The 70,830-nt window shown below is 39.3% G+C and overlaps 6 protein-coding genes across 9 annotated transcripts in view; 3 read left to right on the forward strand and 3 right to left on the reverse strand.

Moving 5' to 3' along the window:
• Positions 1-4,852: 4,852 nt before the first annotated feature.
• On the reverse strand, positions 4,853-11,952 carry LOC146657792 (uncharacterized). Its single transcript, XM_085426116.1, has 2 exons — positions 11,711-11,952; positions 4,853-9,445 (listed from the first exon to the last, which is right to left on the reverse strand). Exons 1-2 carry the CDS (start codon positions 11,880-11,882, stop codon positions 6,969-6,971), a joined length of 2,649 nt encoding a protein of 882 aa, XP_085282242.1. The 5' UTR covers positions 11,883-11,952; the 3' UTR covers positions 4,853-6,968.
• Positions 11,953-15,075: 3,123 nt separating this feature from the next.
• LOC146657793 (uncharacterized) lies at positions 15,076-17,158 on the reverse strand. Its single transcript, XM_085426117.1, has 2 exons — positions 16,780-17,158; positions 15,076-16,037 (listed from the first exon to the last, which is right to left on the reverse strand). The coding sequence occupies exons 1-2, from the start codon at positions 16,967-16,969 to the stop codon at positions 15,103-15,105; spliced, it is 1,125 nt and encodes a 374-aa protein (XP_085282243.1). The 5' UTR covers positions 16,970-17,158; the 3' UTR covers positions 15,076-15,102.
• A 420-nt stretch (positions 17,159-17,578) lies between these two features.
• cenatac (centrosomal AT-AC splicing factor) lies at positions 17,579-23,414 on the forward strand. The gene is made up of 11 exons (XM_085426118.1): positions 17,579-17,848; positions 19,182-19,348; positions 19,996-20,094; positions 20,188-20,254; positions 20,572-20,634; positions 20,935-21,002; positions 21,112-21,226; positions 21,339-21,369; positions 21,868-21,969; positions 22,200-22,332; positions 23,050-23,414. The coding sequence occupies exons 1-11, from the start codon at positions 17,732-17,734 to the stop codon at positions 23,156-23,158; spliced, it is 1,071 nt and encodes a 356-aa protein (XP_085282244.1). The 5' UTR covers positions 17,579-17,731; the 3' UTR covers positions 23,159-23,414.
• A 1,748-nt stretch (positions 23,415-25,162) lies between these two features.
• On the forward strand, positions 25,163-56,240 carry atosb (atos homolog b). Of its 4 annotated transcripts, none has more exons than XM_085426124.1 (11): positions 25,163-25,510; positions 30,371-30,487; positions 45,589-45,767; positions 46,015-46,245; positions 46,713-48,021; positions 49,228-49,286; positions 49,987-50,086; positions 51,767-51,925; positions 52,676-52,744; positions 54,431-54,636; positions 54,895-56,240. In XM_085426124.1, exons 5-11 carry the CDS (start codon positions 46,867-46,869, stop codon positions 55,046-55,048), a joined length of 1,902 nt encoding a protein of 633 aa, XP_085282250.1. In that variant the 5' UTR covers positions 25,163-25,510; positions 30,371-30,487; positions 45,589-45,767; positions 46,015-46,245; positions 46,713-46,866; the 3' UTR covers positions 55,049-56,240. The 4 variants fall into 4 exon arrangements, with proteins under 4 accessions (XP_085282250.1, XP_085282246.1, XP_085282247.1 ...); XM_085426121.1 differs by lacking the exons at positions 25,163-25,510; positions 30,371-30,487 and adding exons at positions 38,379-38,981; positions 42,965-43,107; XM_085426120.1 differs by lacking the exon at positions 30,371-30,487.
• A 2,236-nt stretch (positions 56,241-58,476) lies between these two features.
• On the reverse strand, positions 58,477-67,257 carry naaladl1 (N-acetylated alpha-linked acidic dipeptidase like 1). The gene is made up of 19 exons (XM_085427042.1): positions 66,848-67,257; positions 66,524-66,696; positions 65,985-66,106; positions 64,399-64,518; positions 63,783-63,975; positions 63,553-63,646; positions 63,354-63,458; positions 63,000-63,085; positions 62,794-62,913; positions 62,631-62,716; positions 62,444-62,507; positions 62,121-62,188; positions 61,653-61,741; positions 60,989-61,082; positions 60,587-60,668; positions 60,144-60,317; positions 59,839-59,926; positions 59,643-59,735; positions 58,477-59,008 (listed from the first exon to the last, which is right to left on the reverse strand). Exons 1-19 carry the CDS (start codon positions 67,255-67,257, stop codon positions 58,810-58,812), a joined length of 2,460 nt encoding a protein of 819 aa, XP_085283168.1. The 3' UTR covers positions 58,477-58,809.
• Positions 67,258-70,031: 2,774 nt separating this feature from the next.
• The window catches only part of erap1b (endoplasmic reticulum aminopeptidase 1b), a 10,526-nt gene continuing 9,727 nt past the window's right edge, over positions 70,032-70,830 (forward strand). Inside the window, exons 1-2 of the mRNA XM_085426125.1 lie at positions 70,032-70,394; positions 70,705-70,830. The exon at positions 70,705-70,830 is cut by the window's right edge and continues 385 nt beyond it. Coding sequence (XP_085282251.1) covers positions 70,358-70,394; positions 70,705-70,830 — 163 coding nt within the window. The 5' untranslated portion in view covers positions 70,032-70,357. The remainder of the gene's footprint in view (positions 70,395-70,704) is intronic.

A 70,830-nucleotide genomic window follows, 5' to 3' on the forward strand; every position in this document is an offset into this window, starting at 1 on the left:
ATTGTCTGTTATGTTTTCTTTATGGTGTTCTGCTGGCACCAGTTTGAGAGAAAAGCTCAGCTTCCAGCTGCGACCACTTGTCTGATGCAATTTTCCCCACTGTCAGCAAGTGAGCATGGACAGTGACTAACACAGAGCTGTTAATGAAATCAAGAGTTGAGTTTTCTGTAAGTATGTAAAGAAGGATACCTGTATTATAGCCCAAAATAACAACCAAATGTAATTATTTGATCACGTGAAGCAAAATATCTGACTATTGTTCAAAGACGTCCTTGTGATTGAAGCATTTCCTCTAAGCTCCACATCTGGGGCTCCACATCTGGGGCTCCACATTTGGCGCACAGACCCTTATTTTGAAGTCTTGCTTTGGACTGGTGGAAGACTGAATGATTAAAAGAAAGTTCTCTATAGCCTCTTCAATTCTAAAACAATGACAAGGATCACAGGCTGCCTTTAAGACAGCTGCATCAGATAATTTATCGGCAAGCAATAAAACAGATTAAAAAGTCAATAGACGCACTGAAAAGAAGTAAAATTCTGGATGGCATTTGAAAAACAAGGCTTTGAAAATGTAAAAATAAAAATATCAGATTAGAAGGCTTGGGCTAAAATGAAAGTGGACTAGACTAAAAAAAAAGAAAACCCAGAAATGGCATCTTTGTGGATATTGCCAAATTAACATACTTAATAAATTATGCCTTGAACTTTAAAGATGTCATTAAATGCTAAACACAATAACCCCTTTCAACTGCCCAGCAAAACAAAACAATTAATTGTCCTCTGGTGACAGCTATACTATCCATTACACCACTGAGTGTTTTTGCATTCTTAAAAATATTAAAGCACCAAAATGGTAATGTAACAATTACGCTTGCATGCTTGCCAGAAATTTTCAAAAGTACAACATTAAAAGATTAAAATTACAGTTGTACTCTTTTCTTGGAAAATAGCAACCACTTCATGTTCTTTCAGCTTGGGTGGCTGTTCTTGCTTAGGTTAAAGTCTCTCATGAAGCTGTTGATAGCACCTAGACGACAAATGTGTGGTCCTGTGAAGTGCACATGTTGTGTTGCACATAGATGTCTTGTAATTGTCACAACACATAAGGTTGTTTATTGTGTTCATGTATTAGAGGAACATTAACAAGTATACTTCTTGACATCTTTGTCAGACTGCTCTTATCCTTATGACTGCACTTTGTTCCTGAATTGAATTTAACATGACTCCCTGAATTTGTGAGACTAAGCTGTGTTCTTTTGATTACAATAAGAGGACCCCTTCATCACCCTCAACTTTCATCAGAATATCCTCTTTTGCACGATTTACTTTTAATAGATGACATAGTCGGTTAAAAAAAATAATCAGAAAACAGTGGGTGACAGATACTTTGTCTGATGTAACAGTGCTGCAAACACTTGCAGACAATCTATGAGCGCTGCACCGGGAGCAAGTTACATAATAATCTCTTATCATGAATGTGCATCAGAAAAAGTCAAAAATCAAATTTAAGATCACAATAAATCATGGTTTTGTAACTGGTAATAAAATCCAGTTTGATGCTGTGCAGCACACTACGCAGCAGATTAGAACCAAAGGCAACATCAGCATGAAACAACTGTCTCTGAGCTCTGCAGTTAAGAGGCAATTATGAGATGAAGAACAAGCTAAAGCAAACCAAGAAAAAATTATCCCTGAGTTGAAATCTTTCTGTAAGTGTGATTCTTAGCTAAATATATCATGTGGAAGAAACCTTAAAAGCCACTGCTTCTCAAGCATGTAACAAACAAATGTGAGATTTCAGGATTACATTGAAATAATTAACTCATGCATGCAGAAAGCAGACATGTTGAAATAATATAGAGCCAAATCCCCCCCCCCCACACACACACACACCAAAAAAGAAAATAAAAAGCAGCTTAGGAGGAAAAATGTGTTACCAAATCTTTTCTGTTAAAACTATCATTCATACAGTATATTGGCCCAACAACAATGAAGTGGTTAAATTCATGTGGAGCACCCATGAAAACATATCAGTCCCAATGGCAGTAGCAGCAAAGAGCAGAAATTAGCAGCCAGCCAGATGTCAACAAAGAAACCACAAGCAAATTTGCACAGAACATTAAACAGTCCGCATCAGCTGCAGCCTCAGCCTCGGCTTTTAAGACGCCTGTCGCCATGCCACGAGCACAAAAACTGACCGAAGAGAGCCGATGTGACATCACAAACTCACATTTTGCATATTAACATACAATTCTTACCTTGAAGGAGCAGGAGGCCTGCAGCTGGGCGTGAATGTATTTTATGATTAAAACGTTCGGTTTGTTGATAGTTTAACCTTTCTAATGCAATGCAATACATACTGCTAAGAGCATAACATTTGCAAAGGTGCCGTGTAGTAGTATTGGAGTATAATAATCTGCAGAGGAATTTGGAGACCAAATGACACGCCGTGCAAAGGTGAAGAGGTGCGTTCAGTGTCTGGGAGTAATGAAGAGGATTTCCGTTGATGTTTTAGGCTAATGGAGTTGACAGGATCAGCTGCAATGCTACTTCTGATAAAGAGGTTTTAAGGCATAATGTTTACAATTAAAAGTTCAAGCATGGGTTTATTTTGTCATTTAGGATAATAACGTATGATAATGGCTTACTAATTAGAGTATGCTTTTTAAAAAAAAGTTCATTGCAAGAATTCTGAGAAAGATTAAGATGTTTGACGCAGAGAAGCATGAAAATGCAAACAGATTATACTAGCCGACACACACAACAAGAAGGCAGTAAAACAAGTATCTAACGGTGTGTGTGGCCTGCTCCTTGGTATGACAGGCAGATTGGGGGAGTGAAACTGTGGCCCCTTCTAGTGCTGCTGGTCTATATCCTGTGGTCAAACTGTTTGAAAGTGAAGATATCGTTGGGATTCTGGGGGTTTCTATTTGTTAACACAACTGTGCTCTAAATGGAGGATTAAAATTATGAGTAAGGTGATTTATCTTGGGGCAATTAAAAAATAGTGCAGTTTGATTGTTTGTTGTTTTTTGTCTTTTTTCTGTTTGTGCCCTCGGCCGGCCGCACCACAGTAGCGCTCCATCAATCACGTAATGAATTGTTACACGTAACAAGTCATGTTTGAAATTGATATTGTTGTGGTCGGTGTGTGTGTGTGTGTGTGTGTGCGTGTGTGTGTGTGTTTGGGGGTTCGGTGCAGCCAGCTGTACAAACAGAGTCTGGATGACTCATGAACCCACCTGTGAGTTACTAATAGTCCGAAATGACAGTGGACCCACTGTGATTCTGTAACTCGGAGTCACTGATAAAGCACTGCAACAAAGCCTGATAAATATACAGTACAAAGAGGCAGGTGGGTGGTCTCTTCTACAGACAGATAGGTAGTCTTGGCCTGCTCTCCATTGTAAGAATCTGTTGTCAATTTCTTATCACTCTGTATATGCAACTATATAAATGCACATCTGACAGCAACTTCGGCACTAAAATAATATTTTTGCACTGACTAAACTTTTGATTATTGTGTAACTATAACAGTGCAGAGAGAAATGTGAGGAGATAAAGCATATAAGGGAAGGAAAAGAAGCAAATCCACAGCTAGACTGTTTTGCGATAAAAAATCTGAAGATGTTTTCCGGATAGTCTGCTTAATTCTTAGCTAAATAGATAAACAATGACCAAAAAAGGGCTTTTAGTTTTACTACAAGAGTTTTAACTTCATACTGTAAAAATATTTTCCCAGGACCTTCGTGTTTTGCCTTTGTTTGTTAATATATTTATTTATTTCAGATTCTGCTCTTTAATTCTGCTGTGATCTTCTTTGAAGTCGTGCCCATACGCTCTGAGAGCTGTTCTGTCATCAGCTGCAGGTGTTTATAGCAGTTAGCTGTGTTCTAGTTGTTTCAAGATATTGTGGGGAAAAAATAGAAAATACTGTACAGGGATTGTTGATAGCAGCATGAAAGCAGCAGTTCAATTTGCAGATTTTTAAAAATCGATTATTAAATCACATTTTCTCATGATGCAGCCAAAAATATAATGGACCACATGATGGCAGAATGGGACTGAGTAAACAAGTAATCAATTTTTTTGTGTCCACTCACTGTTACGTGACCATGTGATGTATCTCAAATTACCACATTTTTGTTAGCCTCCAAATTACATTTTAACTCTTTCACCCAACAAATATGTACTTTTGTGAAGAACAATAAAAATAGTAGTTTACTTTGTAACATTTTTAAAACTTATTTTAACATTTTTTTAATTATTTGGAAACCATAAAACTAAAAATAAAAACATAATAGGTCTTTAATATCTTTAGATAGACCTGACATTATACATGTGAACACACATTTGCCAGCCACTATATTAGGTACATTATTTCAACTACTACTTAACACAAACATCTAAGCCAATCACTTAATGGATTTAGATATAACAACATACTCAAGACGACCTGCTAAATTTCAAAATGTGCATCATAATAGCAAAAAATATTTATTGATTTGATTTAAATGATTTTGAATGAGACTTGGTTGTTGGTCTGAGTATTTCAGTTACTGCAGATCTACTGGGAATTTCAAACACAACCATCTCTAGGCTGTGCAGGGAATGGTTTGAAAAAGGGAATATTCACTGATCAACAGTTCTCTGTGTGAAAAAGGTCCTACCAAAGGATACCTTAGAAAAGTGTTCAACAAGCGTACGCAAATATTAAATATTAACCTACATATACACCTGACCTTTGTAACTTTACTTCAGGCTTCAAAAGCAACTTAAGCAGTCTTGTTAAAAACTACTAATATGCTCTAAATAATGAATCATCATCAGAACACATGTTTAATAAGAGCAGAATTTATTGCACTGTAACTTTTTTCTCCTTCACTTACACAAAAACGAATCTCTTAATTCTTCTTGTCTCAATACATCACAAATAATTTAACGAAAATCAACGTGGATCCTACAGATTCAGAAAGAGCACACATTACTTATTGACAATTACAAAAGGCATGGTGGTTTATTGTAAACCCATTAATAAGACATTCACTGACTGTTTTACAAGTCTATGCTCTGATGACAAAAATGGGAAAAAACACTGAAAAAAAAAGCAAATAAAATCATTACCAACAAGACAAAAAAAACAAAAACAAACAAACATTGTGTTCCTTTTGCTTGCTGTTCTAGTACAACACTTATTAACACATTGAGGCAATGAAGGCATTCTTGTGGCAAGAAGCACTTCTGTGTACTGTATTTAAACAACTGTAAAGCTCGTCAAAAGTCACAACCACTGGCTTTTGACTCGTCTGACTTTGTTGTCCATGATCTGTCTGATGGAATTCCCAGATTTCTTTAACAAGAATATTTACAGATGTAAAAAACAATCCAAAAACCAAAGCATTTGCTTAAGCAAGAGCAAACGGTACAGAATTATAAATATGTAAAAGTTCACTATCATACAAAACCTTTAAAAAAAAATGCAACAGCTTTTTATAGGAAATACCAAGAGGCGTCAGCTTTCCCTGCAGAGTTGGATCTGATATAATATTTACATTGCATTTAGTAATTAATAGTCATGATTATCAAATAATTTAACATTTGCTATAAAAATAAAACTGACTGACTATGGCTTTTGTCCTGAAATATATCGTTTCCCGTTTTTAAATCAGTCACAGGATGTAATGTACCGAATTTCCCAGAGGAACCCACCCGAGGGATTAATAAAGTTTTATCTTATCTCTTATCTCTCTTATCTAATGTGCTTTTACTCCCAGAAGGTGGTGGTAATGCAGTTTGCAGCCACCATTGCACATAAATGGAAACTACCAACAACCCGAAAAGATGGAAAAGTCCAGCCATCAAAACTCTCTGTGAGTAATAAACGACAATGATGTCCAGCGCAAAATGGTCCAGGTAAAGCCAGCATTTGACATCTACAGGAAGTGGTGTTTGAAAAGGGCTGGGGAAATCATCAAAGACCCCAGTCACCCATCACATGGACTCTTCACCCTCCTGCCCTCTGGGAGGCACCACAGGAGCCTCCAGACTAAGACCACCAGGTACCGGAACAGCTTCTTCCCCACAGCTGTCAGACTCCTGAACTCTGCCTCCTGACAGCTGACCCACGTTAACACATGGACTGAACATACACACACCCACAACCACCTACACACACACACACACACACACACACACACACACACACACACACACACACAATGGACAACTGTATATTCACATTCATAACAGCTTCTGTTCATTCATAACATACTTCATACCGTGTACATATTACATACCACAATAGACCCATTTCTGTAATATACTTACATATCTATACCATTGCTAATATATATTGTAATATATCTATATCATGGCTAAAGCACTTCTGGATGGATGCAAACTGCATTTCGTTGCCCTGTACCTGTGACATGTGCAATGACAAAGTTGAATTCTATTCTATTCTATTCATTTTAGGGGTTAACTGTTCTGATACAGAATTTTCTTTTTGAGTTGCCATAATAAGACTGGCCTTGTTAAGGCCGTATTTAGAATGACATAGTGCAAAAGTGCAACCTTCTCTGAGAAATGCAGACAAAAATAACACAGAATGGAAAGAAAAAAAAGCTCTCACGTCGACTTGTAACAGAAAAGTGTAAGCCAAGAAGGAAAGGGAAAACATACAATCTTTTTGTCACAAATAACAAACTGTCATCAGTGTGAGAGTGTAAAGCTTTCTGTAGTATTTCCAGTATTTGCTTGTAAGCCTTGAAAAGCATAGCTCTTTGCAGATCTTTTACTCAAAGTGACCTTCCTGAATTGATTTTTAACTTCTCACTAGTACCAGAAAAATACACAATAAAGAACCCTGTTTGACCTCAACACCTGGAATGTCCAAAAAATTCAAAACTATGAAGTAAATCACAAGAAAACGAAAAGCAAAAACAAGTTAATTCATTTGGTACGACCAGTTATTTGGCGGGTTTTTCTGATTCGCTTGCATGTGCACGCTCTTTATGCTTATGAAGTTTTAACCAGGTGGAGAACTGTTCCCCACAACTAGTGCATTTGTAGGGCTTCTCGCCAGTGTGCATCCTCATGTGTCCTTTCAGGTCGGTTTTGTGACTGAACGCCTTATCACACACGGTGCATTTATACGGTCTTTCACCTGTATGTGTTCTGGTGTGCCTTTTCAAAGTCGTGTTGGTAGCAAATTTTTTCTTGCAGTAGGTACACTTGAAGGGCCTTTCCCCCGTGTGCACTCGCAAATGATTCTTGAAAGCAGAAGAATCCGCAAACTCTTTACCGCACTCGTTGCAAGTGTAAGGCTTCTCACCGGTGTGGATTCGCATGTGCTTCTTCATGTTCACACAGGCGCTGAAGCTTTTCCCGCAGGTGCTACATTTGTAAGGCTTTTCCCCAGTGTGAACCCTGGCGTGCAGGTCGAGATTATAACGTCGGTTGAACCCGTTTCCACAGACGTCGCACTTGAAGGGTTTCTCGGCTGAATGAATCACTAAATGTTTATTTAAATCCCAACTTTCCCGGAACATCTTGCCACAAGTCTCACATTTGAACGTCTTCTCAACTGTGTGGCTCTTCATATGAAATTTGTAGTTTTTGAAGTTGGACATCACTTTGCCACACCGGTCACACTTGTAAGGATTTTCCTCATCTTTGGCATTACCACCATCATTCTGGCTTGATGCTTTTAAGCGTTTTTCACTTTCCCTATGTCTCTTCTTTTGTGTTGGATCAGTACTTCCACTTGATTTTTTGCTCCCATTGTTGTTTCTCTTACTGTGTCTTGCCTCTGTAGTTTGGGTGGATTCCCCACTCTGATCCTTATGTCTTTTCCGTTGTGTTGGGTCGGTGCTTCCTCCTGATGTTGCGCTCCCATCATTTTGTCTTTTCAGCAGTGCTGCTTCCTTACTACTTGAAGACTTTGCGTCTCTATGTCTATGCTTCTTTTGTTTTGTTAAATCCCTGCTTCTGGTTGATAATGTTCTCTGATGTGTAAGTTTCCTACTTGAGGTTGACGTAGTACTTGTAGTCTCATCACCAGGCATCTTATTTGGCGATGTTTCTGTACTTTCGGCCAATGTGGCTTCGTCACTGTTAGAATTCTTACTTTGTGCCATTTCAGTGTTTGAAGGAGAAGCTAGTTTTCCTTCACTCTGCTTCTTTTGTGCTAGGTCAGGACTTGAAATTGAGGATGTGTTCCCCTCAGTGGGTTCTGCCTGAACTGGACTTTCATTTGATGCTACCTGTTCATGGTCACTAGTCTTATTTTGAATTGGCTCAGTACTTTCCATTGATATGTCGTGACATGTAAAGTCTGGTGAAGGCTCAGTGACATCATTTGCGTCCCAGTCTTTATGCTTCTCATTTGGCATTAACTGAGGAGTTGTATTTGATGACATTTTTCCAACTTTGAGTTTCCTACTTGCAGCTAAATCAGTACTTCTGCTTGTTTTTTTCTTGCTGTGTTTCTTTCTAGATGCATACTCATCACTTGTAGCTGATGTTTTCTTACCACTGCTTTTTTCATATAGGCTGACAGATGAGCTTGATTCCCCATCGTGACTTGACTTATTTGCCGCTGGCTCACCATTCCCTTTTAACGGGGGGCTCGCTTGATCGTGTTTCTCATGTGGCGTTACATCGGGGCATCTAGTTTCTGTTGGGCTCTTTGTTAGTGTTTGTTCAGTGCTTTTTGTAGATGTTGTGTAGTCACCACTTTGTTTTGTGTTAGTCGTTAGGCCAGCAGTTGCAGTTGACGTTTCATTCCCATCTATATGTTTCTTGTTCGGTGTTGGCTCAGTACTCATAGCTGATGTGGTCTCACTATTACATCTTACAGTAGGTGTTAACTCAGAATTACTGGTTGATGATGTGTTTTCAATGTTACAACTTCTATCTGATGCTGGCTCATTGCTCTCATTGGTACACACCTGTCCTTCCTCTGTACCACTGTTTGCTGTGCTGCCCACATCATTGTTTTCCTTATCTAACGGCTGCGCTGCTGTAATAGCTGATGATGTGTCCGTATCGCCTCTTGTTGGTGTTTCACTTCCATAGTTACAAGTTATGTCAGCTTGACTCTCCCCTTCATCTGAGTTGTGACAGAAGAAGTGGTTGTCATCATCTGGAGGTGGTACTGGAGAACTCTCTCTGTCACGTTCCTCTTCATTAGGGACACTGGGTTTGGGATCATTACTTGCAGCAGGATTCGTTTGGTCAGGACCTGAAGGCTGAGACTGATCACTGTGGACACTTTGATCAGTTGAAGCTGGAGTCACCTTAGGAGCAGCAGGCGCCTGCTGCTGTTTGAGCTGCTGTCGTTCCTGACTGATGCACATTTCCTCATGCTCATCTTTAATCCGTGTAATATCAGGCTGAACAGTGGAGTCACTCTGCTGCTGACTCAAAGAAGTATTTGCAAGATCTAGAGGGAGGAAGGAAAGAATGGGACAGTGTTTAAAATACTATTTTTTGGCTTATAGCCATTAGCTAAAAATGACACTTTCTGTATGTACATTGTTTATTAGTGATAGAATTTAAAAGCCATGCATCACCTTGAATGTGACAGCATTCATCTCTGTGGTAACTTATAAGGATTAAACTGCTGATAAAAACTGTAACATGCTTTTAAACCGTCCCTTAGTCGTGCTGCAATAGGCTTAGACTGCTGGAGAACTTCCCATGATGCACTGAGCATTTCTGTTTCACTCACCTATCTTCACTCTGAGTGTTTATGTATCACAATTGCATTCAGTCATTAGTAATTATTTAATTTTGGCTGGACATCTAAATGTTGAGGTTTGCATTCTAATACTGTAGGCTCTTTCCCTACAATGTAAAGCGAATTGAGGTGACTTGGTTGTGAATTGGTGCTGCATAAATAAAATCGAATTCAATTTTAAATTGAATTGTATGAATGTATTGGTTTCTGAAAAAGGAGCAAAAAAAGTTTCATTCTGTAAAAAGCATTTCCAAATAGCATTTCCAGTAGTGCTATAGTCACAAAGACAGAGACCTGTAGGTGGGTGTTTAGAGCTAAAATCTATCTACGGAACTGATAACAAAACAAAACAAAACAATAATTGTAGTATTCGACTGACCTCAACCTCAATAATGAACCGACTTTCATTTTCAGGATCTAAATTTAAAATTATAGGACTGCCTCTTTAAAATCTACAAAGCACCCAAGTGGGAAACCAGACTCACCACCAAGCACACTAAAAACTATTCTCTGTGAGTTTAAAGGTATAGGCCAAAAATGTAGACGGCAACCCCGATGCAACCTCACCTAAAGGCATTATTTGGCACATCAAAAGTTATTTATCTCCTCATCTGATCCTGTGGACTTGTGCAAATCATTCATCTGTGAACTAAGAAGCAGAACAGGACAAGCCCCGTGCAGTCCAGGGAGAGACCGTGCAAATTACAGCTCTAATAATTAATGAGGATGTGTCCTCATCATCATTAACGACAACTGAGACACATACTAGTAAGACACTGGATACATTTTGTTCTAGCTGTTAAAATGAAACCTGCTGGGAAGTTTGAATGCAAAAATGTATTGATGTGATATGTCACCAACATTTTGATCAAAAATAGTATCTCGGTATTGTATCTAATAACTCCGCTTAGTTGTTCATTTCCATTGCTTGCTGAGACACAGATGTGTTAATGATTGCCTTGTCCATAACTCATTACCCGCTCGACCTTACACGTGACATGAGACGACTTCCCCAAGACATGCATCATCTATATAAAGCTGGGCATACACTGTGCGATTTTTGGCACGAGTCGTGCGACCGTTTTGGCGATCGGTCCGATTTTGACCTTCATCGTGCGTCGTGCATCGTGTAGTATACGTGGGTTAACGAGAAGCGATTAACACCTCACGACCAGCTCCCGATCATCAATCGCTTGGTCGTGAGGGTGTCACCGCAGCTTCTCACACTGCGCACGCGCAAACACAAATGTCAGCGAAGAAGACGGCGCGGCACGGCAGTGCAGCGTGAGATCCGGACACAAGCGATGGAGGCACAACTTGTAGAACTATGGCAAGCTCATCCGAGCCTTTTCGATGAGGCCTCACAAAATTATCACAACAACCGTGAAAATAGTTGGGTTTACACTGCTGCAATGCTAATGTTTTTCATTAGCAATTTAGCAAAGTTGATGGTGGTGGTGTGCGTGTCTGTGTGAGTGAAAGACAGAAAGGGAGAGCGAGCGAGCGACAGAATTTCTGTTATAACCTTCATTTTATGGACGCACAGTGTGAGCACTCAGGTCGCATCAGAGCATCGGGCCGTATAGTGTGAGACCCTGCATCGTGACCTACGAACATCTAACCCCTGCGAGTCAATCGTACAGTTTGAGCAGGAGCTGAATGGCGCGACTGAAAAAACCACACAGTGTAAGCCCAGCATTACAAGGATCTTTGGTTCAGCTGAGGATTTGAGGACTTTGTGTCAGCTTTTGTTACATTACCGAGGTACAACATCCAGCTATTAAAAATAAAATAAATTGTGTAATTCAGTGGAAACCAAATGGTACATTATACCTGTCAAACTGGTCTGATCACACAGTGATCCTGGCACAATTAAGAAATGAATATCTAAGGACTGATTCATTTTAACCAGTCATCGTTTCAAACATAACAGGACTCTTTACTGAGGAGCAAGGTAATCTGACCGACCTTTATCCTGCAACTTTATCTCCGGTGTGAACACCGTATCCAGCAGCCTGCGTTGACGTGCGATTTCTGACTCGTACTCTTCTACTCTCTTTTCAAACGCTCCCAGTATTTCTTGGGCAGCTGCTGTTAGTCGATCACAGACAAACTTACGCATGCTTTGAACGGGATACATTGTTACATCTAAAATGTAGACGCTTTGACTTCGAAGCTGCCTAAACTTGCGCACTTTTCTTTTAACTTCCGCAAGTGATACTGGGCGATACACACATCCTGTACCCGCTCACTACCACCACCTACTGTCCGGCGTGCAAAAGGCATGCATACATGCATATGTCACACTTACATGTTTCAAATAGTCAAAGAATTTTTAATATTAAGAAAAATCATTTATAAAAAATAACTCGAGTAAATACAAAATGCAGTTTTTCAATGATGATTTCATTTTGTAAGGGAAAAAAGCTCTACAAACTTGCTCTCTACAAACTCTACAAACCTGGCCCTATGTGGAAAAACAAATTGCCCACACTGCTGACCACAAAAAACACACAGAGTGATCTCATATTTCCTCCCAAAAACCCCTGAACACTGTTTTATGTACTTGTGAAATTCTTTCTATGGAACTGTAAAGAGCACTATGATCAATATTTACATATATAAAGCGATACAGTGGTTGCTTTAATTAAATAGTTTGAAAGAAAGATAAGAATTAAATGCATGAGTTTCTCTTTCCAGTATTACATGATATGATATGCTATTATATTATATGATATACTACAGTATTGTTTGGACTGGCCACGTTGATGGCTGTGGAATTAAAACACGATGCTTTGATGTTTTTTAAGTGCATAAAGGGAGGCATAGGTTAAGTTGTTATAGGTGCACAGATGCTAAAAACAGGTCATTTTGTGGGCCATAAGAACCTTGAAGGACCTAAGATATATCTGCAGGTCAAGTTTGGTTGATCACATCCTGAGCTTGTAGGACAAATTGGCAGACAGAGAAAGAAATACTAATACAAAGATGTTGTATATTATAGCTCCTCAAACCAATTCATGTTGCTGTGAGGAACAATTTGATGTTATGGAAAGATAACAGTGCTGTGAGTGAAATAAAAATGCAAAACACACACAGGGATATAGTCAAACTGAGCATTTAGTGTAACATTACATAGATATACAATAATTTCAGGGCAACAAATACTGCAAAGAACAAAATAAACACAAAATGCCAAAGACTTTCAGACTGCATAGATGGCTCTTAGGATTCTTTTTGGTATCTAAATATCTGTAAATGGAGATGAATACAGTAAAACAAGTTATATAGCCTAAAATACTGACTGGGCAATGCTACCTTTATTGTCTATTGTTACTTCAATAAATCAATCCCCTTAACTAATTTTAAACAGCCACTATTAACTTCCTTCATTAGTTAAACAACACGCAAGTTTGATAAAGACATAAACATGTTTTACATTTAGATCCAGCATCATGTATCTTAACTGTTTTTCTCTACAGTACACGTTACAAGAGGTTAGCTAAAATCAGCCCTTGCTATGTGCTATATATATATGTAATAGTGTATACTGGCGTGCAAATTTACTAAGTGAAAAGAAGAGAAGAGAAAAGCTAAAAAAAATAAATAAGCAAACAATACTGTAACTTCTGTAAGTATTTCAGTTTTGTTTTTTCTACCATTTGTTAACAGGGAAACTGTAACGCTGACAAGTAAAAGGCTTTCTTCACTGTGTTACCATAAAGTAGAAACATTCACATGTAACCTAATGAATGCTAGGCTGGCCTCAGGTATGTAGAGCAGCCTCAGAATAAAAACAATAAAGGCAGATATAAATATGTTGTAATTAACAAATTCATGTTGAGGGTTTCAGTGCTTTCAAAAGTTCCACAAAGCATCTCATTCACAATTACAGCAGAAATACACTGAGAGACAGCCTGCTGTGCATTTCCTTTTAAATGATATAATGGATCAATAATCAGGAGCAATAAGCTAAACAGTGACTTTTTGTAATGAGAAACACCAAACATAGTCTGGCTCTAACTGCTAAACTTGTAACTGGGAACATTTCAATCCAATCACCTTGTGTCACACTGAACTGTGCACATTTTTGCTCCTCGCTAAACAAAATAAAATATCTCCAAACATCAGCTGGAGTTGTATGAAATTGTGATGGGTATTTCGCAACACTGTTACTAGATACTTTTACTTTTGGACTTTAACAAACAAACAACACCAACACAAAAAAGCAATGAAGTTACAAAACAAATATTCATGAGCTCTCGAAAAGAAGACGTACAGTTGCATACGAACATTCAGGCACACAGAGGAAAATGGCGTATACTGTTACAATTAGAGATATTTTATTTAATACAGACACTGTGGCGTGTGCATGTCTTCTTCTAAAGGCAGGAACTCTAGGCCTTCGAAGCCAGCCGAAGCAGCAAGTGGTATTAGTTTGCCAGCTGAAATTTGACCAGCTGACAAATACTGTGAACAGACTTGTAAAAAGAATTTATACGATGCAAGAGATGGATATAAAGACATGAAGGCACTTCAAGCATGAAAATCTACTATTCCAAACCCTTATGTGTTTGAAAAGGAGCTGCAGGAAGGTTTTGCTGACACGTGAGTGAATGAGCATCATGCATCACTGAGACCTAATATGCCAACATGGTCCTGACGTACACCCTCATAACAAAAGTCAACATCTACAGAAGTCATGTGGTGACTGGGTCAAGAAATCAAAACTGGGTTTTTGCAGCTACAGTCACCAAAGACGTGTTTGGAGACAAGGAGGAGCAGCTTTTCATATATCAGACCCCCACAACCAATCTGCAAGGCAGAGCGGGGGGAAAACAAATCATAAATCACTTTTACATTCCCCTCTAAAAATCCGCTGTGGCTACGCCTTGTGTCAATGTAGTTTTCTATAAGTGGGACTTTTCCATCTGTGCTCAACGAATGAGTGTGCCATGACCCATTTGTGCCCACAGCTGATGGTTCTGCCTTATTTGTGTATCCCCTAAACAGGTTAATGCTTTTTAAAAAGTCCTAACACTTATTATCAAATGTAAGCATTGAAGTAGAAGACTGAGGTGTAATTAAATATTAGTGGTTTGTTTTAGTCTTGAAGTGAAAAACTGAAACTCTATATTGTATCTATATTTGCATATACAAACACTTACCGTAGTCGAACGAATGCAGCCTTAGATACCGTATCAAGCTTGATGCATAAAAGAATCATTTCACATAATTGCTGCACACAAAATTATAAAATTATTGCCTTTGCAGATTTTTCGTGTGCTGTTTCTTTTACATATAGTCTGGCAAACGTCTGGCTTCACACATGGACTTACAAGATAGCTGCATTTGAAATGTCACATATTTTGCAAGAATACGGTTGCTCGCCCGTGTGTTTTTTTCATGTGAACCAACAGAGTAGAACGACTCCTGAGACATTTCCCGCATGTTTTGCAAGAAAAGGGCTTCTCGCCTGTGTGGATTCTGACATGAGCATCCAGTATTGACTTCTGATTAAATCTTTTACCACAGATGTTACAAGAAAATGGCTTCTCGCCCGTGTGAGTTCTTTTATGGACGTTCAGTATTGACGTCTGGTTAAATCTCTTTCCGCAAATGTTGCAAGAATACGGCCTCTCGCCTGTGTGGATTCGTTTATGAACGTTCAGTATGGATGTCTGATTGAATCTTTTACCACAGATGTTGCAAGAATATGGCCTCACGCCCGTGTGGATTCGCAGGTGTCTGATTAATTTGGAATTAAATGGAAATGTTTTTCCACAAGTGTCACATTTGAAAGACTTTTTGCTTGCGTGTGTTTTACAGTAATTCATCAACATTGCAGGATTATGTATATGATTGCCTTTGTGACTTATCTTCTGTGGTTTTGTCTCTGCATTTCCAATTGACATACAATCCTCAGGCTCGTCTTCTTTGTCAGGGCTTTTAGATAAATAGGAACTGTGAGAAAAGAGCTGGTGGTTGGTATTTAGCTCTGCTTCCTCTGAGGTTTTAATAGATATTTTGACTAAGGAATGTTTTTCTGTTGCACTTACTAATTCACTCGGAATCAATCTCAAAGTCTGATCTTCAGCGTTGTCACCTTTCTCATAAGTAAGAGGCACAATGCAAGTATCAGTCTCCTGCTTCAGTACAAGATGCTCTCTGTCCTGACTAGCGCAGAGTTCCTCTTTAACCTCTTGATCCAACCTGGGGTTCCTCTCCTGGAAAATGGGCTGCTGGTCAGAGGCAAGAACCTCCTCCTCTTTACAGGCAAGCTGATGTGGGAGCTCTGGAGGGATAAGTGAAACAACCAACCAAACAAACAAAAAGTTACACACTGACAGAAACTACACAGATTTTGCTACCCACCTAAAAGTTCATAAATATTCCATATACTGGTGTGTGCAATCCAATGTCAGTAACAGAAAAAAAGTAAAATAAAGAAAACTACCCAATAAAACACGTTTGAGGTGGAAGGGATTTGAAACAAATAAATAGCATTGTAGTTGCCGCTCAATTTCATGTTGCCAAATCTGATATTTTAAACAATGTTGTAGAATAAATTTCAGATTTTCTTCCGTTTTGATTGATCAAAAAACGAAAACATTTAAGAATATGCAAAATTAATTTATCCTTTTTAATTTTGCATATTTATTTCCTATCTTATTCATAGCCTTTCCTTTTTTTGTTTTCTTTAGGTCACGAGTAGTTGTCCAAGCATTTCACTACATATCGTACTGTGTATGACTGTGTACGTGACAAATAAAATTTGAATTTGAATTTGAATAGAAAAAATGCTTAGCAAACACCGACTCCCAGTTTTTCTCTCACACTGACAAAGATTATAGACTGAGGTCGGTTCGACACGTGCTGTGGTAATAGAGGCACGTTCATATTCCCATCCTCACAACCCTGTTGGGATAAAGAAAACAAACTAATAGGACTTTAAACGAACAGGATCTAATATAAGTCTAAAGCCTCCATTATTTAACTGCAAATTATATCAAACGTGTAATTAAGGTGTTGCGGACCTATCCTGGGTAACTTCACCGCAGGTTTGCAGACGATGTCCAGCAGCCTGCGCTGACGGCTGATCTCTTCTTCGTACTCGAGGATAGTTTTTTCAAAAGCGCTGAATATTTCTTCAGCAGCAGCAGCTAGTCGCTCGTTGAAAAACTGTCTAAAATGCTGAACTGAAGGCATTATTGCCTTGTTACACATATATTGTTCCCACGCACAAGTCGATGTTTACGCCACCAGCCCAGTTTCTGTTTACTTCCGCTCGGTGTCACACTAGAAGATCCGGCTTTGGAAGCGAGTTCACCCTTTCATTCCTCTCCCTCCTAGTAGTTGATCTATTCCAGTCGCTTTCACGGGGACTTTTAGTTATTTTTTTCTGCGCTGCTGTAATTATACTACGTATCTTTAAGACACTTGGCATGAGGTAGTTTCGTTAAAATGTAACGGTGGACATGCCTGAGCATCCACTCAAAGCAAATGTCTCATCAGTAGTTCTCTTTCTGAGCATGAATACTGCTGCCGTCTTTGATCTTCTCACTCTCCACGTTACTTCCACTGGCTCGTACAGTGTTCCGACACTGAAAGTCAGGCAGCTCTTTTTTCCGCCTTTACTTGTTGCCTTTTCATTTAGCAAGAAGGCTGTGCCTCTACTATCTATGATCTTACTCCGCTTTTGGTATATAGTCTACTTTAAATATGATCAATATTCATAGTACTAAAAGTCTTTTCAAAGACTTTTGAAAGTCTTAACACAAAGCCCGTTCCTCTGCTTCAAGGGGGAAGTATTTCTGGACGGAACTACGTCCTGCAGCAAAGGCTAACTTACGCTAAGCTATGAGGGGTAGCTGCTGTGGTGAAGGGGGATACGAGATAAACAAAGACAAAACTGTTACGTTTGGTTTTAGGTCGGATCTGGTTTCATCTCGGTTTCGGTATATGTTTGGTAACTTCCACAGAATCTAAATGGGTGCACACTACTGTGCCATTTGTAGACAAACAACATTCAACGGGAAGGGACACATTTTCGGAAAAACTCATCAAAGTAGACTCAGAGTGGTTCTCCTTAAATTCACAGAAAAGGTATGCAGATTGTAGATTTTTTTTTTAACTGATATTTGATATTGAGAGTAGTCTGTGTTTTGTGCAGCATGATCTGACCCTGGTAGAAGTGATGGAGGCAAACTGTTGTTAAAATCCTAGATTGAACTCTTTTCCTTCTGAGTAACATTAAAAAGTATGATTCCCAAGTTGTGTAGCGAAATATTGTGAGTCCATTATCTTCTTTATTATATGTATATGATTTTAAGTCTACAGAACGGCCACCATGAGGTGCGTCAGTATTCATAATAATCATAACTCTGATACCACCAGCACGTCACGCGTAATGTGCCCTGCTTCTGATTAAGTAGCTTGAGATCATCCTTTCATATCTAATGCACGATACAACTTAAATAACTTTAAAGCATCATAATAATTATTATTAATATTAATATTATATTTTTCTGATTGTGTATTATATATTTTAACAATTTGTTTTTACTCGATATACAACATCTGTATATATCATTATGATATTACCGTTATATTTCTTTGAAATCGGACAGTAATATAGTCTGATTTATTATCATGTATATTACATATCGTTAGCTTCATAGCATAATTGCCTAAGTCATTGACTTAGTCAAATGACTTAGGCAATTATGCTATGAAGCTAACGATATATTTTTCTTTATCAGTAAGGATTCAGACTCGTTCCCTAAAACAATTTATTTGAACAAATATTTAAACAGTTCATTTATATATGTCCTCAAATACTGTAATGTACATACTTGCATAGTATGTCTTTGCATGTCAATAAATTTGGTCTATTTTTTTGTATGTACACAGTATTTGGAGATTTGCACATGTTAGTAGCAGTTTGGGGATTTTCTTGTTATTTATTCCTGTCCTTTTTTACCAGTGAAATAAATACATCCTCATTATAAAGTTGTTTTCAAGTCTTTGAGAGTTTTATCACATTATCTTGTATTTAGCCAATGCAGCCTTGATCTGAAACAACACAAAATTGACAATAAACACTGACATACTGCCATTAGTAAATGTCATCTTATTTAGAGATGGGAGTCAACAAGGCCAATCTGAGAACTACTGTTAGCTTTTCCTGAATCAGCTCTTTTAGTTCTTTTGTTTTGTAAGCATATATATAAATATATAACCCTATATAATTCAACAGCACCACAAACTACACTCTCCAAACTGATTATATATATTTTTTAAATTTGTATTTTTTAATTTGAATAATAATAAAAAGTAATATTTAAATGCAACAGTAGAATTGTGTGAAACTGTTTTAGCTCCAATCAGAGTCTAACTTTGTCAGTTTTCTATGTCTGCTTCATCCACTGTCTCCCAGGTGAAGGAAGCTCGCCGAACACTTAAGAAACCCCAAGTAGAAAAGTTTGATTGCACCCAGCACAAGCAGACATTCTGGTGCTACTGCTGTGGGTGTGAAATTGAGAAAAACGTTACAGATGGCAACATGACTGTCCTTTATGGAGGCCTGTTAGAACACATGGCCACGTGAGTCTTACTTATAAGGTTTTATTCACTGTATTTTGTTTTGTCTGGAACCATTTTGATTGCCTTTGATTGCTCAGATTTCTTCAATTTCCTTTGCTGTTTTAAAGCAATCCATGTCTGGAAAAGTGTTTTAACACATTTTCAAAAAACTGTTTTTTGTTTTTTTTTCATATAAACTGCATTTAAATGCGTATTACTTAACTGGCTGTGTATACACATGCTGTTGTAAAGAAGAAGGATAGGGTTAATTGCTTACGTGTGATGAAACAGGAAAGATCCTTAAGTGACTGATAAGACACAATCAGGAAGAAAACGCTGACGCCTGAATTACTGTTTCCATTTCTTCCTGTTTATGTGCCAACTTGCAAGTTGAGTTTTTAAAATATCTTTAAGATGTTTTGTAGACAAAGACTACTTTGACTACGATGACCTGGATGACTGAGAACCTTCACAGACTTTAAGATGTTTCCCAAACCTACACATGCAACAAAAATATGTAATATGTCCAGAGGTCACCAAGACCCATTTGACCACAAAACATACATTTCTCAAACATTTGCTGAATGAATATAGTACACCTACTTTATTTTTTCATATGAATTTATATGAGAGTGTATTTAAAGTTTTTCAACTATATTTTATTTCAGCCCAGAACACAGGAAGAATACACACAAGTTCTGGTGGGACAATAAAGCTGACCCGAAGTTTAGAGACAAAGTCATCGTCACAGAAGAGGAAACGGAAAGGTAGACCTACTGAGCCATAAGTATTCAGACATTATTAAAGTTTGTTTGTAAAATTAAATGTATCTGCATTGACTGTTCTGTATTTTTCTTTAGGTTTAAAGTTGAGGTGGCAAAGGCATTGGAATCATTTGTGGAGAATGAGGATGAATACATTAAACAGGTATTGCAACCTTGTTTTTAAATGAACTACATATAGCATTCTGTTTTTGGAGTAGTGAAGCACAGTATTGATAAATGCTAATATAGTTACATATATAGAGGTGTTTTAAATGTTCAGTTCAATTTATTGCTGAATTATCCAGCATCTCAACATCTGAAAGTCAGCTCTGAAATGCAGATGTAGTTACTTAGAGACTGTTTTCATCCTTAGAGTCATTTTTCAGTATAATTAGTGTCTTAAGGAAGGGTACATTATCCAGGTTTGAAACCTTTTGTTGGTAATTATTTTTTGTTTTCTCTCTTTTTTTGTGACTGCAGCATGCTGAGCATATACGAGCCCAGGAAAGGCATCGCCAGGAGGTCTTACAGTCACTTTTAGAGGTTTGTTTTCCAACGATGCTGTGGCAGTATCCATCACTGTGGCATTAACTGGTGTTTGTTTGCACGTAAGATTGCAAATTCCACCATTCTTCAGCTAAATAATTGTAGGCTCCTGTTTAACTCTTGAAGAATAGTGTGGCTGGTTAACCTTTTGGTGTAAGAAGAAGGGCACGAGGTTTATATTAACATTTTGGGTAATGTTGTGTGTAAGGATTGTGATGATAAAAGCTGAAATGAAACATGATTAGATGTCAGACTTCCTCTGTGAACCACTGTTGGCTTTTCCTGAATCAATATCAGCGTGATGCAGAGCCTGAGTTGTTAAACGGACACAACGGCACAGACTCATCTGTAGAGAACTCTGTCAGGTAAACCATTGTCACATCTGCAACACTGTAGCTATTCTACACTCTCATCAGTCTCACTTCAAATGACTTGTGTTTTTGTTTGGGGATCACCTTGTCCTTTGGGCAACAGCTCACAGTTTATGTGTCAAGGATCAGACCAGCAGGCGGGGAGCAGCTTTGTGGACTCGATGGGTGAAATGCCGTGGACTCCAGCAGGACACGGCCTGACATTCATAGGTTATCAGGTAGACTGGCAGCTTTTATTCAAAAAGTATTCACTCATCTATACATATATATATGCAATGTTATCATACAAATGCAATGACCTCACATGAACGCTTTTTTTCTCTCATACAGGATTCATCGAACAGTGGAAACGTTCATACAGGTACTGTGATGTATGACTTGAGGTGGCGGTGAAAAAAAAATATATATGTGGTTGTGCAAAACAACTGCTTTTGAGAGTTACGCAGAACTTTTACTGTTCCTGCTATTTATAACATTAATACATATAAATTCAGTATATATACTCACTGGGAACATTATTAGATTCTCCTTGCTAGTACCTTAATTCCTGGTAGCATAGATTCAACAAGGTGCTGGAAAGATTACTCAGACATTTTGGTCAATATTGAGATGATATCTTGTGATCTTGTCCCCAAACTTGTACATCAGACATCTGCTTAGTCATATTGCATGATGAATTAAAAATAAGTGCTTAATGATGTTGACCTAACTGCATTGTGTATCAGTGGACAAACTTTGGTTTCTGTTAAGCTAATACATTGTTTACTGGTTTCCTGTTGTGTTTTTCAACCTTTCTGAAGCTTCTGCATGAAACTATTTTGTCTGCTTGATGAAGCATTTTAACCTGTGTGTGCTGTAGGTGCTGTCCCTCCTTGGCTCCAAGATGATCCTGTAGAAGGGACCTCCAGAACTGCTGCAGAGCCAGAGATTGGCCCATCACTCCACGAGTTCCTCAAACATAGTAAGGACGATGATTGCTATCATCAAATGACATGTAGCAGTGTCAAGCATTTGTTGCATCACTGTCATTTATAAGTAGCATTTTCGTAAACACTAGAGCTACAATCATGAAGCTGCTGTTGCTGGAGTTAGTGTGAGGAATTAAAAATAACATATCCACATAGACTTGTATAAAACCAGTTAAAAAAATCTGCCTGTATTGGGAGTATAATGACATCTCGCTTTTGCCAGAGGAGCAAGAGAAGCTGAGGAAGCTTCCTCCGAACAGAGTGGGGGCCAACTTCGATCACAGCTCACATACAGACGCCAACTGGCTACCTTCCTTTGGTAGAGTGTGGAACAGCGGTCGACGCTGGCAGTCCAGGTTAGTTGACAAAGCTCTTCATTGCACCTGGTTTCCATATATGGTGTTTTGGGACATGTTTGGGCAGAGGAATGACTACAGAGACAGGAGAAAATATCATTCAGATATTTTCAGTGTTTTATGTTTGTCTGCACTGTTAGCCAATAGGCCACATGATCCTCAATGTGTCTAAAATCTATGGTGTTTATATTTGTGTTAAATTTGCTTTCATGGGGATGAAATCATGCTATCACTTTTTAAATGTTAAAGATCTCATCAACACAAGGGAAATATAGCCCACCTGTTTAGATTCATACAGAAGATCAAAATATTGTTTAATATCCACCAGATTCTTGTCTGCAAGATGCTGATGCATTAAACGTTTTAAAGTATGACAGTCACACGTCAAAATGACCAGTGATGTAGGAAAAGCTAACCTTCAGTGGACTTCATTTTATCATTGTTGTACTGTAGAAGATGACTTGAATACTAACGCCATTTACTGCAAGTCAGACAATACTAAGTTTTGTTTCTGCATTTTTTATTTAGTGTGTAATTTTGTATTTTATCACCTGGAAACTCAGGAAAGCTGCAAAAAAAGCCTGAAACAGTTTAGCACTTTACTGCTGAGCCAAATTTGTCCATATAGGTTTTTTTTCTGTTGTTTGAGATTCAACTCAAGTAAATTAGCTTCTCTTGTCAATGCATGTGAATATGTTTTTGTTTTTCCCACAACAGGCACCAGTTCAGGCAAGAGGAAGGGCAGAAGCACAGACAGAAGAGGAGGAGGGAACATGACACAGAAGGGTCAAAGAAGATAAAAACAACTGATCAGCTGAACACTTAATATTTAGCATGGCGTGTGAGAATAGAGAAGTGATAGTGATGTATATAGTGTGTGACTTGTTACTTATGGTTATAATGAGTGTTTAAGGAGCTGGACTGGAAATGTTTAGGTTGATAAGACACCTGTACATGCATGGCAGTACATGTAATTGTATTCAAACATCTTTTCAAAAACCCAAATTTCAAGTATTGCTATAAAGACATTCATTTTGTATTATAAGTATTGGCTATTCTTTATTAAAGAAAAGTAAGCTCTGTTTTTTGTTTTATTCTTTAATAAAAAAAAAATTAACTGCATGTTGCACTTATAGTATAAGTGAGGACATTCACTTATTTAATCAACTGTAAAGACTTTTATCAAGTCCTGGATTCTGATCAGCAGTTTGCTTATGCTTAGATCTGAGGGCAATACGACTGTTACAGCAAGTAAACAGAAGGGGGCGCAAGGAGCTAAACTAAAAAGCACCTTTGTGTGCCAAGATGAAGCTAACACAGGCATGGTGCAGTTTGTCATTTTTAATGATAAGGTTCTTTTCTGTCTTTATGTGACAGGAAAATGTATGTGATTGAATACTACTGTGCTTGTTGAAGCAATGCAACCGTGAAAAATAATACACATAATAATAACAGCTGTTTTTACCAAATAATAAGGTTTCATTTCCTTTTTCAGAGAATGAATTACTGGAAAATGTTTGCAGACACCGCATGCAAATTTTGTCGCTTTTGGATAAATGTCTTTAAAAAAAATCTGTCATGACCCCACCTTTGTGGTCCCACGGCCAAAACTAAAAATAATCATGCACCAAAGATATTCTGTTAATGGGAAATTTCAAAAAGAAGTTGAACAAATGATTGATACAGCAGCACTTCCTCTTGCAGTGCATTATAAATACACCAATGTTAAATATCACCTTTATTAACGCAGAACAGAGAGCACTGTGACGGTATCATAACATTAGTTGTTATGTGGTTACCACCATAATACCCATCAAGTGTACGCTGGATCTGAGAGTAATATATGAACAATAACACATCTCTATTGTGTGCCTGTGCATAAAGTTCAGATAACTTTTAAAGAACATAGGAACGCTGATATGATACTCGGAAAAGGACATTTTCTCTTTGCCATGCACAAAGGGGAGTAATCCACTTTTCCTCAACACGTGTGATTATGTGGTACACGCTTTTTAAACTCGTGCATTAATTATTTTTTGACAGATTAGAATTGTGTGGTAATTAAAATAAGAATAAATGACTCATTGACTGATTTAGTAATTTTGAGTTTATTCAGTAACAGACACTGGGTTTATTACTAAGAGATAAAGTACTGAGAAGTAACAGCCAAGAGCATCAAACTCAGTATCCCATAGTCCAGGCGCAGAGCTTAAACGCAGTCTTTTTTATCTTTTTAGGCTGCATCGTCGTCACAGAACAGTATAATCAGGCCCCAGTGTACTCTGGGTAGATGGGCGTGGAGTTCAGTGCAGCTGCAAGGGGATACATGTTGCTGAGCTATTCTTAGCTCTGTGACAACATGCTGATTTAGAGCAAATGGAAGGAAAAGAAGGGGGTTACCTACAGTACTGTGAATTTAACCAGTGCATAAATACAAAAATAACTAAATGAATTACCACGCATCCGTGACAGTAATTATTAAAGTCTTATTTTTTAACTTTAATTTCGTGTCATGTATTATTTTAAACACTAATGGATAAAACAACTGTCGGAGCTCCAGCACAAAAAGCTATCCTTGGCACTGAAGACTAGGAGGGAAGAAAATGCACGTGTACTGGGCGGCTCTTGGGGTAATCCTTAGGCCAATCAGAGAACAGTATGTTTGAATAAATCTGCATAGTTTAAAAAACTACAAGTGATGATTGGTTAAGGGAAATCCAAGCGGCGAATCGCTTAAATGACAGGCGCTCAGCTGGTGAATAAGCCCCGCCTTTGGTATTTTTACACGCAAACCCCGGAAATCCTGTTACTTAAAGGGACAGAGGAGGAATTTAAGGCAAAGGCTGAAACAACGAAAACAGCTGGGAGTGCACGAAAAAGACTGGCACAGAGAGGAAGGGAGTTAGCTTTGTTAGCTAACAAACTATTTGGACTATAGAGTGAGAGGACGAGTTCAAGACTGTCCGAATATTTTACCTATTTGATATACGGTTAATGTTGCTAACGTCTTTTAGCTTCGAAGTCGATTTTCGGCCCATAACATCAGCTACCTAGAAACCGACAACGCAGCAGTCAACACGGCAGACAGACAGTAGAAAGGCCAAACTCCCAGACTGCACGGACGTCACTTCAGACTGCCTGGCTGTGTTTGATAATCTGAGTCTATATTTTTCGTGAGGTGAGTAGACTTCGAAATCTTGAAATGTGGCTGGTTGCCTTCCCTTTAATCTTCTGCATTGTGTGTACTTTAAAGGTAGGGGTGTGTTGAAATGGGTTAAGTTATATCCTTTGCATTGTGATCATGCATAGAGATTCCTTATCATAATTGGGAGTCTAGCAGAAGAATGAGCGAAATCCAGCCTGATCCAGCTGATGACCTGACAGTAGCTTGCATGATGTAGGGGGCGTTCCCCTGCTTTGTCTGCCTTCCTCACACTTTCTTTATGTGTGCACAGTCTGCATTGGTTGGGGACAAAGTGCTAGAATTTCCCAGTGAAATCCCAATGCATAAATCAAAATTAATAGTGTGCGTGGCATTAAAATGATTATGAGATAAAACGGTTTTTATTTTTTTTAATTATTGTAACTGCGCACTGTGCTCCTGGGATTGTGCATATATGGGCCAGGCAAGAAGGATCAACCAGCAGCGGTATATCTGTGAGATTGTGACTGTAGCTCAGCGGGTGGAGTGATGATGAACATTGTACAGCTAATAGAAGAGGGCATATAACTGATTGCAGTCGGTGTATTGTTCCCTTGGATTGCACTTGGGAGTTGCATTGCATCATGCATTGAAGAGTATTGATGATGGCACAGAACCTTTGTCACATGCATATGCAAATAAATAAATAAATATATAAATGTAACAAATCAATGAGTCCTATATTGCACTGTTAATATGCTAGCTGCAGTGCACCATCTCTCATTGTCCTGACAAGCAGAGCATGAAGGCAATGACATACACATTAGGCATGTGTGTGCAGTCTCACACTGCATCATCTATAAAGAACACGTGCATATGGGAAAACAGCAGCTGTCTTACATGTATGGAAACTACAGATTTTTGCACACACTGCAGCACCAAATACAGCTGCGGCTCATTATTCTTCTTCTCTTGCTTGTCCATGCATTGCTCTGACAGCCACCCCCCACTATTCTGTCTGGGAGAAAGCAGTGGGCTTTTGTCCTCAGCTGAGTGTGACGTCATGTAGATCTTTGCTGTATCCAGCCCCGAAGGCAAGATGCATGTTGTTCAGCAGGCCTGGGTCTGGGCTTGTCCCATGCTCAAACACCTTTTACTTAAGTTCCCTCATGCTTAGGTACACAAGGACAATTAAAAAAAAAAAAAAAAAAACAAAACACAAAATGAATTCAGTCTATTCAGGTGAGATAGAGAAACTTGGATAATCCTCTCACATTCAAAGAAAAGGAAGAGAGGGAGTGATCAAATACAAGAATGGATAAGTGTATCAACCTCCATGCATGAAAAGAAAATAGCCAGAGGAAAGCCCCCGTTGTGTTGTTGGGGTTTTTTTCTGCTTCAAAAAATTTAGCAACCAACACATTCAGCCAAATTAAATGAAATCAAATTGCATGCTTCTGTGCATACTAAGCAGGCAAGAACGTTGAGTTAAGCAAGAGTAGGATCATGAGTAACAGTCTGTTTTTCAATGGTAGTTTGGAGGGCCACCAGTATCTATTTAGGCTAAGGGAATGAATGATTCTGTCGGAAGAGAATAAAATAAAGTCCACAAAAACAACATTACATACTTTTGCATACACTCTATCTTTGAGCAAATCAAAAATAACTTTTGTATCATTTGTCTTATGGTGGTTTTCGTCTTTGATCACGATTGTTCTTTAGCATTTCTACCTGGCAGCAATTTGATTGTCTGTGTAAAAAGTGGGGGTGGCTATTAAATGCGTTGAGCAGATGAAGGCTTGTTGATGAAGGCTTGTTGTCAGCTCTCCAGTGTATCTCAGCAGGATTTGATGCCAGAGATTACAGATGATTGTGTGGGTTAGATCGAGTACTCAGCACTGCTCTGGGGCTATATTGATCTCTAGTGTGTATGTGTGACTGAGTGTGCCCAAGCACGACTGTGCTCTATCCTTATGGGAGCTAAATTATGTTTATTGAATAACAATAAACAAAAAAATACTAGGCATAAATTATTAGCTTTAAGAAAAGAGGAATGCAACAAATAAATTTAGATAATAAGTATGCACAAGAATTTGATGTGACTTTTGGTACTAAACCACAGAAAGCAGTGACCAGCTGACAGGAATAGTGTTTCTCATTTTAAAATGCAGGGAGACTACCACTGTTGGGTCTTCTGAATAGAGTTTTCTTTTCTTCAGTGTCACTTTGGGATTCTACTTGATAATTAAAAAAAATCTATATGCAATGGACAAGATCAAACACAAGGATGAAATCTCTGTGATCTCAGGTCGTCAGGTAGCACTGCACTGGTGGCGCATATGACTCTGGAAATGACTGCATAGGCTTGGGAATACTTCTGACAACCACTATCGGTATAACTAAACATGATTCATCCCCATATGGAAAAGATATATATAAATCTTATAACGTTTGTATCTGTCTTGTGTGAAACTTGTATGAAAAGCATACAACACTGAAAACGGATATAAGATCCCTTGAAAAATTATATTAATGAAACTTGTATGTTTTGGGTACTTACTAAAACAATATATGAAAGTAATGAGAAAGCGGCCACTTTCATGAGTAAATCATACAAGTTTTTACTATTTCTTTTCCATATGTGTCAGTACATCTGAAGTCAAAATTCTACAACGCAAAAGAAAACAATAATAATAATACATTTTATTTAAAAGCGTCTTTTAAGACACCCAAGAACACTTAACAATAGAATAAAACACAGGACAATGTCAAGACAAAGAACAATAAAAAAATGTGAAAAAAGAAAATAAATAAGATCGTCTCTGGGACTGACTTCATTTATAAAGAACGGACCAAAGTTTAAAACTATCCTGTGATTTTAATAACCAAAGTATTCTTTTTTTTTTTTTTTTTTTTTTAATCTGTCATTATTTTTCCCAAGGCTAAATAGGAGAGGCCACAGTTCAAAAGCCAGATTCTGTAACAGCGTATGAATCAATTAGTGCATATAGCCTGGGTAAGTTGCACATCTATGACGGTACCATTAATGCCATCCATATATCTCTTTCAGGGAAGGCCTTCAGTATTGCATAAAGATGATGTACAACCTCACTCAGAATGAGGAAACATTTTTGTTTTTAAATGTACAGCAGCTGGGCTCCTCATTTCCCAAACACTTACAAAGTGTTGTAAAAAGAAGAATTAATGCAACAGAGTAGAGAAACATGCCTTTGCCCCAGCTTTGGAAATATCCTTACCTGACTTTGTCCAGAGAGCATGTGTAAAAAGGGCTTGGTACACACATTAATCAAACTTAGCTTCAATCTTACCATTAAAGGTCACACAGTCCTCCTAACAGTCTACCAGTAAGAGGAAGTGGTTAGTTCTCTTGCAATCATACAGTGTCCCTGTGTTTCTATTACTGTAGTTTTCAGAAGAATCAATGTGGAGGTTATTGAAGAAAATGCCAAAGAATTCTGTGATCCTTGGAACAAGTTGGCAATGTTACAGTGGTGGTCACGGATAGTCAGAACTGTGACAGCTTTGCAATTATGAAGACTCAGGAATTATAAACAGGTCAAGTGTATATTAAATGTTGCTCAAGTTGCTCAAACAGCCTAAAAGTGTTCACATGTTCCAGTTTGCCTTCTTGTCAATCTAAGATTTTACTTTTGATTGCTCTTGTAAAGGGAAGATACTGCGTATTATGCTGGAGTGGCTTGAATGACACATCTAAGGTTTCATCTAGCGTGGAAGCAGTTTGCAGTGACACGGTAGAGCAAAGTGAATTACATTCCACAACTTCAAGTAACTACAGGTGAAATAACTGCTGGTGATCAGTATTTTAAAAAATAAATAAATGATCTCAAATACATGTATTTTTGTTATACCAAGCTGCTTTGGTGTCTGCTCTAAGTTAAGTATGTAACATCTTTTATAAATGACAGACATGTCTCCAATTCTGTGTATACGTGTGTTATATGGGCATTCTAAATAACTATGCAAATAGACAAACCAAAAATTATTGTTGCAGTATGTACAGCTCTAGAAGAAACATAATGATGCATTTTAAAACTACCTTAAATAGTTACCAATTAACTTCACAAAAAGTGTGTTAAGCAATAATAGGAATTGAAGATACTCAGTAGGTTTTTCGACACATGTTGGAGAATTACACAGTTGCGTTTTTTGGCTTAGGGTAAACTCAAACGAACTCCATGATGTTGAGATCAGTGCTTAGGCCTTACCCATCTGTTACAGAACACTTTGTTTTTCTTGCCACTGAACATAGTTTTTATGACACTGAGTGCAGATTGAATTTGGATAAAGTCACAAGCTTCCATGATGGTATTGCATCATCTAAAGTACTTGAAGCATTTGTAAATTACTCTAAGCTGTTCGTCCCACATTGCTGCTTGCTTGCTTTACATCTTAGAGGCTCAACCAAGACAAGTTCAAACTTTTGTTCCTTCTGAGAAAATATCTCCTAACCTAGACCTTTTCAAGACCATTGACAACACAGTTGTGTTGCCAAGTTTGATAAATGACCTAGGAATGACCGTGGTATTGATAGATTGTTAAGCTCTGCAAATATTGGTGTGGCAGGCCACTCCTGTTGATGTATTTGCCTCCCTCCTTGCAATGGAGGTTGCTTAAGTGTCATCAGGCTTTCATAACTAATCTAGTAAACTGTTGCCTTTTTGCTGTTAAACCTCCCAAGTTTCTCCATAGCACTTCTTTGTTCTTTACAAAGGCATTCTGTTTCTGCCTATATCTAGTTTAAAACTAATGTTAACTTAAAGGGAAGCAAGGAAAACTGCTCCTTGTTACCACAAAGCTTATGTTGTAGTAGAGAGTTTTACCCTCTTCTTCACCCTCTTCTATTCTTGGTCCAAGGTGGTGGAATGAGCTATTGGAAACAGATTAATCATCTAAAGCAGTCTGGCTGAGCTGGTCCTGTGCGGTATCGTTTTGAGCTGGTGGCTCCATCCCCAGTATCCCCTGAAACAGGAGGTGAGGCAATACAAAAGAACTGATTGAATCAGGATGGGATACTATCCTGTCATCTGCAGCCACTGCTGAGCCTCATGAGGGTCTGAAGGAGAACAATGGATTTTGTTGCTGCTGCAGCTCACCTGCTCCAAGGTTTGATCTGTTGTGCATTTAGCGATACTCTTCTGTGTATACTGATTGCTATTTGAGTTATTGTTGCCCTATTACCTTGAAGCAATCTGGCCATTCTCCTCTGACCTCTGACATGAACAACAAATTTGTACCCACTGCTAGTCACTAGATATTCTCTCTTTTTCATCATTCTTTGTAAACCGTAGATGTGACTGTGCTTGAAAATCTGAAATACCAGAACAGCCTGTCTGGCACAAGCATCCATCCATCCATCCATCTTCATCCGCTTTGTCCGGGGCCGGGTCGCGGGGGCAGCAGCCTAAGCAAAGAGGCCCAGACCTCCCTCTCCCCAGCCACCTCCTCCAGCTTATCCGGGGGAATACCAAGGCGTTCCCAGGCCAGCCGAGAGATATAATCTCTCCAGCGTGTCCTGGGTCTGCCCCGGGGCCTCCTCCCGGTGGGACATGCCTGGAACACCTCACCCAGGAGGCGCCCAGGGGGCATCCTTGTCAGATGCCCGAACCACCTCAGCTGGCTCCTTTCGATGTGGAGCAGCAGCTGCTCTACTCTGAGCCCCTCCCGGATGGCCGAACTTCTCACCCTATCTCTAAGGGAGAGGCCAGCCACCCTTCGGAGGAAGCTCATTTCTGCCGCTTGTATCTGCGATCTCGTTCTTTCGGTCACTACCCACAGCTCGTGGCCATAGGTGAGGGTAGGGACGTAGATCGACCGGTAAATTGAGAGCTTCGCTTTTACACTCAGCTCCCTCTTCACCACGACGGACCGGTGCAGCGTCCGCATTACTGCAGCTGCAGCCCCAATCCGTCTGTCGATCTCCGGCTTCCTTCTCCCATCACTCGCGAACAAGACCCCGAGATACTTGAACTCCTCCACTTGTGGCAGGAACTCATCCCCGACCCGGAGTGGGCACTCCACCCTTTTCCGGCTGAGAACCATGTCCTCAGATTTGGAGGTGCTGATCCTCATTCCCGCTGCTTCACACTCGGCTGCGAACCGTTCCAGTGCGAGCTGGAGGCCTTCACCCGATGAAGCCAACAGAACCACATCATCTGCAAAAATCAGAGATGAGATTCTGAGGCCACCAAAGCGAAAGCCCTCCGCCACTTGGCTGCGCCTAGAAATCCTGTCCATAAAAATTATGAACAGAACCGGAGACAAAGGGCAGCCCTGGCGAAGCCCATCACCCACCGGGAACGAGTCCGACTTATTGCCGGCAATGCGAACCAAGCTCTTGCAACGGTTGTATAGGGATCGAATGGCCCGTAGCAATGGGCCAGACACCCCATATTCCCGCAACACCTCCCACACGACACCCAGAGGGACACGGTCGAATGCCTTCTCCAAGTCCACAAAACACATGTAGACTGGTTGGGCAAACTCCCATGCACCCTCAAGTATCCTGGAGAGGATAAAGAGCTGGTCCAGTGTTCCGCGACCAGGACGAAAACCGCATTGTTCCTCCTGTATCCGAGGTTCGACTAACGGACGAACTCTCCTTTCCAGCACCCTGGCATAGACTTTCCCAGGGAGGCTGAGCACAAGCAGCATCACCATATTACGAGTCACTTAAGTCACCTTCCTTTCCCTTTCTGTTGCTCTGTTTCAACTTCAACAGGTCATCTTGACCAGGTCTTCATGCCTAACTGCCATAAAATATGGTTATAAGATCTTTACATTTACAAGTAGCTGAACAGATATATCTAAAGAAGTGGCCAAAGAGTTATCATTTAGCATTTATAAATAAGTCTCCTTGAACAAAACATATAAACGCATTGTATTAATGTAGTCTTGTGAGTTAGTCTTGGAAAGAAGACGTGTAATCCTGTGCATTACATTGGTCACTTATGAGCTTTCCATTTTGTTCTTATTGTGTTGCCATTACTCAGGGGAACAAGTGTAGCATCAAAGCCCTCCATGTGTGCATAGTACATATTCCCATCTGTCTTGTGGATTCTGGGTATGTAGGACACGCCTGACTTGCATGAAATTTTACACTAAATTAAAAAAAATGACTCCAAGGCAGCGACGCAGAGCTGATGTTTGCAGTATACCTGTATAGTGTAATTGGAAGTATGTAGGGTTTAATTTAAACAGTTTATTGTACATCACCTACCAAGTCTTAGGTCTGCCAACATTAAACAAATATCCACAACAGTGTATTTCCTACAGCCTTGAGAGCATTGTAGCACTTTGTGTTGTTTGTATTTCTAAAATAGGCCTGTAAGTGATTAACTCTGACTTTGCGTACTAATGGTTTGGTTGTGTTGGTATGCCATGAAACAAATGTTCTGTCTGTATGTGTGTATTACTGGCTCACCTTGCATGTCTCACCAGAGCAAGGGAAAAAGCTTTTTTGTTTTCTCCATACTGCATTGATAGTTCTGAGCAGGATCCCTTCTGTGTATAGCCTGATTCAACATGCAGGACAAGCAGCCACCAATTAGGCTGAAGTGGACACAGGAATTATAGCAAAGGAGAGAGCAGAGGAATGACGTGCAGTAAACGTGAGCCAGGAGTCACACCGACGCAGCTTGTGACTTACTCAGCCATCAGGGTGGCTGTCCTGTATGTTTGGTCAGTTTTCTATAGACACTCCACTCCCACTGCCTGGTTGTCTTTGGCAATGGATAATGGTCCTGATACAACTCTAATATGTCCCCATATTTTTACTTTGTGGCATAATATTCACAATATTATTTCCACTCCCCTGACTACTTTATAATTTGAGTTGGAGTTTGTTTATTGGCCTGATGGGGGGAAAAAAAATTGCTCTTAGTTCTCCTCATTTCTGCTCTACCTACACATTGTGTTTTTACAAAAAAGAAATTTGCTGCTTGCTATTTATAACACCACAGACCCGATGTACGCAAATAGTGAATGTAAAATGGATTTACAAGTGTGTCAGTGTAGAGAGATTATTTTTGATCTCTCTAGACTGACTTTATTATGCTAAAATACATTTTTGGAACCAGATCATGTTTATTTTTAATGAAAGTATCTTAAAGTGGGTGTAGCCTAAAACAGAGAGCTGCAGTTATATTGCCAAAGCTTCTCATTATTAAGTTCTGCTTAATAACCGCAAATGCGTGTGTGGATGTGTGTTAAATTGATCTCAGGATTAACCCTAGTCAGACGTCACTCTCTACTTTACACTGAAACATCACCGACATTTAAGTTGATGAGACGTCCTATGAATGTGTGTTATGCGACTGAATTCAACATTTTTCTCTAAGTCTGTGTGCTTTGCTGCTTGTGTTTTCCTTTCATTCTGCTGTTGATTGCACACTTCCTGGAAAAGGTGGGTGTCAATGACCTCTAAGTGCCATCCTAATCTTCTCAGCCATCCGCTTTGGTTAGTAACCAGTTATCTGTTGGATTAAATGGTTAAATAGTGACAGTATGATTGTTGGATGAACTACGTGGTATTTGTCCCCCCCCCCCCCCCCCCCCCTTCACTGCCAAGATGGTACTACATTCAGCCTCTACCAGTCAGAATGGTGCAACACCACCATGCTGTGTGAATTTCCTAAGCATGAAAGGCAAAAAAGAATTGGTTCATACTGAAAGAAGATGGACAGGAAAAAAGTACCCGAAGGCTAGGAGGAGGAGGAGACAGAAACACACAGTCACACACACACATTTCCTGTCCTGTGTGAATAGGCAACATATTTCTCTGGAACATTCCATCCTCTGAGCTGGCCTAGCCTGTCACCAAGACTCAGGGTGCCACACTCCTCCCCATCATATTTTCCCCATCCACTTGATTTCTTTCCTTTCATACGTTTTACATTATCTCACAGTGATATAATCAGAGTTCTGAAATGCGGTACGATTGATACACAGGAAATTAGTTTTAAAATGCCAAACAAACCAACAAAGGGAACTAATGTTATTTCAGGAATGATGTATAAGAGTTCAGAATGGGTTAAAATGAAATAAATAAATAAATAAATAATCTTTTTTTTTTTTTTTATAGTTTATTTATTTAATTTGGGAAACTTACATTTTTTTTCTACATGCTCTGCATTTCAGTTCAGTTATTTTGAATGTAAAAAGTGCACACCTTGTAGAAGTGCCCAGTCTCATTAGTCCACTGATGTGTAGAAAGATCATTTAATAAGAATGATCAACATACAGTATAGCTGTGTTTAATGTCAATGTTTTAAAACTACTTGGGCAGATAAACGTGTGTATTTTGTGAAATATCCTAAAGCGTTAATAAGCTTCTCAAGTTTTGACCCACTGGCATTAAAAGACATGTTGCATCTTCCCTGCATTCATCAATGAGCTCTTACTCATTGTGGGTTCTCTACTCTCTACTACTCTGGCCTGACTTTTACATGACATTACGTGACTTGAGTAAACAGACTGCCCCTGTACACATCTGCGGTTTTTGTTTTGTTTTTTAATCCTGTTACTTCCGTCCTCCTTTATTGTCATGTTTACTTTTTGACCATAACAATTGTTTGACATCATATCTGTAATTCTGTTGATCCAGCTATTATAAGGTCATTACACTATGGAGCTGTATAATCGAACCATTGTGTTTAATTGGTCATATAGATCTAGCTTATTTGCTAGATCTATTTGCATAAAGTCAATTGATTACTCTACAAACAGAGAAAGCACCTGTACCTGAACTTTCTATCTGTGGTAAAGTCTGCTGTGGAATTATAGCACTCAATCAGGCAGGTAAAGACCTGCTTCAAAAGTGCTGGTTGAAATAAGAGCCGAAATGTTTGAAAATAGGAAACCTCTTATTGTCACTATGTATTTATAAACCTCTCTGCATTTAATCATCCTGTCTTCCTACCCTTACTCCAACTGGTGACGGCAGATGGCCGCCCCTCCCTAAACCTGGCTTTACTGGAGGTTTCTTCCTGTTAAAAGTGAAGGGTTTTTCCTTCCCACTGACGCCAAAGCGCTTGCTCATAGGAGGTCATATGATTGCTAGGGTTTTCTCTGTTGTGTCATCGTAGGGTCTACTTCATAATATGAAAGCAGAACTAAATTCATCTACATACCAATTAGGTCATTAGTTTTGCTTTTAAAGAATTACATTTTACAGCTGAAGTTTTGCAGCACTAAAAAAAGGAGGTTGTATTAAAAAAAAAAAAAAGAAGTTTGAAATTGCTTTAAATGTACCTTCACATTTCACCAGAGGGCAAAAAGTGTGATAGTAATTATCAGCCACCCTACAATATATGTACCTTAGTCTACCCTTTACTGGCAGACATTCATGTAATTGTTACAGTCAAGTCAGAGGCATTGCATCATAAAGTTTGAGTGTATTTAAAGAAGCGAGTCATCAACATGCACCGGTGTTTGTAATACCCTTGCAAATATTATTTGTAAATATTTTTTTTAGCTTTATGCTTCTTAACGGCTTTACTTCCACACGCAGACGTGGACATCAAAACAGGAAGGAGTCTGTGCGTCTTTAAACAGGCACCATGCTCTTCTCTTCACACATGCACACTTCTTGTTCCTCCACCTCCCCTCATTAATCCTTCCTTTTATTCACTCCCAGTTTGAGTGAGAGAGTTAAGGAGCTTGTTTTAGATACTTTGGTTTAGAAACACAGATTATTTATTTTTACGCGTTGTTTGTTTGTTTGTTTTTTAATGCAGCTGATATGCATTGTAAATGTTGTTCCCGAGACTATATTACAAGCCATGTAACCCATAGAAACCCATTTAATCCAGAAAATGGAATAAACACAGCTGGTGTCACTTTGAGGGGCCTACAAAAACAAGACATGTGTCAAGCAGCATTTCTCTTATCAAGGCTGAAAGTCCAGCCCCCTATGCTGCCATGTAGACATCAAAACAAACACTGCCATGCGCTCAAGTCAAAATTGCATCAGTGTGAGTTTTTGTTGGAATGTGAGTGTGTGTGTGTTTTCAATGCATCGTTTTCTTTTGCTCCACTCAATGCCATTGAATGGGGGAAGGTGTTCAGAGGGAAGACACACCCCTTTATCGCCAAATATGGAAAGCAACGTTCACTCTTAAAGGGACAGCAGGGTGTAGTTGTCTTCGTTTGTTTGCGTTGAAACGGAGAATCTTAAACAGTAGGAACATAAAATCCCATTACTAGATTTCTTTACCAGCTTTTCTGTGAAAAGCAGCGGACGAATCACATGAATCTCATTTCAGTCTTCAGTTGTCAGTTTGTCTTGATCTGTTTCTTTTGCTTCCTCCTCCCCTGTCTACCCCCCTCCGCTCCTCCGCTCTCACCCCTATCCCCACATCTCTATATTTGGAGCTATGTGGCTGAAGACGTGTCTTGTTTTTCAAGCCACCTCTCTGCTAACTTTTACTGTTCACACACTCAAAAAGCCAAAAACAAACAAACCAAAAAACAAGTGCAACCATACTATCACTCAGCCAAGGAACCACCTATGAATAAGTACATGTCAGTACATGGTCTATGAGAGTGGTAGAGATTAATTTTGTATGCAGGTTTATGCACATATTTATTCTGGTGGCAGGTAGGATCAAATTATGTGTGTGACAGATTTTTATTTTGTACAAGGATTTATTTATTTTTTTAAAGCATGAATCATTTGTTAAGGAGCCATAACCTTAGAGTAATTTGTTAAAAGAGACACCACAAAGCTTATGCCCAGTCCACCCTCTTGTAAAACAGAGACAATACAGAAACTCTGCAGTAACTTGGCAGGAATAAATATTCCATCTTGTTTTGGAAACAGATAAAGGGTGTTACAGATGGAAACTGAGTTGGAGGTAGAATTCCTGTAGATCAGGAGTCCTAGAGGGAGAGAATGACAGAAAGTGAATGAAATTTAAAGTGACGAGTAGCTGTCAGTATGTTGGTCTTGCATGTCTCAACCAGTGTACATCTGATAAAAAGTCAACCCAGTGTTCCAAAATAAAAATAAAAAATAAAGCATAGACAGGGAGGTGTGAGTGTGCATGTCCAGGAGCACTGGACAAAGAAGTGTTCTAAATATGTGTTGAATAAGCACTCGCTCGACAGCCTCGAAGATATATGTTGTGGTCAACTTTCTGTGCAGTTTCCACCCACTGTATGCGTGCTTGTGTCAGTAGTGCACTGTGCTGTGTGGACTTCAACAACACCAAACTGAAGTAGTTCTCGGGTAATCGACATCCTGCTCCTTATTAGCTCACAGATGCTGCAATAGTCACACACACACACACACACTCATAAGCACACAGCTGAGCGCTGCTCCTGGTCCTCTACTGATAAACTTTTTCACATGCACTTATTGCTCTATCAGTCCCACCACAGATAAGCCTTCTGCTTCATGCCTGCTTTTAATGTTCCACAGAGGAGCAAGAAATAGGGAAGCAGAGAAAGGGGGAGGGAGTGATTGCATAGTTATTAGCAGGTTTATTTTCTAAGACATTAACTTCTTTTATTAACTGTTATTCTTTAACCAATTCAAGCACACATGCACAACTTTACATGTGGTTGACTGTACAAAGAAAACTCGTCATGCTTGGAGATGAGTTGTGTGTTTTAATACACACTTTACGCAAAGTGTTCTTAAAGCCTGCACTCTACTTTTGCAGAACATTCAAAGCTTCAGCAGGTGGGAGGGCTTATGGATACTCACACCTCCTCCCCCTTTGCAATCCTTTCCTCCAGCCAATCAGGGCTTCAGCCACTACAGCTGACCCCCCTTCTGGTGAGCCAATCAGTTGGAAGCATCCCCCCCCCCCCCCCCTCCTCTCCCCTGTATGCCTTCACTGCTGAGTGAGCAAAGCATGCCTCACTCTATCAGCTGAGAGGAAACCAACAGAAAGAAAAGCGCACACACACACAACAGAGAGGATAGGATGGCTAGAAAGCTTAAAAGGAGGGGCCTGAAAGTACATAGAGGAAGAGGAGAAGTGGGAGGTGAGAAGGGTCTGTAGCATGCCAGATCGCTTTTGTATTCAAGATACTTTGGAGATGTGCGAATGAGAGGAAAAAAACGGGAAAAGGGAGAACTCCGAAGAGAAAAGGCAAGGGAGGGAACCAGTGAGAAAACAGGGCTGCAAGTTTGTTGATGGGTTTTTCATTTGTGTATGTGTGACTGAGAGTGGAGAGAGGTAGACGGAAAGAAAACAGGATACATAGGCAGAGGGATAATTAGTGCATGCAGAAAAACTACTTGTCTTTCTTGCGACATTACCTATTTAGACGGAAGGAAGCAAAGACCAATGAGAAGCCAGGGAGTTAAGACCAATAAGGCACCCTAATCTAGTAGAAACAGAAATACACAAGAGGACACAGAGAAGAGACAACAGAGTCACCCCTCAAGAACACCTGATGAAATAGAGGAAGGAAGGGGAAAGACCGAGTGAGACAGCAAGATAATCTTTCTGCAAGGGTGAGTGAGACAAGTTCTCTTGGTGTGAAGTCAAGTGTACTAAAGCTGTTCCTGTTGATTGCTGTCATATTGTCAGCTGGGCTCGAATGACTCAATGTCTCCTAAAATGGCCACATGAAAGGCAGGCAGGCAGACAGATAGGCAGAGGGAGGGAGAAACAGAAACAGACCCTGTGTCAAAAAGGCATTCTCAGCAACTATGTCACTGAGCCAGCTTAGTTCAGACTGCAATTACTCTCCAGTCAGAATGCTGTGTGTGTCAACTCTAACGCTTTCTCGCTCTCGTTTATCAGTTTCACTGAACTTTACCTCTCTGTTCTGTCTTTCTTTGCCACTTCCTGTCTTCTGCCTTTTGTTTAACATAAACACATTCACAGACTTAGTGAGCTGTCATTCCAGTCCCTTGTGAACTGAGACTATAGTAATCTAATCAACAGCTGGTTGTTTGTAGAAACACCCAGTAACTTTTTCTTGTGGTGCTTTTTTTTTTTTTCTCTCTCTTCTTTTTTCCCTTCTCTCTGTGTTTGTTTATCAGCCTTTAGGCAGAGTACAGGCATGGGAGTAGTTTGGGTGGGGATCTGCTAAAACTTGGTGAGACAATCAGGACATTTGGGAGGTTACTGACTTCATGCTGATGCTATCATGCCTCTAGATTGACCGAGGACATAAAGAGGTCAGAGTGCATTTGACCACCTAGAGATAGGGTTTCACAAAAGCCAAAAATATTGTGTTACTGACTGAAAACAAACTATTTTACCTCTTTAGAAGGGTGGGCAATTAACCCTATCCCATGGTCTTTTTTTTAATCTTGCAAGCTGGGAAAAAAAATCATCGATTTTACACAGTTGGCATAATGCCACTGTGAAGTCTTTGTCTGCCTCTGGAAGAAGAGAGACTAGAAATTTACCATTAGCTATCCCAGTTTGATTTTTTTTGCTTCACACTTTTCTCTGATTCCAAATGAATGAATGAAATGAGGGAGAAGGACAGCAGTGCAGTGGTTAGTACTGTTGCCTCACAGCAAAAAGGTCCTGGGTTTGAATCGAAGAGTGTGGTTTCTGTGTGGAATTTGCGTCTTCTCCCTGTGCCTGTGTGGGTTCTCTCGGAGTACTCCAGCTTCTTTCCAGTCTAAACACATGCAGTTTAGGTTAACTGGTGATTCAAAATTGGACGTAGGTGTAAATTCAAGTGTGACTGGCTGTCTGTCTCTCTATGTTAACACTGCAACCTGTCCATGGTGTATGATGCTTCTCACTCTATGATAGCTGGAATAGAAAAATGTTATGGTAAATGGTAAATGGCCTGTATTTATATAGCGCCTTACTAGTCCCTAAGGACCCCAAAGCGCTTTACATATCCAGTCATCCACCCATTCACACACTGGTGATGGCAAGCTACATTGTAGCCACAGCCACCCTGGGGCGCACTGACAGAGGCGAGGCTGCCGGACACTGGCGCCACCGGGCCCTCTGACCACCACCAGTAGGCAACGGGTGAAGTGTCTTGCCCAAGGACACAACGACCGAGACTGGATAGCTAAAAAACTAAAACGTGTGCGTTTCCTGTGTTACCTGCAAAAATTCCCAGTTAGCAAAATGTTTGTATTCTAATAAAAGCATTTCTATACTAAAAGAAGTGAATCTTCACAGCCGTAAGAAGGTCAGCTGTTTTTATCTGAGGACTCCACCTATGAGAAATTGTAACTGTCGAAGAGCATGCAGTAAAAATATCTAAAGTATACAGTAGCTTTGTTGTTCTTCAAATCAGTTGAGGGTTGAAAACAAACCCAAGCCGTTGCAGGATTAAATTGCTAGGTTTTGAGTCTGATCTTTGACATCTCCATAGATTTTACTGGGAACTGCTTTTAGGTTGCATGATCACTTGCCTCTTAATGACATCTTTCTGCATTCATTTCTTTATGTATAGCCCAGTGGTTTGACATCCCCCTTGTTATGCCAAACACAGTTCATGCCCCTCACCACACAAAAAATCAAGCCACAAATCCCACAATTTTATCAGTTTCTAAGAATAAAAAAATATGAATATCCATATTCAGCTGCATCAGGAAACTATTATTGGTTTGTTTTCTCTAAAATAGTTTATTCACCTTAGTTTCAATTCATGTTTTTCTCTTCTATGGGTTGTCTTGACCTTACCAGGAGTGGCTCCACGTCCCAACATTAATGCCCACCCCACCTTTTGAACATGACTGTTATAGCTTAAGTGTGTTTTCAAGGATGTAGTCCATCCATGTGCAGCTTTGTTTGCTAGAAACCACAGGGTGTTAAGTGTGCTTTTGCCTGTTTTGCAGATGTTTGGTAGTTGCCACCCACATTACTGATGGGTGTCTAGTCTCATAAGCTCTGATTAGTCTTTCAAGTGGAACTAAGAGTGTATGTGTAAGCCATATGCCTTATTGTTAGCAATTACCACATCCCTAACACCACCTCCCATAATGATCGAGTCAAACTCTTCTGGGCCTCTTGATGGGCTATAAGTCATCTGACCCAACACTGTTGGCATTCAACCTCATGACCATAATCTTCTTTGCCCTGGAGGATGCTCATAGACTGACACAGTGGTTGCCTATGTGTTGAGTGTTGTGCATTCCAATGAACACATACTTGTACATATTTCAACACACATAACCGAAATGTCTCAAAGAAAAGTAACTTAATACAAACGCTAAATAACAATATATGATAATGTGACTATTGCTTAGGTTGAAAAGTTGGAAAATGGTAATTTTTCCAGGAGGTTTCACTCTGGATCCCAGTTGTTTATCAAAATGAATAGGATCAGTGAGTATCCTATCTCACTGTCCTTTTGTTGTATTGGAAAATTATTTCCTGATTTAATAATAGGCAGATTTCCTTTTAATGTTTTTCCATGCATGACTCAGTCTGCTGTTGCTTTGATCCAGATCTAGGGCCGAGTCAGACAAACTAAGCTTTTTGTTCAGCAATTTTAATTTATTTTTGTCATCCTCTTTAACATTTTACTACTGTGTTTCTTAAAACTATACTCCTACTATTTTAAGTTCATTTTAACATGGATTTGAAGCAAACTGAGTAAAATAATATTAACTTCAGTTAATTCATGACTCATTAGTTGTTTGGGTTTATTTATTATAAGTTTTTTTTTTTTATTACTTCATATCTTTTTTTCTTTTTTTTTTTTTTTAGCTTATTTTAAAGATATTAAATTTATTTTATTCTAGTTTTTATTTCATTTTTGCAATATTTATGTTGGAAGATTTTTCTGCATTCAACCATTTTCAAGGAGTGTGTTGTTAGAATTAAAAAATTATATTTGAATATTATTTTTTTTAACATTGTTTTTCCATTTTATATGCTCTGAACCAACTGGCCTCATAACTGCTCGTTAATATGTAGCCATGAACATGCCAGGTTGCCCCTGACACTTGGGGGTGGGGCTCTATTTATACCATCCTCAAGGTCTTTGGTTTGGGTTGGCCTCTCTCGGTTCCCCTCATCCTTTATCTCTTTGCTTTCTCTGACCGCTGGTTGCTGTCAGGTGTTTTTAAGTCTTTTATCTTTCATCTTGGCCTTTTTAATCTCTTTTGTCTGTTTCTGAATGCAGATAGATTTATAGGCAGTGCTGCAGAGGTTATGTTGTTTGCAACTGGCTCACCAGTGATAGGCAACATCTTTATTACTTTTAGCAATGCATTCTTAGTGAAATGTAAGAAATTCTTTAAAAAACAAAGTTTTAATTAAAAAAAAAATCTAACAATTCTTGTGTGGTGATAAAAACTCATTTTATTTGCTTATATTTTGGATAAGAGTTAATTTGGACATTTTATAATAAATTACATATACTTTATGTGGGCTTTTACAGTCACTATAAGTACAGATTTTTGCAATCCGAACTGTGTGAGAAGCACACAGTTCAGATTGCATAGGTCATATGAATTTGAAGCAGATCAGATTTAACCTGTAGATGTGAATATGGTTTCCATAGGTTCTCTGACCTGAACTGCCACCATATCCAGAAACCTGAGACATTTTTGGGGTGAAGCCAGACCTTTCCCTCCCGTTGGTTACTGGATTAAGCCTGAGAAGGGCTGGGCAGCATCTGCCAGACTCCTGCTCCTTCAAAATAAGGTCAAAAATCAAGTGGGATCCTGCATAGAGCCAACTGGGCTATGCAGTAGGCTATGACTATAAATACTGTTGCTGACTCTTCTCTCATCCCCCCTGATTGCTGTGTGTGTATTTGTGTGTCTGTGGGTATAGTTATGTGTGATATAATTACTCGCAGTGAACTTTTATGATGTCTCTTTATCTGACTTGGTAAAAACACCAGGTCTGGTTTGGCACTCCCTACTCAAATATCAACAAAAAATTGAATGACCTTGGCTAGCAGGATTTATATTGGAAATGTCCTGTCATGTCCTCTTGCTCATATTTTCCTGTTTATAGTAAAGAAATCTCACACCAGTATGGGTAGTTTGGCTTGTAAAGAATCAGACTGATCTACTTTGTTATGTGTACATCTGTGTTTACAAACACTTTCCGCTTATGTCGTTTCTTACTGACATGCTTATTAGCAGCATATTGGCTGTTTATTAATCATCTGTTACATTTTTTGTTTTAACATTTTTAGTGCCATTAAGAGGGAGTTATTATTCTTGTGGTGGTGTCACCTAGATTTGTGTTTTATGCTTCGTTTTTGAACTTAGGCAACATTACAGCTTTTACATAAGCGGCCAATAAAGTTACAACCATTCATACTTGTGTATAGTGTGCCAGCATTGTTCTGCACGGTCACTACCAAAACACTAGTTGGCGATATAATTTCTGTCTTTGAGCTGATCCATTTTTTTCCGATTGATTTAAATGATGTCGGCAGAAGTAAGTTATAGTGTAGGGTTTCAGTAGGGTTTGCAGTTATGATGTGCCTTTGGCATAGATTTAACACACAATAAATTCCACTTAAGATCCATAGTGGGCAAATTATATTAAGACTGTGATTTATGTGGAGCAGTTTTCGTAATAAAAGAAAATAACTAGGAAGTAACCGGGGAATACTCTTGATGGTCTTATAGTTGAGCTAATACATATACAGGCTGAAAAGCAACTACATTAGAATGTTTACTTAGTGTCACCAGATGTTTTGATGTAAAAATAAGATAAGCACTCCTCTTTATATGAAGCTTGTGCATCCTGGGGTTTATTTTTTTCAAAATAAAGTAATCCATTCTAACTACAAAGGCTTCACTCCTGACCATGTGATTTGTTGTATGAAGTCATGTATGCCATTAGATTAGATGTTTTGTATATATATATAAACATCTTGTAATGTAACACAGCATGAAGGTTTAGTGAATGTAAAATTTGTTTTTTAGAGCAATAAGAAATATAATACAGTACATGCTCATAAATGTTATTGTTCAGTAATTCAAACACCTGCTGAAGGTCAAGAAGAGTGCAGCCAGTCATATCATTAGATAGTATAGCCTTTGGGGGGATTTTATTCAGCATCCAGTTCCAGCATTGGAAACATTACACCCGTATTTCCCTGTACTGGAAAATATGCATGAATACTCCAGTTCTTTTTTGTTGCTTGATCTTTAGGATTGTGTCATCACTTCTTTTCACGTTACAGATTTCTGCCTGCGTCACCGCAGTTTCATCATAATGTTTTAAATGCAAAAAAAGCTGAAGTACCTGGTTTCTGTAATGTAGGTCTCAGTGGGAACCAACTATACTTCTCTTTTTATATGAGTGCCAGGGGAAGAAAGTCAGATTAATGTTCTTCATTTTCAAGCTTTGAATAAAATATCCAAGCATTTAATTGAACTATTTTTGATAGCTTGATACAACATAGGCCTGTGTCACAGTGGCCTGAAATTTTTAGTTGGCTGGAGAGATTTAATGGAACACTGCTATTTTGTAATGTTTCCCAATTTTTTTTATTTATATTTATATATATATATATATATATATATATATATATATATATATATATATATATATATATATATATATAATTTATTTAATAATTATTATTATTATTATTATTATTATTTTTTTTTTTTTTGGACGAGCATCTTTAGTCCCCCCCGCCACCCCCTACACCCTTGCACCCCCTTACCCCCCCCGCACCCCCTACCATCCACCCTGTCTCCTTCACTCTCTCTAGCTCAGTGTGTCTTTTTCCCTCTTTGTGGCCAAGCACAAAGGAGTCGTTATCCTTGGACTACTGGTTGCCACGGTGACGGCTCACTGTGCCCCCGCTCCCCCACATTCCCAAATTGTAGTCCAAGTAGGTTTGGAAAGAGCTTCCCCTGGCCTAGCATGATTTAGTGTCAAGTTAGCTCTCCGAATGACTCCTCCTCATTTCATCCTCAAATGGGATTATTTTTTTTTATACAGATAAGAGAGTGATTAGACAATTTTTAATCTGTTGACTTTTTGGTAACATAAAATTAATAGTAAAATATATTAAATGGCCTGCTTTTTAATTGCTTTATGCTTAAATATCGACATTCTAACTTGCCCGCTTCTCACTCTAACTCACTCGCTCTCTCTCCTTCTCGCTCCTAAATCTGTAATTTAATTTGGTGTCCTGCCTCTTCACAGATACTGGGTGGAATGACCCTGTCATGATGCCTCAGCCATGCCACATCTCACGCCTAGGTGACCAAGGAGGGTGTGTCTGGCTTTCAGCCAATCACAGAGGGAAGCCCATTAGAATTAGTAACAACTTTGAGATATTTCTCCTCAAGAGCCTGCTACATCACTGACACTCTCCACCACTGGTAAATTTCAACCTTTGCTGCTCAAATCCAAATCTTATGTCTTTTGCATACAAAGAAGCATTAAGTGGTCCATTGTATATTTACTAACATGGTTTCCCAAGCTAGGCTGTAGTACTGAAAAGGGAAAAAAACCTTTTTATCCTCATAAATTTGAATCAGCAACTTTGACTATTAAATATATATACCTGTAATGGTGCTGATTTCTTCTGTCACTGACAAGAACACTGACCTTTGTATTTTCTCTCAGGTCTTGGCTCCTGTGCCTACCTCCTTCACTCCGGTTTGTTCTTGACTCCTTGGTGTTTCCTGTTCACATGTTCTGGGATACTGGCTTCATTTTTTTGAGAGCTGCCATGGAGTTAGATGGGTTCCTTTAGTATGCTGTTAGATACAGCTGTCCGATGTTGTGCCAGATACAGCTTGTCCACACAGGGAGAATTGGACAAGGACGGGCACAGAGATGAGCTGTTGTTCTCAGGTACTGGCTTGAATACAAGTCCTCTGGCTTGGTGGCAGGGCAGCCAACCTTAGCTGACTAAAACTAAGATAGTAATCACATTCTTTTAAAAGATTTTAAGCCATTGTGTCTGAACTATTTGAGGCATGCCTTTTCTATGTAGCCAGGATGGGATTTTTAGCATCCCTGCTTAACTGTTTTTCTTTTAAAACTTGAGTCTTTTAATAATTTCTTTTTAAAAATGAGTTTTATTGCAAGTTTTAAGTCGTGTGTGTGTGTGTGTGTGTGTGTGTGTGTGTGTGTGTGTGTGTGTGTGTGTGTGTGTGTGTGTGTGTGTGTGTGTGTGTGTGTGTGTGTGTGTCAATCACAAAAAGTTGGTTAAACTTACTTTTTAAATGTCAAAGAGCCTAACTTACAAATATTACAAAATAATCTCTGCTTTATTAAACGTTTTCCTGAATTGTAAAATTGTCTGTTGTTTCTCTCAGGAGCTTTGTGGCCAAGTGTCCTGTGTTTGACATCACTGCAAGAAGTGTAGGACTTACCCCTCCTGTGGATCATCTTGCTCTTGCACTTGTGAGGATCTACTTGACCTTGTTGCACAAAACTTAGTTTAGACTCTTATCCTTCAGCCGTCAAAAGATGCGGCACATTCACGTTGAGTTAGCCCACAAAAAGGCTCCACTAGAACTTCCGGCACAGGAGGGGGACCTGCCTCCCTCTTCACAGGGCTTAGACCCTGGTGTCAGACCAGGGGCACCCAGGCACCTTGACCAGGAGGAGTTGAGACTCCAAAAGGTCTACCAGCTCTCTATTTTCTCTCAGTTGGGAGGATTTACCACCGCCACAGAATCCCACACTGATGCCCAGCAGAGGCCTATTCGATCAGGTGTGAAAAGGGGGTTAGAGGAGCCTCAGTTAACTCATAAGCGCCCCCACCTGGGGGACTCTCCAGACAGGGAGGGGCTTGAAGGAGGGATGCTCTGTGGGCCAGTCACAGCTCAAGGTGCAGGAATGGGGTTAGCTGGTGGGCCTAGTGGATCTGGTTCTCTGTACTCTTGCATGCAGATGGAGCACAAAGACCCAGAGGAAGGATTGTTACCCAGGTCTCCACCCCTTTCCCCTACCCACAATCCTTCCCGACGCCCAGCTCAGTACAATCAAGATAGGCCATTTCCTGACGTATTTGCTCCACTCTCACCTAAATCAGCCCCAATGTGTGACCAGGGTCATTCCCTTGGAAGCTCAACTAGGACAGAGATACCTAATGGGAGCCGCACACCGACCCACTCACTAGGTAGCCCTGGAAATGACAGCTGTAGTAATGGGTCATCTGGAGGCCAGCCCAGCCCCCACATGTATGAAATGGCCACATATGAAACTCCTAACCCAGCCAGCCCAACCAGTCCCCCAGGTCCTTTTTCCCCACCACACCATACAGAGATGCAGGAACCAGGGGAGGCAACAGAATGGGAAGTTGGACTTGAATCCTCCCCACCTGAGCGAAGTGCCACCCAGGCTGCCACCTCCTCTAACGGCCTGGCTTCCTGTGAGAAAACTCCTAGCACTAATGGCCACCGTCTCTTTTCTGGAGGCCACTGGCCTGCCAAAAAGAGGTTGCTGTCTCCAAGTGATACAGGGGAGTCGTGTTCAGAAGATGAGGGACCCTCCACATCTAAGAGAAGCAGGCTGTCATTGCTCGCTCCAGGACTGGGGCCCGCTTCATGTCGTAGCACTGATGCTAAAGCTGCCCCTTACTGGAACCACCTGCTGCCCTCTGTTTGGGACCGGCCTAAGGTTAGCACACATCATCTTTATCATATGTCTCGTGGTCATTTTAATGCAGCACACATTAATGAACAGCAGTGGCACATTTCCATGATACCGTCATCGTTTTAAACCAGAACCCTGTAGAACTTGTATGCAGAGCCATCAGAGATTTTGAATTGTGATTAATGAAATGCATTTGAATAAGTATAGGTAAGAAATCTGCTATTCCTGACAGTCCTGTATAAGGGCTTGAGGTATTAAAAACACAAAAGCTGAGAGAACAACTAAAGGTAAAAAGAATGAGGTGATGGCTGGCTCATTATCATGCCACGCTGGAACAGGGAGAGCAGCTCCAGAATAAAGCCCATTCAGGGAGGGCCCATTGTTCCCCCACATGAGTATGCTGTGTCTCTCATGCTCATATGTATTGATACATCCTGCTTAAAAATGGTTCTGGAATTGAATTTTTTAACACTGGGAGGCCAGAAAGTGCTTTGAGTTTGTGGTATGGCGAGTATGCTAATGGTTGCAATAGGGTTCACTAGTTTCACTGGTTTCATGCAGTAGTGGGATCATTGTGACTGCAAGTGATTAGTGTGTTTGTGTAGCAGGGAGAAACAGATAGACTTAAGAAAACACAAAACAAAACAGGAAAGGGAATCAGTGACAGATGAGGCAGAGTTAAAGAAAAGCAGCTAGGATAGACTGTCACAGGCAATATTTCAGTAAACAAAGGCTGGAAATAAGATATTTTAGGTCATACGGAACGGTGGGACAAGATAATTTTCAAAATGCCGTCTTTGGATTTAACCAAATGTGAGTACGAGCTGACAAGCTGACAAAGAACTTCTAGCTCTGAAGGGAGCAACTATAACCAAGGATTAGCTAGTAACGATAAGTTAATGATGAGTGAGAGATTTTCTGTGAGAAAATGGCTAGCAGGCAGCATGGGTTTGGCCAGTGGCGAGTCACCTGAGAATAGGGTGGCCTTTATGGTCATCGGAAGCCTGGAAATGGGGAATGTATGCATGCGTGACACAACAACCACTAGTCAGTGCACAGTAAGTAGGACACCTGAAATATGTAATTACACTTAACAATTTAGCTCACAGCACCATAGAAAAACAAGCACTCCTTTATGATTATGAGTAGCTTAATGATAAGTCAGGATGTTAACAGAGGGGAAAAAAAACAAATCATACTCTTTCCTCTATTTGTCTTCACTTTTTTTAGACCTCCACAGACTGCACAAGATCAGGAAGACGACTAAAGAATGGACTGCGGTTAAAAAGGTGAGTAATCCACTCCATTTGTAGTCAAATATTAATATTAAAGAGACAGCATATACTAAAAATGAATTTGGGCTGTGTTCAGACTGAACGTGAAATAAAATATTTTTGTAAATCCACAAATGTTTGTGCGTAAGAGTCCTGCAGTTTGGCTCACTTTGCTCCAAGGCCTCTCCTCACCGTCCCAAAGTAGAATCATACAGCTGCAGTTGCCCAAAAACTGTAATAAGGTTTAGGCCCATTTCTGATTGCCAGGAGAATCCACAGTCTATGGCTAAAACTGAGCAGAAAGTCTTTCACAGTATTTGGAACTTGCACTGATGGATATTTCCCTCTATTCAAAATGTCTGATGCAAATTTGTGTCAGTCGGCATCTCTGAATAGACTTTGTAAATGCACAGCGCTATTCACATTTGGTCTGAAGACTCTATTAACTGTTTTCTCCCACCTACACACATGCGCACACTTATCTATAAAAACTCTCAGCCAATGTCATACTGACTTCACCAAAATCAACATTGGGAAAGGAAGTGGGAGTTAGAGCAGGTCTTCTGTTGTTTTTTAAATTAAAGGGTTTGTGCCTGTACTCGAATATTCAGGCACACTCAGAGGCATGTGACATATTGGTTAAGACTAAATTAGTGTAATCTTAACCACTAACCACCGGTCTCTTTTGTGTGTGTGTGTTTATGGTCATATTCAGTCGGCAGCTGCGCAGCAGCAGTCACACAGACACCGGCCGTTCCACACGTTCCAGTGGGCCTACATCGTCCATCAGCAGATCCCTGCTCGGCAACTTTGAGGTGCGAATTCTATTTTATTACTTGCAGCAAAAGCAAAACATTAACAAGGACCAGTTATGATTGTTATAATAGGTCCCCATTATCTTATCTTCATGCATCCTGTCAGCTCATTCTCTATCTGACAGCAACAGTTTTAGCTCTTCTCACTTAGAAAGTGTCCTCCATTTAAACCATTTATTCTTACTGCTTGCCTTTCACAAACAGAAGACTTGAGCTTCTTATGGGAGGAGGCTGCTGTGCCTAAGATGACCATATTAAAGATATTTGCACTTATTGACATACTACACAGCCAAGAGTAGAAAACTTTTTTCTGAAAATGAGCATAAAGAACACTCAGAACATTTGTCTTAAAGGAATTCCTTGAGCGTACACTTTAGCCATGTTTATTATCCACCAGTGTAGTAGTATGTATGACAAAAACCAAGCTGAAACATATTAGGTCTCCTTTAACTAGTAATGTAATGTAATGTGTCCCACATGGAGATGGGGATAATCTTGGTTCTTCTTTGGCAGCATACACTTGGAGAAACCTTTAAGGTACATTTTTGCATTGTAATGTAATTCAGTACAAATTGTAACCTGTAATTCCAACTCAAAGCCATTTGGAAAAACAAAACAAGAATTTTAGTGATTTTTTTTTTTCTTCTCCCCATTCATCTACACAACTTGGGGGAAAGTGTTTGTACCACAGGGTTTTTTTTTTGGTTTTGTTTTTTAAAAAACACGTGTAGTTTTAAGGAGCATTTTGGAGGACAAGTCCACATGCTGTAGCCTCTGCAGGGCATGGCCATTTTAAAAGTGTGGCTCTCTGCCAAAACAGTTTTTCCTGAATCCCCCTTAGACTGGAGCCAAGTTTCTCAGCCTTGACAGGCTAAAGCTTTCAAAAATGCAAAATCCACATAATATAAACCCGACAACCTGCAGTCACAGCCCGAAGGTCATGTTTGACAACTTTGGTGGAAGGAAAATGTGATCTTTAAAAAAAATACATATAATAATTTGTTCTTTAATTAAATCCAACATGAGCTGGAATTAATAATAAACCAGAAGAAAGTAGTTTTACCACGACTGCAATGACAGATTTATTTTAATTATGCTCTGACAGTGGATTTTTTCGTACTGATGCACCTAATACGGTGATCATTTGCATTTTGTAATCTGTATAGGGTTCTGTTTAGACAGTTGTGATTTATTATTGACACTTTTTTTTTTTTTTTTAACTGTTTGATTGTCTGCATGTAAGAGGACTTGGCCAATTAGGCAGTTGAAACAAGGATAGAAGCTGGTTTACGATGACAGGTGTTCTCATGAGAGCACTGTCAAGATGTTACTTTTGTTTTTCACTACAGCCTCTACATTTAATTGTCAATGATGAGAAATGGATTCTCAATCTTAAGAGTTTCATTTGTTAATTAAACAGACAAATAAATAAATAAATATTGCTATTTCACAGTTTTATGCTCACAGTGTTGCTGGTAAACAGATGCATATTTTAACACTGTCCAACTGAGCTTTGGTTTCAATTAAAATAAACAAAAGAAATGTGGATCTTTATGGATTTCACAGTCATGGGTTTATCTGATTCACCACCCAGTTTGACTCGTGAGTCAAATTGACATTTACAGTTTTAATAGACTCTCTAAGTCTACAACCCATTTCACCTTCTGTTGTGCTTCCCAGGAGTCCATACTGAAGGGGCGATTCTCCCCCTCAGGCCGAATTGAAGGCTTCACAGCAGAGATCGGTGCCAGCGGCTCCTACTGCCCACAGCACGTCACCCTGCCTGTGCAGGTTACATACTATGACATCTCGGAGCACAGCGCACCCTCACCCTTCCTGGTCAGTGTGTTTGTGTGTGTGTTGTGCTATGTTTTTATGTTGTTGTGTATATCCTTAGTCAGGAAAGAAAAAAAGATAAACGAAATGTTTGCTGTGGTTTGTTGGTTGGGGAAAAAAATAAACCCAATTTAGAGATCAGAACTACCAAAACAATGCACGTGTCTGATTGATGTTGATTTGCCTCTTCACAAGCAGATGTGGAAAATGTCTTTCTGTGCATATGCTACGATGCTGTTCTTCAGTTCATCGGGAAATAATGTACATTTATTGCATATGCCAAGAAAGCATTTTAGCAGTGTTATGAGGAAGCCCTGATGTGCTTTAATCCTGCTGGAAAAATGGAAAAGCAGCTGTTTCACTTTTAGATTAATTCCTCATTTCTACTTTGATCTGCGGTATATAGTGAAGGTCAGGCCTCCTTTGATTCACTTCTTTGAACTCTTAATTTGACTTTCCATGCAGCTGCCTTTACAACTGCACTCTGCTGCAGTAGTTTTAGAGTTCATCAACTTCATTTCTGAATTTCCTTTTTTTTGGTTTTACATGTGTTATCAATACAGATATGCAGATTTCATCTGTGTTTTGGAACAGAAATGGAAAACTACTGCTGTCATACTGCTGCGCTGCCACCTACATTTTATTTCATGGCGCATAGTCTTCGTGTAGGTTTTAAGTATTAAAATGTTACAGATTATTTCATCATTGCAGTGACTGAGGATATGTATTCTGTGTCTCTTTTTTTTCTCACAGGGGGTAATATCCCTCGAACCCCTTGGAAAGAAAGGATACAGCATACCCAAAGCAGGGACCATCCAAGTGGTAATTTTATGTCATTCTTAATAAAAAAAATGTGTATATATGTGTGTGTGTGTGTGTGTGTGTGTATATATATATATATATATATATATATATATATATATATATATATATATATATATATATATATATATATATATATATATATATATATATATATATATATATATATATATATATATATATATATATATATATACACACACAAACAAACAAAACACCCAGCACGCCCCTGCGGGCGGTTTATCCTTCAAGCTCGGGTCCTCTACCAGAGGCCTGGGAGCTTGAGGGTCCTGCGCAGTATCTTAGCTGTTCCCAGGACTGCGCTCTTCTGGACAGAGATCTCCGATGTTGTTCCCGGGATCTGCTGGAGCCACTCGCCTAGCTTGGGAGTCACCGCACCTAGTGCTCCGATTACCACGGGGACCACCGTTACCTTCACCCTCCACATCCTCTCGAGCTCTTCTCTGAGCCCTTGGTATTTCTCCAGCTTCTCGTGTTCCTTCTTCCTGATATTGCTGTCATTCGGAACCGCTACATCGATCACTACGGCCATCTTCTTCTGTTTGTCTACCACCACTATGTCCGGTTGGTTAGCCACCACCATTTTGTCCGTCTGTATCTGGAAGTCCCACAGGATCTTAGCTCGGTCATTCTCCACCACCCTTGGGGGCATCTCCCATTTTGACCTCGGGACTTCTAGGTTATACTCGGCACAGATGTTCCTGTACACTATGCCGGCCACTTGGTTATGGCGTTCCATGTATGCCTTGCCTGCTAGCATCTTGCACCCTGCTGTTATGTGCTGGATTGTCTCTGGGGCATCTTTACACAGCCTGCACCTGGGGTCTTGCCTGGTGTGATAGACCCCAGCCTCTATGGATCTTGTACTCAGAGCTTGTTCTTGTGCTGCCATGATTAGTGCCTCTGTGCTGTCTTTCAGTCCAGCTTTGTCCAGCCACTGGTAGGATTTCTGGATATCAGCCACCTCCTCTATCTGCCGGTGGTACATACCGTGCAGGGGCCTGTCCTTCCATGATGGTTCCTCGTCTCCCTCCTCTTTCTTGGGTTTCTGCTGCCTGAGGTATTCACTGAGCACTCGGTCAGTTGGGGCCATCTTCCCAATGTATTCTTGGATGTTCCTTGTCTCATCCTGGACTGTGGTGCTGACACTCACCAGTCCCCGGCCCCCTTCCTTCCGCTTAGCGTACAGCCTCAGGGTGCTGGACTTGGGGTGAAACCCTCCATGCATGGTCAGGAGCTTTCTTGTCTTTATGTCAGTGGCTTCTATCTCCTCCTTTGGCCAGCCTATTACCCCAGCAGGGTACCTGATCACGGGCAGGGCGTATGTGTTGATGGCCCGGATCTTGTTCTTACCATTCAGCTGACTCCTCAGGACTTGCCTGACCCTCTGCAGGTACTTGGTGGTTGCAGCCTTTCTAGCGGCCTCTTCATGGTTCCCATTTGCCTGCGGGATCCCCAGGTACTTGTAACTGTCCTCTATGTCTGCAATGTTGCCTTCTGATATATATATATATATATATATATATATATATATATATATATATATATATGAGACATTTTGGTCATGTTTATACTTTTAAGGGTCACATATCTGTAATTATTATAGCTAAGCCATTGAATTTAAATCATGCTGAGCTATCTCATCTATTCCTGTTGTGTCCTCAGACCTTATTTAATCCCAACAAAACTGTGGTGAAGATGTTCCTGGTGACCTACAACTTTAATGACATGCCTGTTAATCATATGACGTTCCTGCGACACCGCATCTTCTTGGTGCCAGTAGAGGAGGGAGCTGAGGGAAAAGGCGAGGCGTCTCCAGGAAGTGGAATGCTAGATAGGAAGAAGATTCTCTGCTACCTTATACATCTCAGGTACAACTAAGGTTTTATGTGTTTTGCTTTGTTTTTTTTACTTTTTATGCCAGAAAAGGCTAAAATGCTCCATTATCACGTGACTTTAAAAGCTTAGTTGAAACGTCTACTAAAACATTAATAAAACTTTGTGTTATATAAATTTTTCATTGAATATTTAAAAGTTTTGCAACCTTTTTTGTGCTTTTAGTCATATTCTTGGCTCAAGTGGAATGTATTTGTTTTGCCAACCTCTGTTTTTGGTCTGATTTTTCTTAGATTCCAGAGCTCCAAATCTGGAAAGATATACTTGCACAACGATATCCGGCTGCTATTCTCCCGCAAATCCATCGAAGTGGACACGGGGATCCCATATGAGCTGAAATCTTTCACCGAGGTGCCAAGAAACCCCAAATACTCCCCCCGTGTGTGATCCCACCTTGACCTTTTGACGTTCCGTAATGCCAACGCAGTCCCTCGTGTGCTTCCTAAAGAGGAGAGGGGAAAGTGACTTCTAGAATATTGGATATAAATTTTGAAAAGACTCATGAGAAATACCAGAAGCACAGAAGACACATGTGCACATATGTCACAGTGTTGGTATTTGGAAAAGACCTGCTTTTTATGCATTTATTCTCCACTGAGAGCCCACATGCAGATCGAAAATGTCACAGGAACAAGCATGGGTTTCTTTGCACCTTCAGTTGCTGAAAAGATGAAATCTTGGTGTCAGGGTAGTCTAGCATGGATGGTATTAAAAGCAGGACTTTTCCAGGACCTTAATCTGTTTAAAAGAAAAAAGTTAAAAAAAAATGCACAAACACTGACGCAGACACACAAACACACACCAAAACAGACTGACAAGACTCATGCCCGGGACATGATACAAGCATAACAGCAGAAACACTTCTGGTGGTGACTCTGAGTTCAGTGTTAACATGCATGCCTTGTGACTTAAACACCTGAATTTTCCTCTAGTGCCGTATCACACTGTCCTTCACTCTGCCTGCAGCTCCAACTGCCTCATTGGACCAATAATTGTAACAGCAATTTAAAAAAAGGAAGAAAAAAAAGCCGTAAACAACAGTCCCATCCCCTGATCGTGAGGGTTATTTACCTTCTGAGGAGCAGAGAGGAGATGAACAGAGACACAAACACTAGTGAAAGCAAGGGCTGAAATTGAATCGGCCACTTTGATTGGATGTCTCATGTACAACACGACATGACAACAACACGGCGACATGATCTGACCAAACTCAGGACATTTGTTGAAGAAAGGAATTCTCTTTTTTTTGTTTTGTTTTTGTCTATCTGTCACGGTACAGACCACTGTGTATACATGCGAGTTTAAAAAAAACAAACAAAAAAAACCAATGAAAAAACTAAAACTTGGGAATCCACTTCATTGTATGTAGCCAGACTGAGGGACACTGTGCTGTTTTCTTTTCTTTTTTTCTTTTTTTTAAATTTCCTCCTGTTTAGATACTGTTCTCTGCAGTCAGATGTTGGAGCAGAAATTGGGGGGGGGGAAGACAAGCTGTAGTTTTGTTTTTTTGTTTTTTTTAATTTATGTTTTCGCAAATGTCTTAATAAGCAATATGCTGCACAAAGTAGAGTGTGTTTTTCAGCCAGACAAGCTTTCTCTCTGGAGGCAGAACAAAGAAAGCAGAGAAATGAGGGTGAGGGAGGGGAGGAATAATGAGGGAGGACGGGATGTGGGGTATTTAATATGAGAACGGGATAGTCTATGTATATTTAAAATAATAAACTCTGCGACTGGCAAGTAAAGCCCCAGCGTCGTCTCCTTGTTTGAATGGCATTGCGAAGACACTTCGTTTTTATAACATTATGGCTGATGTTCACACTCATACTGACTTTGCCATGTGAAATGGTTAAAGGTCGGGATGTAACTATAGTCTATATCAAAAGTATCTGTGAAGGTTCTCAGTCATCCAGGTCATCGTAGTCTGAGCTTGGAAAGAAAAGCGTCTGGACTTCTTTAGGTTGCTTGAAGACGTTTCACCTCTCATCCGAGAAGCTTCTTCAGTTCTAGGGTTCAAAGGGACTAAATAAGTCCAGACGCTTTTCTTTCCAAGCTCCTTAGACTATATCAAAAGTAGTTTTCCTCATCAGTCACAATGCAAATGGGATGTTTAAATAAGGGGTTGCACTCATAGATAATACTGTCGGATTTATCACTGCATGTCAGGTGTTCAATATTTACTCTCAACTGGCATTGCAGAAAGTATTCAACTTTCCGGCAGATCCCTCTCTAGGGTTTATGAAGAGCGGTCTGAAAAAGAGCATTTCTCTGAGCAAAAAAAATGTCCGGGAATGCCCGTATACTATATAGTATACGGGGAAACAGCTGAGTAGAGGTTGCAAAACAAAGCCTGAGCATAGTTATTTCATCCATCTGAATCCAACGCTTGCAAAGTGTTTACTATCCTGCATGAGAGAATTCTTCAAGCTGTAATGTGCTGAGTGGCTAAAAACAGACTGCCTTTGCTGTTCTGGGCAACTCTGCAAATATGAATGTCAAACTCTGTGAATGCTATTCACACAGCACTACTGAAGGAAAAAAAAAAAATCCATGGCTTGTAAGTATTCCCCTGGTAAAAATACTGAAGAACCTCTATATATATATCACACCAACAATACAAGCAATCATTCCTGAAATACACTGGTTATAGTGTGGGAAGATTTTGGAGAGGAGAAAAAAGTATGCAGTGATCCTACACCTTATTCAGGAAAACACTGAGTGTCTGCACCTAAAGAGTTTATTTGTGCTACTGCTACTGCCTATTACCTCTCCCAAGGTATGGGCTGCCAAAGGTAGATCTCCAGAGATTTTAATCCTTCCTTACGGTGTCAATAAATACATTAAAATTAATGTGGGGCATTCAAAGGCAGCTTGCCTCTTTTCCACATCGGTTTGAATGCATCTTTAAACATCACAAAGCAGACAAATTAGATTTACCTCCGTGTAACTTACAACAAAGCATATTGGATGGATTAAATGAGGGTGAATAACACTGTTTAAATTTTAACCAGATTTTATAATTTGGCTAAACTCTTTGATTTTCTTTCTTGTTTAATACATTTGCAGTTTCAGTTTTGCATTGTGAATGAATTCCTGGAAGAATCCCTGAAGGAGAACGTGTGAAAGTACCTCTTCAGCCTGTTTCACTGGGTTTGCAACACTTGTGTCAAAGTATTTTTGACCCCTGCTGGTAGGGGTCAGTACTGCAGCTCCACCATAGGCACTGGCAGGAGGCCTATGAAGTGCTCAGGTTTTCATTGACTTGTAGCTTGTCAGTACGATTCAAACTAAACCACGTATAGATAACTTCAGAATTTCTTTTCCAGCTGTACCTTGCATACAAATGATGTAACCTCTTTAAAACTCAGATCATCATCTTTTATTTTATGCCGATTGCCATAAAATCCTTTATAATTCTTATGTTGCTGATAAGATAAGATAAGATAAGATAAGATAACCTTTATTAGTCCCACACGTGGGATAGGGACTCATCACACAAACCTTTGCACCAGTATTTCCGAGTAAAATTTTATTGCTCCATGTGCCATTACACCATCCAATAGCATCAATGGAAGTTTTTTAACCATTCCTTTATGGGCCTTAAATCCAGTTTACAATACAGCATTCTGTATGTTTGTTTTTCCTAATTATGAGACAGTTGAGAAGTTCAGGGGTACAACTTTGTGGGGCGCTTAACAAATAATAAAGTCTTGGCACATTCTCATTACATATGTTCAGCTGTTACTGTTGTGAAAATATTACTGACAAATGTGTGGGAGGAAAGTGGCACCATATGCTCAAGACTCAAAGCTTTCTTTTGAAAAATAAAGACAATATTTATATCATACATTTATAGGATACAAAACCTAGTTTTCTACCAAAGAAACCAAAACCATCTTTGCATTTGTAACCAAAAGAGAAAAATTAAAACTGTGGTCTAATCTCCTTTGATAAGATGTTCCTGCCTCATGGTGACTAGTGCCCCAAACACATTTGCCTTTCAAGTTTTCTTTCCTCCATTTTTATTCATTCATTTCTGAAAGACTGCATAAAGTAATCAAAAACAAAACCAACCTCTATTAACAACAGCTGGTATACTTAATCTTGCTTAAAGCCATTGGCATTTTGATTAAATTCCTGAGTTAGTGCAGTTACTTCCTCCAAGTTTGAGTCTGCATGTCATCAGTCAGTGTGCTGGCGGCACCCAGTATGGCTTGGCTTAATACTGACAGGTGGTAGTGAACTTTGTCCCAGTCGCTGGCCTGCCCTGATGACTCAGCATTAGCATAGGCATCAGCTAGACCTGGGAAGGTTTGTTTGCCAGCACTGCTTGAGGCCCAGATAACATGCCTGTGTAACACACAACAAAATAAAGATTAGCTCAACAGTGTTATCAAATGTGTTTCTGAGTTACAATGAAACAAACAATTCACTACACTTGGTATCTCTTGTCAAAAGACTACTAAATGTAACAATCAACAGAGCGTAACAGCAGCCGGCCAAGATTTAACCTACTGGCACTGCCATATTCAAATCACTAGTACTGTTAAAACACATTGTCTTAATTCCATGTGTTTACCTTCTGCATATTGTTCACTAGCTTCTCCCAATGGCTCCTTGCCCCAGAAATGCCGTACTACTGCATTCCATGTTTGTGTATCACTGTTACTTCTTTCACTATAGGTATTAACAACTATGCCAGCTCCAGTGGCTCCATAGACTTTTGCTGTTTGTGGGGGTTAAAAAGTTACTTAAGGCCTGAGGCCTTATCCTGGTCCTATTTAAGATAGTAGGCATAACCATTGTAATCATGTCTTGATTAACATGTTATATTAACAGTGGGACTTCACTAACCCCCACAATCCTTCTTCTCTCATTGTGTACTGTGTCCTGCATGACACAGAAGACTCCACTAGGCACTATAATTTTATTATTTTCCAAAGCCACAGAAATCTCTGCGCAATCCACTGGGCCACATTCTTACCTAAATCCATATTTATCTGGGAAAGCCAGAGGGTCCAAGAAAGCTCGATCCAGAAGCATGAGTTGGTCATTGATCCATCTAACCTTAAGCGGCCTGAGGAAAAAGACATGGTAAAGCAAAGGGGGCTGGTATTCATTTCTGTTTGAATGGATGTGGATATGACTGTGCACATACTGTATGTAATGTGTGCACCTACGTTTCATTTGCCAGGTCTGGACTTTGAATCACCTTCTCCAAATTAGAAACTGCAGCACGAAAGCTGGTCACTGCATGTTTAAGGGGTTCTGAAACGAGATACAGATGATTGCTGTCACCCAGTGATGATTGTATTCTTTTATTCTCTCTAATTACACTTGATTATTGGGGTAGAACATAGATATACAAGACAAAACATAGATGCACAAGACACTTTCAGAGGGTATCATTAAAGTATAAGATGTGTTACCTAGCTCCAAAAAGATCCCCTCCCCCCACATCTCTCAAAAGATCTCCTGTACTTACCCATTGAAATGTTCATAGTTTTAAGTTTCTGCTCATATAGGTTCAAAGCAGTGCTGAGGTATTCCTCCAGACTTTCAGCATAGTCAGCGCAGTTTAATGGCAGGATCAAGCTATCAGCCAGTCGGATCAGGACATTTCCTGCAGTCCTGGCTACAGCTTGATGACCAACAAAGCCTACAAGAGAAGGTATGAGCTAATGTTATAAAGGAATAATTTGATTCTTTTCAGCTAATTATTTATTTTCAGTGATCAAATCTGAAAACAGAAAAACCACAACTCAGAAAATATTTTCTTGAGAAATGCAACGCTTTTTCTTTTTCTTCCATTGCTGGCAAAATATTTTCCTGTCATAGCACTATGACAGGAAAGGGGTTAGACAAGGATTCATTTATTCTACTTACTGTGCAAGAAGTAGACTACTAGGGGGGAAAAAAAATTCTCACCAGGATCAATGTACTTTGAAGCATAGTCAAAAGTGTCATATGCTGTGTGATATGCAGGATAAATCCGAGCATTTGTTTTAGTCTGTGTGAAGACAAATATATATACAATAATAGTTACAATATTATCTTAATGAGCTCAGTTAACACCTGCCTTCTCCTAATATATGTGAATGCCAAAATAAAACACTTTTTGCAGCTTATTTTGGTTTAAAATGTACAATGAACAACTGGCTTCAATGACCAGAGCATTTAACTGTATCTATCATTCTTATTTTTAATACACAATCAGTACACGCTAGTTAAAGCACATTTACTGCGACTGCACAAAAAGGCTCTAAAAGCAAAACTGTGCAGTATTATTCTGTCTATGTGTCAAATCGTGCAATCGTACATCTTTAGTACCTTGTCATATGTGTATGACATGTCCATGGAGGTGATTCCTAGATAATGGCTGAAGGGAGCATAATCACTTCCTGCTCCTGTCAGATATCCCATCCTGTTGAAAGAAGACAGACAACATCACATTCTGAGGTATTTCAGCAGGGAGACATAGGATAGAATTAAATATGAATAAAGAACACTGCAAAATTCTGTGAAAGTACATATCACAAAGAAAGTAGGACTTGGCCAACCAAACCAACTGTCTGTTAGATCATTTAAATGATTATGAAGACATAGAACCAATAAAACTAAACAAAAAATCTAATTCTGTGTCTCATACATTATTGTGAATACACAACATATGCAAATTGCATATCTTAATTGCTTCTGATTAGGCTTTTTTGTTTGAGGAGCATTTTAAGCTCAGATTGTGTTTTACAAGTCTTTTACATTCTAACAATGAACCAGCTAACACTACTGTGGCCACTGGTAATTTATTAAAAAACTAATATGTTTATATCTGAAACATGCGGAATAAAATCTATGATGTCAATATAATATCTAGTTGTTGTTGGGTTTTTTTTTAAACTTTCAAATAGAGAAAAGTGATTTTGAATAGAATCCCAGACAACTGTTCTTCCAAGATTCAATGCAAGATTAACAAGATATGGCTGCAGTTTATTACCTGGGAATTAATCCATGGGTGGGGCTGGTTTTGTTTGTGTACTGTAACCAGTTGTCATACACAGATTTTTCGTGGCCAGGTGCTTTAACCTAGAAAACAAAGGTCAGTGTTGCAGTAATTCATATGATAAATAATCCATCTTGATTGACAGACTATTGCAATGTAAAGTCGGAAAGATACTCTAGAATAGTCTAGGACGGGTAGAGATTTTTGTAAAAATGGATAAGTGCCTGTAAATAGGACCAATACCTACAAGTACGAAGACCTATCAGATGCTTATTGGGTTCAAGTTTCACTAAAATCTAACCAAAATGAGGAAACGGTAACGATTCTTGTGAATAACGGTATTGGCGCCTCACTATCACATAAGCTCATTGATTCTTAATTGATCCAGATTAGCTAAAAACCACACTTCTGAGCAGTAAAAGTCTTGGTTTTGTCTAGATAGTAGTTTGTCAAAGGGCTCACCTGTTTTGCAGCTTTAAAGATGACATTCTGCATTGATGGCATGCCTGAAGCTCCGAGAGTAGCATTAGCTGAATAATGCAAGACAACAATTGTTTTGCAAGAGCATCACTATTAAACCTATAAATTCATCTTAGGTGTGTTAACACAGCGTTTCATTTCATGCAGACTATGTGCAAAAGAATCAGATTTAGGTTTATATTTTTAACATTTCTTCAAAAACTCCAGGAGCATTTTTTTTTCTGTTAGCTGTTTGTGTCGTACTGGCTGATTGGAATACATTTAAATTTACTTCTGATGTACAGGTGCAGTGTGGAGCTTCTTACCAAATACTGCAATGTCCACGTTTATGTAAGCAACACTTCGTTCACTGAGTGCTGCAAAGTATTGCTGGAGCAGAAACAAGAACGAGGTCAAGTGTAGAAGAATGTGCACTTTATATCTTTAACACAGATGGCCATTTTACACATTGCTTGGAGTTGTGGGTAGTCTTGTGGATAAATTGCAAATCACCTCTGTGTATTCTGCAGACCCAATAAGGCCAAACTCCTCAGCTCCCCAGCTTCCAAAAATAATGGACCTGCGAGGCCTCCAGGTGCCTACAATAGAGAGCCACAGAGGTCAGCCTTTATCGAGAACTCTATACAAACAGTCATTCATTCCAGCTCCTCCTCACCCTGTTTGACCATCTTGCCCAGCACCCTGGTAATTTCCAGCATGACTGATGTGCCGCTGCTTGGATCTATCGCACCATGAACCCAACTGTCCCTGTGGTTGCCGTATATCACATACCTGTCTGTGGATATAAACACAGCACTTACACAAAATAATCACAACATCAAAACAGCTGATCTTAAATTGCCGATCCAACCTTGGTCTCACCTGGCTCCACACTTCCTCTGATAAAACCCATTACATTAGAGGAGGGTTTCACCTCTTCATAGTTGTAGATGTCCAGTTTTACATCACTGACATGAAAGGCAACACAGAAAAGGGACAAAGAGGCTTTAACTGCTGCTCCAAAAACATGTATTTGTATAAATGGAATTGGTTATTCAAGTGTAAATCATCTGACATGAAATTGTATAGTGAATAAAAATGATCAAGTTGGCTGGCAATTAAATGTTTACTACACTGATTCTAAATTATCTAATTGAATTATTCAAAAATAGTTAAGTTGGAAAGGTCTGTAAGGTTTTTTACTTTTTAAAACTTTTTACTTATACTGTTGGTTACCTGTTGGTGAAACTGGATGTAGGTTTGAACCCTGGACCACCAAAATTGTAGGTACAGTTGAATCCTCCTTGCCATGCATCTGGAGCTGGTTCTCCTCCCAACTCACTGAAATGACCAATGGAAAAAATATATTATTAAAGTAATCATCACCTTTGTTAGGCTGTATCACTTAAACATGCAGATCTATCTTGTCACAAACCAGATCAATCGATAGGCGTCCTCAAATCCAATTGGTTGAGTTGGAATAGGAGGAATGCCTGTAATGTCTGTGGCATTGATTCTGTATGTTTCCTCTGTAAAATAAATGATTACATTTAAGAATTGAAATAATAAAAAAGGAATTAAACATGATTTAAATTTCCATAGTGTATGTGTTTGAAGCTATATAGCGTGTATCTTTTTGGCGTGTGGAGAAGTGCAATGGTTAACCTTTGGCAGCCAAGTGAGGTGTCAGCAAGTCTCCAAAGTCAATGTTGTAGGAACCTCTTTCCACGCCACTGGGTGGCATGTACCAGGAGTGAGGATACGTCTCATTGGCGTCTGACATGAGACCATCGTTCATGTCCAAAGGATCTGTATAGACAAGCACTCCAACGACGCCATATGGTGCTGCATTGATGGCCTGGATGAGACACATAATGCATTTTGTAAACAGTAATTTGTTGGTTTACACTTTTATTCTTTTATAATTTACATTTCAGTTGTCATCAAACCTGTCCACTCTAGAGGAATTTGAGCTGCAAAAGTGCTATATTAATAAAGTTAGAATTTACTAGAAGTGTGTGGCGGTAATCTTCTTTTTTTTTTTTTTAGCTCACGTGATGTCAGCGTATCTTAATATAAAAGTTTGTGACTACAGAATAGTGTTTATGTAGATTAGATAAAACAATTATGCCACTTGTTAAAGTAAGAGTTTGAACTAACATGTAACTAGTGGCAATAAGAATTAACCCTGTTGCTTAGTTGATGGTTTTTGCTTATAACCAAACAAAATTGGGCTTAAAATGTACAAATCGGTGATTTAATGATGCATTCTGAAACTCACTTTAGCCGATCTTCCTGCGCCACCATATTTGGTGATAGCAATAGTTCCTCTGAGGTCCACTGTCTTGTTCAGTTCGCTGTAGTCACTTGGCTTCCCCTGATTGGCATAAACCAATTTCCCCTAAAACCATGAGAAATAGAAACGCTCTGTGAGCAACAGAAACTCAAAAAAGTGAACTGATATGAAGAAAAGGTGATTTAAATCTTTCTGTAACCAAATTTTAAAACATTTAATGTTTATGTAATGGTCTGTTAATGCTCCTCTTTTATTTGCCACTTACATTTTGTATCTTTGCTAGTTTGCTTCCTGTCTTTGTCTTTTTTACCCCTTAGTCATTCTCTGCCTTTCCCTCATTGGCTCATAGTCCAGAACACTGTTATCATCAATATCAATCTGGTATCAATCTGGTTGTTAGTAATCAGTTTGTGTACTTCACAGAATCACTGTATGTCCCTGTTTGAACCTTTATGTAGCTCTTGGCATTCAAGTGTTTTACTATTATCTTAACTTTGCTTCAGTTTCCCCTGACTTTACTTTTGCTTTGCATTTTGCTGCCACCTTCAGTTGGAGTTCGTTTGCCTGCATGTATTTTGTATTGTCTCTGGGGAAAGTTTTTTTTTATTATTATTATTGTGTGTTCTGCATTCATAAAGTGAGTCGGGCTAGAACAGTCTATTTTCCTAATCAGGGTATCATTTTTTTTTACTGCCATGAGAAAGCTTGACAGTGATACAAATCTTTACAGACTGGCTCTTGACGTTTTGCTAACGCAGTCTACATCATAACTCGTGAAATTATCAGTACTTGGCAAGTCTATGAAAGACATTTTAGCCTTGAAGTTGATGTTGAGAAGTTTATGGCACCAATAAACAAGCGCTATTGCCTAATTTACTGAAAAGTGTGACACTAAAATAATCTGTGATTGTAGCATATTCATTCATTTATTTATTTTTCCATTCAATGTTAAATTTTCCCATAATATTTGTCAGAAGTAAATCCCATCTCTTTTACACCTGGAAATATTTGTGTCACATACTCATTCCCTGTTTGTTTTTAAGGTTTTCACATAAACACTCTATGTGAACTAAACCCAACACTGTTAGCTTTTGTTGCACGGCAACTTAATCCTTGTTCAGAGCAGAGGTTTTTAAACATCTTTCTTGAATATTCAGTCATGTAGCTGCAACAGTTAAAAGTATACTGACTGTATTTCAGTAAGCATACAACGTGCAGCCTCAAAGGTTACAACAAGTAAGCTAATTATGACTATCATGTGATTTTATTATTTTATCATTCTTTCAGTAATTTAATGGTCAGAAATGGTGTAGGAGTTCCATAGACACAGAATATTTCAGTGTTTGTGCACAAACACACAATAAAACACTGGAGGTTTCTTTGAGGACTGTTTTGCCAGATTGTCCCATTTCAGAAACAGGATGAAAGCTGTTGGTCAACTCTGTTTGGTTAATGAGAATAAAGCAGATATTTTAAATGTAATATAATTGATGTGTCTTCAGTTTTATTTTGAGTGATTTGCATTTATAAGTTAAATTTAGTGCTTGATGCGTAAGGCTGTAGCTTTTTACCTTTACATGTCCTGCAGGGGAGTATGCTGCGTACGGCTGAACCACCTCAGGATCGCTTTGGTCCGGAGTGTAAGGCTTTTCTTTTTCTCTTATTGTGTGCAGCACCGTATTGGTTGGGCTCACTGAAATTAACAAGTCATGGTGAAAGGTCTGTTTGTGAGACATCAGGGCGCTTGCAGATTGAAGAGCTTCTCAGTGTTAGAAAGAGTGTTAAATACAGAGAGTGGATAGTTTTCGCTTAATACCAGTTTTCTTGGTATGTTGGATTGAGTATGGAATGGAACTTTCTTAAAAGACAAAATACGTATGTATGGAAAAAAAATATACAATATAACCAAAACGTAACAATGTAAAAGTACTTAAAGGATTTTGTCTTCCATGGAATAATCCTATGAATGCTGATGGAGCAGCTTTCACTGTAGTTAATCATACCGCACAAGCAAACTAAACCATTCCTTCTTATACTGTAATGTTTACTTTGACCAAGATAATGTAACCATTCCCTCTGTCATCATGCTTTTCACAAGCATTTCACTCACCTACAGTGACTGTATTAGGGTTATTTTTGTCAGGGAAGGACAGGTAGACCCAGTACTCCTCTCTCCAGGCCTTGTCTAGTCCAGTTTCAGGGTCTTGCCATCTCTTAAGCATTATCTGTACAGTCTCCTCATCTCCAGCTGTGGTAGCCATATGGGGCACTTTTGTCAGGCTCCTGTGAAGGAAGATGAAAGATAAAACTTCAATGGCAATTTAGCCTTTGAAATACTTGAATGAATGGTAATGGTATTAAATTATACTCTTTGGATTTTAAATGAGGTGCTGGTGAGATTTTATAACATTGTTTAAAAAATAAGGAAACTGACCTGAGATTTTCCTGAATCTGAATGTTGTCCACCTCCGACATGAACTTCTCAATGAGGCTCTCATCCACATCCTTGGCCACATCTTTCAGCCACGATGGTGCAGAGGTGCCGCTCTTGGCAATACCAAAGTGACCAATTAGGATGCCTACGGTCAGTACGGCAGCACCACACACAACCCCAATTATCACCTGTTTTATCATACTCTTCCCTGAGATGAGATCCTCCTGTGAAAAAGTCTCTTTGGACCTGAACCCTGACAGTGAGTCTTCCCCAAAGATCTTTTTTTTGACCTGTAAGCTTTTTATGAATCCCGTCTTATGTAAGACAGCATTGTTAATTCCTGAATGTAATGACAGTGCAGCCCCTGCAGTCTCCTCCCATAAGACATGGTCATTGTAAAGTTTACTCATTAATGTTTGCAGATGCGATGGACTTTATCCCTTCATGTGTAAATGTGTGAGGGGACTGAAAATCATTTATTTTCAATGTTTGCACACCTAAATCCTTTTCTTCTTTTCTTTATAAACATGTCATTCTCAACCCAATTCTCAATTTCTTAACTTAATTTCAAGTCAATTTATGTATGTATATTTATATTTAAAGAATTCTTAAAGTAAAAAATATATAAGAGTTAGAATGTTGTTAAAATGTAATTTAAAAACTATATTAACAATATAAAGATTACAAGACAAACAAAAAATATCACCAATAAAGGAAAATCCACTGAAATCATTAAATCCACGTAGGGTTTAATGCCGAAGTTGTACCAAAATGGGAATGTCCAAATATTCCTAATACACAAGAGATGAGAGACTGTTGCCTGTGTCTATAAATAATGAATGGATGGATCTTGTGAGACTACGGTGAGTTATTTGGTATCAGTACTAAATAAACACAATCTTTGTTGGGACTAATGACTTTCATGCATGACTTCCTGTTACTTAACTGCATCATGATAGCGCGCCAAAAAAGGAACCTGAAAGATTCGAATTTTATGTGGAGAACAAAAAAAAGTACACAGTAACGTGGACCGATTAAGAAAATTGGTCACATGGAACTAGAATAAACTTGAACCTTTTGCATGCTTTGTTTCATTTTAAAATGTACTGTTTGAATTCAGAGGTAAGGAAAGAAATAAATGTGTGTCAAAGATATGCAGAAATCCTTCAGCCCTTAATGTTGTCGTACAACACATTAACTAAACATGCTTTGCATGCAGGCTGTTTTCGACACTACTTTGTAAAAGTCTTGAACAATTCCTCATTTCTTTATATTTTGCAGGGAAGATGTGAATAAGTGCAGTGATCTATTGAAACAGGTAAACATAACTGGAAAAACAGTTTATAAGGCAAAAACAGAGTTTATGCTGACAAGCTTGAAAGTCTTTTTGTACAACCACCTTTATTTTTCAATATCCCAAATATCACTGGCTGAAATGCCAAATGAAATGCCAAAATGTGCAACTTTGTAACAAGAAGCTAGTAACAAAGTGCCTAAAGATGCAGTGGGTTCTTTATTAAGCTGTCTGTTATGTGCATAAGTCAGAGTTTAGTGGCATATGTGGAGGTAGATTTCTTTTCTCATGTATTAATCACATATTTAATCATATCACATTAGTTATAGTAATATCACTTTCTCACTTTACTATAGTAAGAGCACTCCTGTCACTAGTTTGCATGCATGTGGAATGTTAACACAGTTTAGGTGACGGCTAAGCAGAAAACAAGGTCATAATTCTCTCTGTGAGGGAGAAGGTATAGCCCCCCCACCCCCCCCCCACCCCCACCCCCCCGTGAGAGAGGCCAACATGTAAGAGTTTGTGGAATGTTCTGTTCTGTCTCTGTATATAAGATGTAAAGGCAGTGGCCACAATTCAGAGATAGTCCTAGTGTTTCACTGGGATGCTCTCTCCACATTGCAATGTGTTTATTAAACCCACTTCAAATCAAGCTCACTGGGTGTGTTGCAGGTTATTGTTTTTTGGGGTTTTATTTTTTGCCTGTCCCATTTGGTTCTTTAGCTGTCAGAATTGTTGTCTGAAGACCAACAAGAATACCCAATGAATTTACTTTACCAAGTGGATCATCGCGGCCTTGCCGTATTGGTCCATTTGATCGACCTTTGTTGTTATTATTTATTTTATTTTCAGTTGTTACAGATGGGACAGACATGACTAGGGGATAGGAAAGGGAGGAAGAAAGATGAAGGAAAAGAAAAACAGAAGGGAAGAGGGACAGTGAGAAAGGGTGCTTAAAAAGAGAAAGAGAGAGAAAAAAAGAAAAAAAAACCCTCCTGGATCACCTGTTGAGAGGAAAAGAAGAGAAAACAAGCAAATAAACAGAGCAACATAATAAACACAACACCACCGCATTAATCTAGCTAAGTGTAAACAGCAGTAAATACTAAATATTGAATGTTGTGGTGCAGCACCCAGGACCGACAGCGCACAATGTGCTTTGAGGTAGCAGCCAAGAAAGGTGTAGTTTATGTCTATGGACAGTGAACATCTGTGTGCACACCTGTGTGAATCAGCGCGCTTGTATTCAAAAGGTTTCCCCATTGCAGGTTATTGTTAAATTTTCCACAACACTTGCAAATCTATCAGTCACACACATTTATACTCAGATGAATGCATCAGAGAGCAACTTGGGGTTAGTATCTTGCCAAAGGATATTTAACATACAGCCTGGAGCAGCCAGGGAACAAACTGTCTGATCAGTAGATGACCTGCTCTACCTCCTTAGTTACAGCCACTCCATGAGCTTGAGCTCAATTAATTTTAGTATTCATGACTCATTTACTTTACTTGTCATGTTCAACCAGAAAAATGCTAACAATAATGAAAGATTTATCACTCAGTGACATACACTGACACCCAAAGGGTACATGTGGTCCATAACTGTAGACCTGTAGGTGACCATAGCGTACACTACTATTTTCTGTCTAGAACTGATCCTCACTGAGGATGGATCAGTGTTCCTCAAAATAAATAAACTTTAACACGTTATTTAATCTCGGATTCTTGCAAAATGTTCGACGAGGACCAACTGAAAACCAAAATACAAGAGAGTTGAGACAGTAAGCGCACGGAAATAACCGTTAATCGAAGCAACGTTGCCCTCTAGTGGTTAAATATATTTACTGCGGGGGCTGTAAACACGGAAGTTCCTGTTTCCGTCCATTTCCTATACAAATTGCTCGTGCGTTTTGTCCCCTTTTATTGTGATGGTGGTGTAACACAGTCAGTAGTTTAAAAATGTGCACCAGAAGTGTTTGATAAAGAAAAAATAGGCGGTATGTTTTCATAACTCACAGCTGGAATATAAGCATGAGCTGCAGACATGACAGGATACCCTGAATTTTAAGCGTCTTTATCAGGTCTTAGACTCAGAGTTACAGCCACAGCTGTAAGTGAAATGACCTAAACTGACACCTCAGCTTAGTGAACCTTTCCTTCGTTTTCTCCCAGCATGCAATTCCCCCCTTTCTGTGTTTCACTTTCATTTTTCAATGATTTCTGCTGAAGCTGCGTGCAGGAGACGAAGCGGTAAGTTAGCAATTTTTTACATATAGCTCACATAATTTATAAAATAATGAGAATATAAGATAAGATGCTTTATGGCTTCTGAAAATCTGAGTCATTTTGACTGCATTGTAATGCATGATTATACAACGAATCCATTTGTGTGAAATCGAAAGTAATGCTTTTCCCGGTCCTTTGTCATGTGTCATAAAGTACCATGAGAAGCAGTAGTTTGTTTGACAGTCCAGCTATCCTGAGATGTTCGGTGTTTGCTGTGTGACACTACAAGTAAGCGGAGAAATATTGCATTTAGTTTTCTGTGTTTGTATTTCAGGTCCCGCCTCTGTTGTCACCATGTTAGTGGCTCCTCTCCTGCTGGTGCTGTTCGTTCCCTTTTCTCCCTCATCTGGAGCACAGTTACCAAATCAAGCCAAGGCCAAAGACCTCCCTATTGCCACCA

This window comes from Rhamphochromis longiceps, linkage group LG12 (assembly GCF_057381845.1).
Source record: "Rhamphochromis longiceps isolate RC_006_pf linkage group LG12, R_longiceps_female_GT1.1, whole genome shotgun sequence".
Taxonomy (NCBI): domain Eukaryota; kingdom Metazoa; phylum Chordata; class Actinopteri; order Cichliformes; family Cichlidae; genus Rhamphochromis; species Rhamphochromis longiceps.

Excerpts from the sequence above, each read along its gene's own strand:
- LOC146657792 (XM_085426116.1), bottom strand. The coding sequence starts at position 11,882 with ATGTATCCCGTTCAAAGCATGCGTAAGTTTGTCTGTGATCGACTAACA. Across the intron at positions 9,446-11,710 it reads GATAAAGTTGCAGGATAAAG|ATCTTGCAAATACTTCTTTG; the intron begins GTCGGTCAGATT and ends TCCTCCCTCTAG.
- LOC146657793 (XM_085426117.1), bottom strand. The coding sequence starts at position 16,969 with ATGTGTAACAAGGCAATAATGCCTTCAGTTCAGCATTTTAGACAGTTT. Across the intron at positions 16,038-16,779 it reads GGTGAAGTTACCCAGGATAG|AGCTCCCACATCAGCTTGCC; the intron begins GTCCGCAACACC and ends TTATCCCTCCAG.
- cenatac (XM_085426118.1), top strand. The coding sequence starts at position 17,732 with ATGGGTGCACACTACTGTGCCATTTGTAGACAAACAACATTCAACGGG. Across the intron at positions 20,635-20,934 it reads TCTTACAGTCACTTTTAGAG|CGTGATGCAGAGCCTGAGTT; the intron begins GTTTGTTTTCCA and ends AATCAATATCAG. Across the intron at positions 21,227-21,338 it reads TGACATTCATAGGTTATCAG|GATTCATCGAACAGTGGAAA; the intron begins GTAGACTGGCAG and ends TCTCTCATACAG.
- atosb (XM_085426124.1), top strand. The coding sequence starts at position 46,867 with ATGCGGCACATTCACGTTGAGTTAGCCCACAAAAAGGCTCCACTAGAA. Across the intron at positions 49,287-49,986 it reads AATGGACTGCGGTTAAAAAG|TCGGCAGCTGCGCAGCAGCA; the intron begins GTGAGTAATCCA and ends GGTCATATTCAG. Across the intron at positions 52,745-54,430 it reads AAGCAGGGACCATCCAAGTG|ACCTTATTTAATCCCAACAA; the intron begins GTAATTTTATGT and ends TTGTGTCCTCAG.
- naaladl1 (XM_085427042.1), bottom strand. The coding sequence starts at position 67,257 with ATGAGTAAACTTTACAATGACCATGTCTTATGGGAGGAGACTGCAGGG. Across the intron at positions 62,717-62,793 it reads GGGCAAGATGGTCAAACAGG|GCACCTGGAGGCCTCGCAGG; the intron begins GTGAGGAGGAGC and ends TCTCTATTGTAG. Across the intron at positions 62,189-62,443 it reads CGTGGACATTGCAGTATTTG|CTAATGCTACTCTCGGAGCT; the intron begins GTAAGAAGCTCC and ends TGCATTATTCAG.